Source organism: Panicum virgatum, chromosome 1K (genome assembly GCF_016808335.1).
Source record: "Panicum virgatum strain AP13 chromosome 1K, P.virgatum_v5, whole genome shotgun sequence".
Classification (NCBI taxonomy): Eukaryota; Viridiplantae; Streptophyta; class Magnoliopsida; order Poales; family Poaceae; genus Panicum; species Panicum virgatum.
Window position 1 is genome coordinate 30044101 of NC_053136.1, and position 70570 is coordinate 30114670.

Below are 70570 nucleotides of genomic sequence, written 5' to 3' on the forward strand. Positions count from 1 at the left end.
CACTTCACAAAATTCAGATCGACGTCGCGTGATCCCCGGCTTGCACCCCCTGCTCGCTCGCCCGCATGCGCCGCCGCCCCCGTCCCTGGCCGTGCGTGGATCCCCGGCCGTCCCTCGCCCGCGTGCGCCGCCGCGCGTCGTCGTTGACCTCCCCGGCCCGGCACGCCGTGCCGGCCGCGCAGCCCTCGCGTCCCCCGCCGCGCCAGCGCGAGCTAGTCCCCGGCGCCGCCCTACCCCGGCCCCGCGCTGCCCCGACCTCGTCGTCCTCGGCCGCACCACCGCGTGCCTCGTCATCGTCGCCGCCCGGTCTGCGCAGCCCTCGCGTCCCCCTCCGCGCCGGCGCGAGCTCGTCCCCCGGCGCCGCCCTGCCCCGGCCCCGCACGCTGCCCCAACCTCGTCGTCCTCGGCCGCGCCACTGCGCGCCTCGTCGTCGTCGCCGCCTGGTCTGCGCAGCCCTCGCGTCCCCCGCCGCGTCGGCGCAACCTCGTCTTGGGGCCGCCCCGACGCCGCCCCAACGCCCTGCGCACCACCGGAAACGGCTCTGGCCTACCTCCTGCCGGACTTGAGCCCTCCGTGAGGTCGGCTCGTCTGCTGCCATCCAGATTGCGCCCACCGCCACGCCGGCTCCATCTCCTGCCATTGGGATTCTGCCCCTACGACACAATCCACTTCGCCCAATCCCAGGTAAAGCTCTTCTTGTCTCATCTCCAAATCAATTAACCATAGATATATTAGAGGAAAACTTTGGAACCCAAAATTTGTGCAATGATCTCGTTAAACTTAGTACCAAAATTAACCAGATTAGTATGCTGGAGCTTGGCTATATGAGCTGTACTTCATTTTTAAACTGTGTGAAACCTTGGCACAAGCATAAACAAATGAGCACAAACAAAATATATATAAGTTAAGCAGCTGTACAGAGCTTACATAAGAATAGATAATATTTTTCCAAGATTTAGTAGAGATGAGAACAATAACAAAAATAGTTGAGATGGAATACCAAAGAAGCAGACTGGAATTGTTTCATCATCAATAGTACTTCTATGATCAACTGAGGGTGTTCATGCAGAGAAGAGCAACGCTGTTGCGATGGCAATGGCAATAAGGAAAGAACACGAAGACCTAATGCCCATGAATTAAGCCGTGCAATCTCAGCATCTGACAGACTCCCAACTGTACGCTTGAGGAAAAAATGTACCTGAAACATGATTAATCAGTATCTTTTTCGCTGTGATTCCACCCTCCCCATACATGTAGAGGATTTATTTTTCCCTGTGATTCCACCCTCCCCATACATGCATGATTCTTTGTGAGAAATGCAAATCATGTTTCCCAGTCAGTCAGCAATGCACGTACTTTAGAAATTCATAAGATGTGAGATATACTACAGATCGGTTTCAGCGTCGAGACCAATTTTGGTATTCCTTTTTTATTTGTTAGATGTCTCCAGTCAATAGATTCATCATAGACTGTCAGGTAGTCTTTACTAATGACTATTACAGAACTCATACCTCCTGGGTAGTTGAATGCTCAAGTATGCTCAAATGTTTGATCTTTGTGTGTAGTATCATATACAATAGCTATATCTTTTTTTTGTTTCAATCCATTTATTTTACCTGCATCTCACTGCACTGCATAGATTTAAGATCATCGTTCAGGTTCATGGACTTCGAAAGATTTGATGTTTTAGACGGTCGAAGCTTATCTGAAACATTTCCTCTCTCAGGTTTATGCTAGTGAAATTAGCAGAGATACGGAAGGAGGTCCAGTGCCCTATATATTTAGGTGAGAATATCTTTATGAATTTTCTCAGAGTTTTTTATATCACATGGTATGATGCATCCCTTATGCTTGTATACATATCTGAAGTTTTTTTTATATCACTTTATTATTTAACCTTGCATATTACCAAGTCTGATTGTTTCATTAATACAATTATGTATATTTTTTGTCACTAGTAAATGGTTATCTGCGCACTATTGTTGATAAGACTGCTCTTTATTGGCGTCAACTAGTTCCATCTATTTTTAGTCAACTGGATGCATCTCGATAAATAAATAAAGTCAGCGAATGACTGTCATTTGAGATCACCTGATGGTCTCTCATTCTCAATAACCTTCCTATCAGCAACTTGCAGCACTTTAAATTAGTACGCCTGCCAGCCTCGACATCCCCCGCCGACGCCGCGCGCCTTGCCCCCGCCGTCCCGGCCGCCCCGGCTGCCCTTGACGCGCGCCCCGACCTCGTCGTCTCCTCGCTCAGGTATATGTTATATATGGCTTTGTGAGTTCACTCAAGCATAATTTTTGTGTAACTACAGATTCACTTGAATTATGAGTAGATTCCAAATAAGTTCTAACTACATATTTGTCGATTCCAAATACAAAACCTGAAAACTTATGCTTGGTCAGGAGAAGATAAAATCTGCCACTCCATCCACCATTGCAAATTCCAATAAAAATATTTGCATCCTTTAGATTACTTTTTTCTTTGTTTTAGTACATTGGTATTTGCTTCTGAATTCGCACCAATGAGATATACATATGAGATATACATTTTGAGATGGAGGTAGTATTGGTTTATATTAATTAGCTAACTAATGGGACAGTGGAAATGGATCCTACGGACATCCAATACGACTTAATGCACGAGCTCATTCGTGGTGATACCGAGTTTTATGAGGCTGAGAATGATGGCACCCAATTTTTAAACTTGCATTATCATGGCGATGAGGATGAAGATACTAATGGGGAGGAAAAAGAAAATCTCGACGAAGCCGAGGTATAAAAGATTTGTCAATATATATGTGATTAGAATTTATATATATAAGCGTGGACAACTTGTATTAATTTTTAGATATTCTTTCAAGCATCAGGATCGACGAAGCCTAAACGGAAACGTGGCTCCAAGAGAAAGATGGTAGGATGTACGACCATCACGGAGATCGACGAAGCAACCGGCGAGCCACTAACCCCTGGTCAAATTAAGACCACATTTGTAAATCAATTGGGATATCTTGTTAGGGACAGCGTCCCCATAAAGTACAAGCTTTGGAAGAGAAATAAAGTCTCTGATCGACCTAAAGATATCGTGCCAGATTCAGAGAAAGATTTGTTATGGAAAGAGGTGTCGTTGCACTTCAACTTTCCCATAGGCAAAGCTGACAAAGTAAAGGGATGAGCATTTAAGAAGATGGCAATTCAGTTTGGTTTGTTCAAGAAAAAATTAGTGGCAAACTTTGTCAACAAGGGCCTCACACCAGATTTTGATAAAGTCTGGAAGAAGCAACGAGAGTGGTGGAATGAATTCGTGAACTACAAGCACAGTGCTGACAGCATGGCAGCCTCGATTCTAGGCAAAATTAATGCTAGCAAAAAGACAAACTTCCATAAACTTGGGCCTGGAGGTTATAAGGTTGCTATTCTGAAATGGGAAAAGATGGAAAATGATTTAATTGCAAAAGGAATTGTACCGCAGACCTTGAGTTGGCCCAAACGAGCAAGGTATTACTTCTGTGCTCATGGAGGCACACTAGACCCCGACATTGGAATGTTTGTGACTAGCGACGTACTAAGAGAGGCTACCCAAAGACTCGATGATGCAATGAGGTGTACGGAAGAAGGAACCTTCCAGCCCAACAGAGAGAATGATGAGCTAACTTACACTCTTGGGAATGCAGAACACACTGGACGGACCCAAGGCGTGGGCGTAGTTCCATGGAAATATGGCTTTTCCGGAGATCTCGAAACCTACCGAAGCCGATGCAGAAGCAAGGCAGTAGTGGCAGAGAAGATCCGTAGCCTAGAAAACCAAATAATGTCATTTGAGGCAACAGTTGGGCAATGCTCGGACCAACCAGCTGCCAATGTGGAGATCAGCACCCCCTCTCAGCGTCGTAGCAGTGTTGCTTCCACGGAGCACCCTAATTTGGGTGCTGACAGTCCGAGGGACCCCATTGACGACATCACCGTTAGGACCCAATGTGAGCTTTTGGTTCTTTATGGGAAAAAGCTCAAAGTTTGTACTGAGGGTTATGCGGAAGTCCAAGAAAAAGGCGGGACAATACATTGCCAGCCGATTCCTGAAGGATTCGCCAGAGTCTTTGTTGACTAAATTACTGAAGAACGCTGGGAAGACATGGATCTCCCGATCCCTATAGGTCCTGAAGAAACAGAACTACAACATGCCGTACACACATGGATCGCGTGGCCAAAGTGCGACATAAGATTGGTGCAAGCAGCCACAGATTCCGCTCGGTGCTCAAGGCGAAGATCACCAATGCCAGCTGACAGGAATCCTAGTGTTGGCCCACCTTCTCCACCGCCTGCACGGGACCCCAGCATGGATCCGCCATCACCAGCCGCACAAAGCGAGCCAATTCCGGCATCACCAGCCGCACAACAGAATCAGAGTCAGCGACAGAAGGCATACACGGTACCTTCGGTCCAGCCATCTCATAAGCAGCAAAGAAAGAAGAAAGCGAAGGCTCCAGAAGAGGAAGAGGCAGAAGAATCATTTCAAACCTTCTTGCTGAAGCGCAAGCTACTGAGAGAGGCTGCAAACAAGAAGCCAAACATAGATCTGGTTGTAAAGGCACACTTCATTAAACACTTCATTAAAGATCCCACCAATGAGAAAGAAAGGGAGTCGGATTATGATTGGCAGATCAGAAAGTGCTACAGTAACCCCAAGAATCGGCGGATTAATGCAAAGACCGTTCAGCTCGGATAGCAGTCCAAACAATCGATCCCTCCGTTGATAGTGCCGCGTGAAGAATGTCCCGATAAATCAAGAGATCCGTTGACCATGGCTGGGATGATATTGCAAACTGATCTAACAAGGGCTCAATTGCTTGGGGAGGCCCTACAGAATGCCCGCGGCAAGGAAAAGTTTGTACTTGGTGAACCTTTGATATGGCCAGAGTTGCTACCATTCCTACCAACGAGAATGGCCGAGTTACACAAATGGTATGCCGTGCAATCTAAAGCTAATGAATTAGAGATGTTCCCAGCTCAGATTAAAGATGAGCATTTCTGGCGGGGGCAGATGATGTATATATCAAGTTTGCAGCACTTTACGATTTATACCATCAAGGTGCCCTTCATAAGTCCCTCATCAGTGTATGGTGCATGTAAGTATTGTCTCTCGTTTCATTATTTTAGCCTTGTGTGGTGACTGATCCCCACTTTTCTTGTGTCCCGTAGGTCAAAAATTCAAATTTGCCGAAAGAAGAACTTCCATAACGTCGGGTTCTTCGACCCCGATGTTATACACGAGCAATCAGTAGCGCAAAAGCCTGAAGACATAGTCAATGTTATATACAGGGGGTTGCATAAAAATAGCATGTGTCCCTTCATTCTCTTGCCATACAACCATCAGTGAGTCGTTCTTCGTTAGCCTCTCTTTTTCAATCCCTTCATATTAATAATACTATTTAATAACTATTATAATCAACATTAATTGGTTGTGCGTATGTATATGCACAGCTTTCATTGGATATTGCTTTGTATTCGAATTGAGGAGCACAAGGTCTTGGTGTACGACTCGTTAAGTCAAGATAAATCAAAGTACCAAGATCTCATCGAGGTGGTAAATATTGCATGGAGTCGCTACCTCCGCAAACACATAGGCTTGCCCATAGGGGAAATCGAGCCTCTTCGTTGGTTCACTGATTTTCCAGTATGAATATACTCTCGCTACTAATGTCATTCGCAATAAACATCAGAAAAATTATATATCGTAACCCACATTTGCCCATAGTGTTGGAGACAGGACCAAGGAAACAACTTATGTGGATACTACGTATGCGAGTGGATCAACTCTTTTGTAAGTGAAAAAGGGCAAATGACAGTGGAGGCATTCAATGTACGTGAGCACAATCACATCTGCTCATTATTTTAATTCATTATTTTTTATTCTCATGACTTCATCGAAAAATGTGACAGCGTTGGTGGATGAAAGAAGAACTCATTGAAATGGCTCGGGTCAGGGCAATTCAAAAAGCTATATGCGGATTCCTGCTCGATGAAGTCATAAATCCTAAGGGCGAATTTCATGGCGATCTCCGTACAAGCGTCGCCAAAGAAAATCCTAAGGGCGAATTTCATGCTCGATGAAAGAGGACTAGGAGCGCTCGAGAGGATCGATTGTTTTGGTGCCCATGGGCAGGCTGTGCTCTCCTCCCGGCCGATTGGAATTCGATTTGGGAGAGCGAGGCCGAGGCGCCACTCCCGTTTCAGGTTGCCAGAACGCCACAGGTTTTCCGGCATCACAATCCCAGACCCTGTTACGGTTGAAGAATGTCGCCTGGGCAACAAAAGCTCGATCTATCGCCTGAAGATCGTCAGGTGGAGCAGCAAGATAATTTCGGCCCAGATAGCAAAAAGATATTAGCCCACGAGGAGTAGACCGATTGGCTGTTGTGCCTGTGTGGTGTTGCTGCAACATGCAGCTGTCAGATCACGAAGAGCAGACTACTAATTGGTTGAAGAATGTCGTGATGTGCGTGCTCCTTCCGCGGTTGCATGCATGCATACATGCTAAAGAAGCATGCGCGCTCTTTTTTTTCTTTTCTCATTTCTGTTTCTTCTCTTTATTTTATTTTTCTTTTTCTTCTTATTCATTTTCTTTCTCGATTCATGTGTTTGTTCTTCACATTCCCGTCTTCTATTTATTTATGCATGTTTGAAGTTTTTTTTCTATATACGTGCATGCTTCGTACTATTTTAACTATATATGTATGCTTACTAGGTGCAGTGCACCTTTATTTCTTTTTCTTCCGATCTTTTCTCTCCCTACTTTCTTTTTCTTTCTTGATTTCAATTCTTTAAAGATAATAAGGTAGAAGGAAAAGTATATATATTTCATCAAAAAATAAATAAGGATTTGGCGGAGAAAATGAATTGGTAGAAGGAAAAGTATATATATTTCATCTTACCTTCAGTAACATTTGAGTAGCTCCTTGCAGGTAACAGGCTTTTGCCCAACCAGGGCGCTTCATCCTGCAAAGCTGAGCGTCCATCAAAGCCCTGTCTCCTTCACCCAACTTAAGCCAGCAAAGGCTCCTATTTGAGAGCAGGGTTGCATCATCTGGGAAGTGCCTTGCAGCCTACATAAAAATAACGAGAATTACTTGCCACCACCAACATATAACACTGCACTTTTTTTTTTCTCAAACCTGCATGACATTTCATTAAAGTAGAAAGAGTATAGTTAACCACCCTAACACTGCACTTCTCTCGGGTAAAGTACACAATAAACAGGTAGGGCAGCTCATTTACTAGAGTGGTAAGCTAGAACTTAATTAGCCAAGCCAAATTAGGATACATGTCCATGCTACTCCATTCTCATATGATGGGTACATTTTCTCTTCTTTTTTGAAAGCTAAGTTACATTTTCTCTTGGTTCAGTGACCAAGGCAAACAAGTCCTAACAGATGACCACGCGTGGAAACAGGAGAGCTGAGAAGAAAGATGGTCTAGCAGTGAAGGTCGATGGGCTAACAGATACAAACGAGTCCATGAAGCTAATGATTGAGTTCCCACGTGTGGTATGGAGTAAATGCTAGACAGCGCTGCTTATCAAGGCTGCATCTCCCACAAGGTGTTGTTCAGTATATATGCCGATCATATGTGAAAACTTTTTCTTTCTGAAATGTGCCCATCATGTGAGAATGGAGGGAGTATATCATAACAGCCTTTTACAGATACTCCATCCAATCACAAACAAATGATGTTTTTGTGTTGTGTGAAGTATATCGTTTCAAACTTCAATCACAAATTATTTTTTATGTGCTGAGTTTTGATATTTGAAAATGACACAGGTAGTATTTTTTAATAAGAAAATAATATTATACTTTTTATGTATGTTACAAACATATTATAGCAAAAAATACTGGTCAACGTTGTGTCCTGGAGACCATGTCAATGCTCAAAATTTCATTTATTTATGACTTGAGGGAGTATACTTTAAGATGCTTTAGTTATAATTGAAATTGTGTAGTAAATCTGTTGTGCGATATTCTAGAAAAGTTTTCTAACAATGATGAGATTGTCAAAAGTATTCCACAATGAAATCATGTTACTAATGTAGAAAACTTAGTAGCATTGGCACTTAGTCACAACAGTGACCGCCTTCAATAGCAGCCCATGCCAGAATAGCATTATTAATTTCCCTACATAAAAATGTTAACTACCCAGAAACAAATTAAACAGAATGGAACTAACATAAAGGAGAGCACATACATTGTAATATTACTAAACCTTACTCGACATAGAAATTAATATAAACCATGTATAGATGCTTTAGTCTGGCCATCATATGCAAGCAATGGACCCAGTAATAATATGCAGTAGTTAATTTTCGAGATGTTAAGCTCCTGTTTATATCACTACTATTTGGAAAATTAAGTGCATGTCTTTATGACTAGTATCTCACAATAACAATGACTGGATAATTTGAAGAAAAGAGAAGTAGAGAAATCCTCACATTGCTAAGAGTATGAATGTGCTGGCCATCTTTGGTACGAGTTTGCTAGAGCTCTGTGGGAGTATGCTTCTGAATTTGTAGGATATGAGGTTGGAACAAAAAATATAAGGAAGTTGCTGGTAGATGGTTGAGTCACAAAAAGTTTGCAATAATGCATATGCCATTTCGGCCCTGTCTATATGGTGGCTTTGGCTAACTAGGAATGAATTTACATTTCGGAAACTGAGTTGGCAGGATAGGGTTAACAGAAATGGAGTTATTGTGTTGCTTACTGGGAACAAATTCAAGATACTCCTCACGATTAAGTGCATATGAAAATTCTGAAGGCACTCCAGATGTGAGTCAAGTAACAGCTGGAGTCGAGTTCAAAAAGGATCGGAGTTCTTGGCCATGTGCCGGTAAGCTAGCCAAGAACCCAGAAGAGGCTACGACTTAATTAAATTAGAGATTGAGTATGTTAGCTCCTCCCTCCTACCAAGCGCAAAACAGAAGGTACTTGATTACTTGATCCCTTCGCTCTGTTGTCTCCTGGTCATACATATGGCATATATATAGGAAGTAATATAGGGCCGTACAATATTGTAGGCCTGTATTGCTCACCATCACAATGCGCTCTCGGTGGCTAGCCAAACCGTTTGTCGACTGTTGAAATCTCTATGCTGCAAACTACTAGTCTTGTTCGAACAAAATGGGGGCAGTGTTGTGGCTTGTCTTTCTTAAACTTAATACAAATCATACAACTGTAGATGATGCTACAGCAGATTAAGTGTAGGCTGAGAGAGATGATGCAATAATACCATAAAGAAGAGTTTTGCTGCAGTAACATAATCCTTTCTCTTGTATGCCTTGCTGCCTTCTAACTTCATATCAGCTGGTTCCATTCCGTACACGGGGTCATCCTGAAACAGCAAAATAAATCATTTGCCACAGAGGAATTGTGAGAAGATAAATAGTTACATTAATTAATTGATGACAGCAAGATTCTAGGGAAAGAAAATAAATATTTCTTATCCAACCATTGTATAGGTTCACTTCAACCATTTTTATGATTGCATAATCAATTACTTATTTTACACACAACACTAAATAGTTAAGGACATGCATTGAAGAAGTAATAATAGGAGGTGCTCTACTGCCATTGTTATCCAATGGTAACATAAACCAACAAAACGGAACTAAATTGACAATGATGTGTTGGGCTGTACCTCCAAAGATGGCATTGATTTCACGTGACTTATTATCCCATCAATGCTCCAATCATGTACATATGGAACACGTGAAGTTACTGGAAATAGAATTGCGACGTCTTTCCTTCTGTCCTTATTTGCAGCAATTTCAATTGGAAGGTTACCAAACTGTTAAGGGGAAACTAATATAAATTTTACAGTAGCATTTGCAGAAAGATAACAAAAATAACAGAAGTGCAACCTCTGTAAGCATGAACACAAGGTCTGTGATAATACATATAGAAGTGTAGTACCGCAGTTCATAATTCATATAGGGGAGAAAGGGGAAAAAAAGAACACCTTCAATCAATACAGCTGAACTTTACAGTAATACAAATTACATAGGATAGTTGTTCGAAAAAAATACATAGGATTCTGACCTGAATTTCACAAGTAGTGCCTTGAGCTCAAAGAACTAGAAAAGAACTCGCTAGTCATTGTACTAAAATCACCATCACAGTTACTCAAAACCAAACAAACTGAATATCTGGAGCTGAAGAGATCAGATTCAATCATCTAACTTTTTAAACATTTACTCTACCTTTCAGTATTCCTCCACATTATAGTTACTAATGGCTTGTTGCTTCATCAGTCCAGCCAAGGAGCAAGAGACTATGATAGGAAGCAAAACTAAGCCCATCATGACACTTAAAACACAACTTTTCTCTGACAATGAGTAACTCTACAAAAATTCAGACCATATGAGTGATATAAAAAAAATGATTACCTAGAATAATGTTAATTGTCTAATGTTCACAACTATATGTGGATAAAAATGGTAACATTATTTTGGGGAAAAACAATTATCATAACAAAAACTTGATCGTCGATGTCTATTGTAGTATTGCGATATATTTGCATAACACAATAAAAGAAAAATTCATATAATTTCCATATCACAGATACGAATAGCAGTGATGATATTCTTAGTCAACTGCAAGCAATTTAGAACACTTTACAGGAATGACCCTTTTTCGCCTTGTGTTAGAAGTTTACTCAAGATAACAGAATAAAATTTGGTAAGATGGCACAAAACTTAGGCATAAGCTATCAAGCTATTAAATATAAAACCGAAAATTCAATCTCTCAACAAACTCACATTTATAGACATACCAAGAAATATTGCCTTTACAAAATCACAGCTCACATTAATTATAACCAATCTAAGATTTTACTACGTGGATAATCTGTTTAGTTATGATGGAAAGATCTAAACACAAGAGCAAAAATCTTAATCTAAGCCAAAAATAGGGTGTCAGCATGACATTGATATCATCTCACACGGATCCATATGATAAGTAGATGAATAAAGAGAACTGCACGCATGCATGCACTTTGTTCAAACAACAGGCCAATGTCCACAAGGTATTTGCACTTATAATTATTTGTGCATTTAGGAAGAAAAAAAAGTCATGGTCACTAAGGACAATTTGGAACCATTCATGGCATTCCCAGATTGACTTTGAGAAGGAAACAAAAACCTAGATCACTAAGTTCTGCTTATTAGCCTTTGCAAAAATTCACAGTTTTGCAAAGGTTATTTAATATTTTCTTGTGTCTGAAAAGTCTCTCCATGTTTGGTGAAAAAAAAAGCATGTGGCAGCGAAGCGAAAAGTAAGAACTCACATCATCACGAAAATTAGGATCTGCACCAGCCTCCAGTAAGCACTTGTAGAAGTCAGTCAAGCCTTTTTTGACAGCAAATAATAAGGGGGTTATAGTCCCAACACCCTTCACATCAGCTCCAGCCTAACACAAATAATGTTGTGTTAACCATTGTTCCGCTAGGCGCTAGGCGCAATCTAGGCGATGACCCTCAGCCTAGAGACTAGTCGGGAGTAATCGCGCCTAGGCGCTGCTAGGCGTTTTGGCGTTTTGCCATACAACTTGTAATATATATGGCAATCTAGGTTATATATATATATATATATATATATATATATATATATATATATATATATATATATATATATATATATATATATATATAATATTATGTATATATAGCAAAAAATGCTGAATATATATGGGCTATAGTAAATAAAAGATAGGGTCAGTAGACATACCTGATACTTTGGTGGCTTAATCTTGCATGTTCCTTCCTCCTGCATCACATTTTGACATCTTGTAAATACTAAATAGTCAATAGACAGCGGTTCATGAGAAAAAAATAGGAAACAACAAGTTGTCACTTATCTCAATCATTTCAGCCACCTCCAATCCATGAGCATACTATATCAGCAGCTAATAATTAGAAATTTTAAAGCATAAATACAAGCACATAGCAGCAGCCAGCAGTACAAGTGCACAACACAATTTATAAATAAAGGACGTCACAGCACTACAGCAGCAGTTCATACAACACAAACACAAGCACAAGCAAATAGTTCATACCCCTCAAGGGTTCACACAGTCACATAGCACACAACATAGCACACAACATAGCACACAACAACAGTTCATAAGAGCTCCCTTGCCTCACTCACTCATCCTCATCCTCATCAGACTCATACTCTTCTTCTTCGGACGAAAACTCTTCTCCTTCATAGAGCTCCCTTGCCTCCCTCACACTACCACTTCTACGCCGCTCAAGCTGCTCTTCTGCTCCCACTGCCTCTCCAATAACAGCCCAAGGTATCCCTGTACCTTCCATCTCATCCTCATCTTCCTCATCTCTAAAGACAACTAATGCGCAATCATCTCCACCCTCTTGGAGAAAACCTTGAACTTCAGTTGTATCACTAGACAATAGAACATCAGTGATCTTCTTTGTCTTGATCTTTTCTCTCTTACTAAGCAGCCTGTTGTTGAATTGAATATAGACCAACTTTTCGAGGCGGGCTGTAGTTAGTCTATTCCTCTTCTTAGTGTGTATCTATAAATTAAAAATAAGAGCATTTTCAGTTGTGCAATTTAATTATAATGCTGCTGAAATGTTCATAATAGATAGGTATTAACCCCTTCAAACCCACTCCAATTTCTTTCACAACCAGAAGCACTTGATGTCAAAGATAAGATCCTTGTAGCCATCTTCTATAAAGCTGGTGTGTGGCTTCCATACAACCTCCACCATGAGGCTGAAATAAAAGAAAAATACCCCTATTAGTTAGAAAACAGCAAACATCCATGTTAGAAAATAGCAAACAGCAATGTATTTGTTACTTAACACCTCTACCTGGATTGTAATCAAAGTTTTCAAAAGTCCTTGCTAGCTTCTTGCTAAATGCTCCTTCTCTATTTTGAAACTTTTTCAATTCAATGTTGGCAGCTTGATCTTGCTTGTCCTCGTCATGATAATAAAATTGCTCAACACAAGCTATAAATGCTTCATTCATTTTGGGCTCATCAAAGATTGATGGGTTAGTAAAGCTATAGTGTGGATTGAGCAAATTAGCTGTCAAATGCAATAGAGAATCAAGTCTTCCCTTCATCTTCTTCTCAATAACAGCTAGTACATCCTTGAATCGAGTCTCATTATTGCCAAAGACCTCTTTGATCTCTCTCTCTTTGCCTTTAGTAGTTCTCCATAAATGAAACCCATGGATGCCTTCACATCCCCATCAGCCAAACGGAGGACTTTGAACAATGGCTCAAAAACAGCCAATATTAGCTTCACTTCCTTCCAAAAGGTTGGACTCAATATAGTTGCTGTGGCATCTTTTCCTTTCTTTGATTTCACATCCTTCAATGAGTCCCACCTAGTATGAACCACCATTTTTCTTAGCTGGTCCTTCTTCTCTAGCATGCTGTTCAAAGTGAGAAAGTTTGAAGCAAACCTAGTCACTCCTGCCCTCACTACCTCTTTCCCCTCCGTGAAGTATCTCAAGCAGTCCAATGTTCTTGTGTGGCCATAGACAAATATGGTAAATGCCTTTGCTTGGTCAATCACTTTCTTGAACCTAGGCATGTTGCCAATTCCTTGGAGCATCAAGTTGATTGTGTGAGCTGCACAAGATGTCCAAAATATCTGTGGTCTCTTCTCAAGCAATAGCTTCTTTGCTCCCATGTTGTTAGAGGCATTGTCGGTCACTACTTGCACTACATTTTCGGGACCCAAGTCTTCAATTGCTTTGTCCACTAGTTCAAAGATGACTTCACTTGTGTGTGACACATCTGACATCTCTTTTGAGCTGATGAATTCAGTTCCTTCAGCACAATTAATGCACAGATTCATTATGCTTCTCCTCTTCCTATCTGACCAAGCATCGGTCATAACAGAGCACCCATTTTTCAACTTCTCAGCTTGACATTCCTGCATCAAACTCTTGGTTCTTGCATATTCTTGTTCCAGCAATTTCTCTCGCAGTAAATCATCACTTGGAGGCTGAAATCCAGGTCCAAACTGTCCAATTGCTTCACACATTTGCTTGAAGTCATCATTGTCACATGCATTGAAAGGTATTGCTGCAAATGTATAAAAAAAGAAGCCAAATTTGTGTTCAGTACAGGAATAACAACAGCTAATGAATTTTAAAATGCAAATACAGATTAGTATAGTAGTAATTTACCATGATTATAGACCCATCTTGCAATATACTTGTACACCTCATTTGATCTTTCTTTCCAAAGTTCTTTGTTCAGCTGCTGTTGCTTTAAAGACTCAGTCTTGGTAGCTGTAGGATCAATAGCACGTGTCCATTTGTCAATAGGTCCTAATTTGTGAGGCTGTGAACTACCAACACAAGTGACTTCCTCTGACTCTCCAACCCTAGACACATCCACTTCCGCTCTAAGTTCTAGCTCACGGACAGTCTTCTCCTCCCTCTTCCTTTTTGCATCTTCTAATGCTTTCTTGCACTTTGCTTTAGCCTCCGAAGCCTGCTGTGTTCTAGCTGGACATTTAGTCACATTCTTTCCTTCATGAGCCAAATGCTGCTTCAGCCTATAAATCCCCTCCCCTCATCTCCTTATTACAAAGGTTGCACCTAACCTTGTCCTTGTTGTTAGCATCAACAAGAACACCATACTCCCATCCAACATCATCTGAGTTCCTTTTCAGCAGATTCACTGCCTCAGTGCTGGCTCCATCAACTTGTACATTCTCTGATGTCGGCATCCTACAGTTAGGCAATGGGCACGCATTGAAATAACTCAAATAAGTCCATGCCTGCTAATATGCTTATTCATCCTAGTACTAGAAAATAAAGACTAACAAGCCAATCTCTCCTAGAACATTTAGTCCATGCCTGCTCACTGCTCATTCAGTTCTACTCTAAAAAAGCATATTAGCAGTCTAATTTCAAGTGCAAGCCAAACATACCTTGGTGGCTTCCTTGAGCAGGAGGGTCGTCTGTTATTCCTATTCGGCCTGACTTAGCTTGCTGAATAAGTGTGTAGTGTACTCACATGGATGGATTGGATGGAGACAGACTGCTAACTATCAGACTCTGCTAACTGAAACAAAAAGACTGGCATTGAGTACTAAACACAGGGACTACATCCAACAGATACGAATTGTGAACCATCAAAAGCTAAATCAAGCTTTCAGTACCCAAAGCTACTCAATGCATTCTGAACAGTAGTACACAATACATGAGAATTCAATTACTGCAACATAAAAGTTATTAGTACTACTTGCGTAGTATTTCCCCTGGTCACCGAACATGTGCTTTACTATTTGTAAGCTTTTCTTTTTCGCAAAAGCCAATCAAATTCTGCAACAATTGAATGATGGTAACCGAATGAACTAGTATTGGAACCAGCACTCAACCTACTGGTTTCACAAAAAAAAATCAGAGACGACTGGCAGCAATGATAGCCTACCGCTGCGGGCAACCACACATCTTGGAGCAGGGGAGGGGACTGACCTTGGAGTAGGGGAGGGGACTGACCTTGGAGCAGGATGAGGCCGTCGGCGGTGAGGACCTTGCAGACTTGGAGGCTGGAGCAGTGCAGCGGGGAGGAGGTTCGAGGAGCAGTGCGGCCGGCGGAGCTTCCCAGGCTTGGAGGAGCAGTGCCAGCGGGTGGAACTTCCCAGGCGAGGAGAAGCAGTGCCGGCGGGTGGACCTTCAGGCGGGGAGGAGCAGAGCCGGCTGGTGGACCTTCAGGCGGGGAGGAGGTGAGGAGCAGAGCCAGCGGGTGGACCTTCAGGCAGGAGCGGCGTCTGGGAGCGGGAAACGTCTGGGCGGCTCTTATCCTTCCCGCGCGCGACGCCATGCGCGCGCGCGCTTCCGCAGCTGGGCCGCCCGCCTACGCGCCGCCTACAGCGTCTGCGCCCGCCGAATCGGCGCCGAGTCGCCGCCAAGCGCCGCCTAGGCGCTGCGCCCGCCTAGGACCCCGACTAGCCCCCTAGGCCAGGTGACGGGCGTCGACTACCGACTAGTCGCGCAGAATCGCGCCTAGGAGAGCGCCTAGCGGAACAGGGGTGTTAACCCTCTATGTAAGTATATAAGAATTTGTATTCCTTTCCCTCTTATGTGCTATTTAAGAAATGAAAAGTTCTTTTTATTATTTGAGATTACAGGTTCAGAAGAGAAATCACTTACTTATCCAAAGGAAGATAACTCTCTTTTTTTTCCTCAAACACACAGGAGAGCTGAGCATCTTTGTATTAAGAGAGGAAAAAAAGTCCAAATACAACCCCATCACCTTACCTTGGACTAGAGTAAGGGATGTGACTGAAACAATACCGGACTATTACAAACAAATGATAAAAAGGGACCTGACCAACACTAGACCTCTACTAATTAGCAACTATAGCACTCCCTTGGCTCGGCAGTAAGCCCTTTGGCGCCAGAGATTTGCCATAGGTGAAAATGGATAGCTTTGCAGACATGCCACTCCTTTGTGGATTACTCTTTTAGCACTATGTGTAGTTTTCAAGTTTGCTTTGTTATACCACTTCAAAAACTCGACACATGTCAAGTTGGCAGCAAGTGTGTTGGCCAGATCTGGTGCGCACACTACCAAAAGGGCCTAAAGCATAATGGTAGACGAAACAAAACATTAATCCATGGGGGGTGGGGAGAATATTGGATATGTGCCCCAAAGGCGAATTATCTTGACTCTCTGGTCACCAATATTGAAAATCAATGGTTGAGGAGACAACTGAGTCCACTAAGGTAGGAAGATGCACAAGTTTAACAAGGGTATGTGGTTAGTTTGTATTTTTAATTCATTCATGTGCAAAGAGCTCAAATCTCAAATAAAAAAATGAGGGGATAGTTACTGATCTTATCAAGAGTTCAAAGAAAAACAATGTCTGTCAGATGAATACCTTAACCAGAAGCTTCACACATTCCAGTGAGCCAGCAGTGAGAGCGGCCATAAGAGGTGTGTACACACTGTTTGTAACTGTTGGTCCAGTGATAAAGCCCCCCCTCTCCCCCACTCTAACACCTGGGTTTTAGGGTCGGAGTGGCTAGAGGGATGGGAGGGAAAGGGAAAGGGCGCGGCTGTGGCGTGTGCAGCGCCGGCGGCGGGCATAGCCCATGCGCCAGTGGGCGCGGCAGCAGCGGAGGCGGCGGCGGCGGCAGCGGCCAGGGTCCGCGCGCGCATAACAGTAGAAACAGAGGAGGCGGCAGCAGAAACAGAAGGAAGAGCAGCGCCAGAGGAAGGAAGGGGAAGGAAGGAGGAGAGGGGTGGAGGTGGCGGCGGCCGGCCGTCCATGGCCGCAAGGACGGCGCCGGCGGCGCCGGCGGTGCCTACAGGAGCAGGAGGCGGCGCCTGCGCGGCGTCCGCTACTCCGGTGTGACAGCACGGGGCCCCTTTACACCCTTCGCCTTCCTTCTTCCGATGCACCACTCTCGCCTTCTTCTTCGCCCTGGCCGTCTTGGTCTGCCGCTTTTGCCACGACGCCGTCTTCCACCACCTGGCACCGCCGTCTTGCTCACCCTGGCCGCGATGTTCTGGCTCAGCTCAGTCGTAGTACCAATGTTCCTGGTACTAGGGCTCCTGCTGAGCCCCTCTGCCATGCGTGCCAGCTCGGTCGTCATGTTCGGCTCCCTTTTTCTTCTTCTTCGCATGCGACGCATGCATTTGACCTTGTTCACTGTGACCTGTGGACCTCTCCTGTACTTAGCCTTTCTGGTTATAAGTACTATCTGGTGGTGGTCAACGACTTCTCGCACTACTCTTGGACATTTCCTTTGCGCGCCAAGTCTGAAACCTTCCCCACCCTCCTCCACTTCTTTGCCTGGGTGTCCACTCAGTTCGGCCTCACCGTTAAGGCCGTCTAGTGTGACAACGGGCGGGAGTTCGACAACTCCACCTCCCGTTCTTTCTACCTCTCTCGGGGTGTTCAGCTGCGTATGTCTTGTCCATATACCTCTCCTCAGAACGGCAAGGCTGAGCGGATGATTCGCACGACGAACGACGTCGTGCACACCCTTCTGATCTAGGCTTCTCTGCCCCCGTGCTTCTGGGCTGAGAGCCTCCACACCGCCACCTACTTGCTCAACCGTCTTCCGTCCACTGCTTCTCCAGCTCCCACTCCACACCACACTCTTTTCGGTACCACTCCTCGCTACAACCACCTTCGGATTTTCGGGTGTGCGTGTTACCCTAACACCTCCGCCACTGCTCCTCACAAGCTGGCGCCCCTCTCGACTCATTGTGTGTTCCTTGGTTACTCCCCTGACCACAAGGGGTACCGATGCTTTGACCTCACCTCTCACCGCGTCCTGATCTCCCGACACGTCATCTTTGACGAGTCGGATTTCCCCTACTCTACCTCCTCTACACCTTCTCCTGACCCCGAGTTGGCGTCTCGGTTTTCGACTAACCCGGTGGTTCAGCCACCATTACCTGTCTGTCCTTTTCCTGCAGGCTTTCCCGGCACGCCGGCACCATTTCCGGTGATCCCTGCTGCGCCGAGCGCGGCCCCGGTGCCCGCGGTCGCGCCACACGCGCTCCCCGGACCTCCGGTCGTGCCGCGCGCGGACCCGGTATCACCCGCTGCGCCACGCGTGGCCCCGGTGCCTTCACCTGCACCTGCATGGTATGCTCAGCCGGTGCAGGTGTACCGGCGTCGCTCGGCACCGACCACGACACCGCAGCGGTATTCTGAGCCGGTGCAGGTGTACCAGCATCGTTCGGCGCCGACACTAGCGCCGCCTCCTGCGACGCCGACGCCGGAGCCGTCGCCACCGCCGCCTCCTCCGGCTCCCTCTCGAGCCGAGCCGGAGGTATACCACCCGCCAGTCATCCATCGGGATCCTCGGCATATCCATCACATGGTGACTCGGCGGATGGCGTCTCCGGCCGCGACTCTCTCCACCACCGAGGGAGAGCCGTGGGTCTCTCCGGTACCCTCCTCTATCCGCGACGCCTTGGCGGATCCTCACTGGCGTCGCGCGATGAAAGAGAAATACGCGGCTCTTCTTGCCAACCAGACGTGGGACCTCGTGCCGCGTCCGTCTGGTTGCAATGTGGTGACTGGCAAGTGGATCTGGACGCATAAGCGTCGGGCTGATGACACACTGGAGCGCTACAAGGCTCGCTGGGTTCTCCGTGGGTTCACACAGCGGCCTGGTGTGGACTATGATGAGACCTTCAGCCCAGTCGTGAAGCCCGCTACGGTGCGCACGGTCCTCTCGCTTGCACTCTCGCGTACTTGTCCTGTGCACCAGCTGGACGTGAAGAATGCATTTCTTCACGGCACCTTGTCAGAGACTGTTTACTGCTCTCAGCCTGCGGGATTTGTGGACTCGAGTTGTCCGGATATGATCTGCCGGCTCAACAAGTCTCTCTATGGACTGAAGCAGGCTCCACGGGCTTGGTACTCTCGGTTCGCCACGTTCTTGCTGACACTGGGGTTCACCGAGGCCAAGTCTGACACGTCTCTCTTCATCTACCGCCGTGGGGATGAGACGGCATATCTGCTGCTATATGTCGATGACATTATGCTCACAGCTTCCAGTCAGCAGTTGCTTCAGAGTGTTATCTCCTCTCTGCAGCAGGAGTTCGCTATGAAGGATCTTGGTCAGCTCCACCACTTCTTGGGCATCACTGTTGAGCCTCGCCCGTCTGGTCTTCTCCTTCACCAGCGGCAGTACGCCCTCGGTATTCTGGAGCGGGCTGGGATGACTGATTGCAAGCCCAGCTCCACTCCAATCGACACTCAGGTGAAGCTGTCTGCTCATCTGGGTGATCCGGTGGCTGATCCTACTGCCTACCGGAGTCTGGCCGGTGCTTTACAGTACCTCACCTTCACCAGGCCGGACCTCACCTACGCTGTTCCGCAGGTTTGTCTCCACATGCATGATCCCCGGGAGTCACAACTTGCTGCGCTGAAGCGTCTCCTCCGGTACGTCCGTGGCACTGTGGACCTCGGCCTGGTACTTCACCGCTCGTCCTCTACTGAGCTGGTGGTCTACACCGACGCTAACTGGGCTGGCTGTCCGGACACTTGTCGCTCCACCTCCGGCTACGCCGTCTTCCTGGGCAGCAACCTGGTCTCCAGGTCGTCCAAGCGGTAGCCTTTTGTCTCCCGCTCCAGTGCCGAGGCGGTGTACCGGGCTGTCGCTAACGGCGTGGCGGAGGCGTCCTGGCTACGACAGCTCTTGGCGGAGCTCTACAGCCCGCTTGCCAAGAGTACGCTCGTCTACTGCGACAACGTCAGCGCCGTGTATCTCACCACCAACCTCGTCCAGCATCAGCGGACGAAGCACGTGGAGATCGACCTACACTTTGTGCGCGATAGAGTCGCCATCGGCGATGTTCGGGTACTCCATGTCCCGACTACCTCCCAGTTTGCTGACGTCTTCACCAAGGGCCTGCCCTCCTCGACCTTCTCGGAGTTTCGAACCAGCCTCAACGTAGCCGGTGGCTAGTTGTGGCTACGGGGGGGGGGGGGGGGGTATTTGCCCTTTGTACTCTCATCTTGTCCAGTCTTGAATACCGCTGCGTCGGTTGTTCAGACTGCGGGGGGGTGTTAGTTTTCTTGTTGTCCAGTCTTGAACACCGCTGCGCCGGTAGTTCAGACTGCGGGGGGTGTTGGAGTATATTGAGCCCATGTGTATAGTGGCCCATGTATAGGTTCTATATATACCCACCCATCTATGGTTGGAGGAATACAAGCAAGCATTATTCTCTCATACTCTCTCTCTTTCATGGTATCAGAGCCAGGTCCCGGGTTCGAAACCCACCAGCCACGTATTTCTTCCGCTGCGCGATTTCCCCTGCGGGGTTCGCTGAGGCCAGCAGCCACAGGCGCGGCGCGGCGCGGCGCGGCTCGCTCGCCGTAGGGGGAATGTTGGTCCAGTGATAAAGCCCCCCTCTCCCCCACTCTAACACCTAGGTTTTAGGGTCGGAGTGGCTAGAGGGGGTGGTCTAAGTGTAACCTTGTTACACTAACAAGAAAGACTGGAAAAATCAGTGCCATACATGATTAAAGATAGCAGAAATATTTGATCTTTGAAACAGGGTTTTTTTTTTATGTTTTTGCAATCAGATTTTGAAAGAGGAATACCGTGTTAACCAACCTTAATGAAAAAAGTGGACAAAAGAAAGTAGTCCGTTCCACCAGACAAAAAAAACTTGTAATCAATAATGTGGACCTTGTTATTATATGGGATAGACAAGCTAGTGACATACATCTGCATGGTTGTCCAACAAAACCTTCATAGCATTATACTGCTTACAGGCAGCAGCCATATGCATGGGTGTCGATCCAATACCAAAAAATGAATGAATATCAGCTCCTTTTGAGAGCAAGGCTTTTACTATTTCACAATTTCCTAAATCAGAAATATAGAATACAGCAGGTTATTAGTTAATAATTACACAAGTATAAAAATACAGAGCATTCCACAGGCTATCTGTAATACAGAATATCAATAAGTTATTTGCTGTTGTCTCTCTTTCCTATATCTAAACATTAAGATAATGCTCCCTCCATCCACCCAATGCAAGACATATATTCATTCATAAATGTAAACTTCATAATATTGACTAACAACAGTTAAAATTACGTGTTTGTTTAGTTTACAAAAGTTGCATGATAAATTCATACTCAATTTTTTAAAGATGATATTGATTTTATAGCAATAGATAATACATTAATTGTAAGGGAAGTTAATGGTCAAAAATGTACTTGTAAAGTGTTTCAAAAAATGTACTTGTGAAGACTTTATGCCTTACAATGATGGATAGACCTAGTGCGTAGTATACCTCCCAAGGTTAAGAGTTTCACCTTAATATGTTTTTCATGTTCAACATCAGATCTGAAGTTTATTCAGTTACTCTAGGAACTAACTTGTCAAATAATTATGCTTCAACATCTGGACAAGTAAATAGTTGGGTTTTGTACACACTTGACTGATGTAGGTACAGATCACATTTTGTTAGATGAAGGGTACAAATGCATAATGCACATATCTTGATCATGACAGTTTTTTTAGACTTAAAGGTAGCAATTAAATAGCTTCGCACAAACATAGCCAATAAAGATACAGCCCATTTCCCTTTTTATTACCTACAACCTACATGCCATAATCTGGTTCAAATTTCATTACATCACTTTAAACAAATAAATAAAGAGCTTTAAGACATAGTGTCAGGCACACGTAGGAAAGAGATAAGTATACATAGGGAGAGACCTCCTGCAGCTGCTAAATGGAGAGGGGTGGACCCATTTGCATCAGGCTTATCCGGATTAGCACCATGATCCAGAAGATATTGTACGGTGTCCACAGTGTCACCACGAATGGCATAGACCAGAGGTGTCTTTCCTACCAGGAAACATCAAGAGTAGAAGTATACTGCATAAGAAATTCATCATAAAAAAAACAATAGAAATTAGGAATATTCCAAAATGAAATTCATACCACAAACAAAAGCTATCTAAACATGCATCTGTGGCCAAAAATATACATAGAAAATTTTATATACAGTAGGATATATTAAAGTTCAGAAAGGATGTGACTTTTATGTGGCAGGTACCATACATGAACATATCTTGGCACATGGCACTGACACTTCACATAGAAAACAGACAGGTAGCACCCAAAGGCCATGACAAAACATTAACAAGAACTGGGAAAACTAGTCTAACAGTAGTACAGTACCAATGTGCACCTAATCAAATAAATGTCATATTGTTCAACTTCAGTATGTGCATGTCAGTGTGAATTGCCAAAAAGTTAGATGCTTTAATAAGATTAAAGACAATCAGATATTAGTATACAATTAAAATGTCTGATGCAATGAAATCCAGAAGTTTCTGCAGAAACTAAGGCCAGGTACTTGTACGGTACAGGTGCACGTATAAGGAGAAAACGTTAAAGTCATTCTTTGTAGAAATCAAATTGATGCATGGAAAGAAAAACAAGCTGGCAGAATTTTCGGGGGTAAAAGTGTACTGAAGCTAGCATATAAATAAACTTTCTACTTATGCAACTGTTCCAACAGTATATGCTGCCTGCCTCTGGAACAAATGGACTTCTAAAATTAACCCAAACAAGGTAATTGATATATATCCGGGTCCATTGCCAAGTTTAAGCCTTGGATTTCTCAAAACAAGTTATATCCAGAGGGTAAACATATGTGTCGTTTTGGCATGAATAATTAGCTCAAGTTCCCTTCCCAATAGTAAACTTAGAAACTAGAAGAGTTACACGATCTTAGTTCACACCTAAAGTTCTTAACATCCTTAAAGGTTAATCTACAAAACATTTTACTGCGTAGTTGTAGAGCGTGCCAAACCAGAACATGGAATAGGGAAACCACATTGATAGAAGCAATCTTTCACATTATCATGCATCCGCATCATGTAAACCAGGTGAAACTCAACCCAATCAGATATCCAGCTTCAAGCTCATGGATTGAAATAAAGTAGATGAACAGATCCACTTCATGCTCCAAACAAGCAGCCGACGAATCCATCACATCACATATTCACAATAGACACATGCGGATGAATGAAACCAACTACCACTGAAAGTGCACCAATCGCAAGCCAAAAAAAAAAAAACTCTGGTCTAGAGAGGTGACCATATGTATCTACAACGATTAGGTGCAGGGGAAAGGAAAACCACCTGACTCATCAGCGGCGTTGACGTCTTGATGGAGCTCCTCGACCAGGTACGCGCACAGCGCCGTCCTCCCGGGGAAGGCAGCGATGTGCAGCGCCCCGGCACCACGGTCTTTCACGGCGGCCACCGTCTGCCCGAGGCGGCCCTTCCCAGCGTCCAGCACGCTAGCTATCCCTGCCGATGGGCGATACGGATCAACAAAATTGGGAACCCCCAATTCCCAAAATTACAAAAATCAGCGCGTGATCGAGCACCAGCGAACGGCGCGCGCACGTACTCTTGAAGCGCTGGAGGTCGCCGTCGGCCGCCGCCTGGAGGAGCCTCCGCTTCGGCGCGCCGGGACCTGAGGCAGGCGGAGGGCAGTGGCGAAGCCAGCCAAAGAAATGACCTAGTGCGGAGTTCTACGTTAAAATTTTTACACAGACAAAGCGAGGCGCCGAGGCTTGCTGCCCCGTTGCAGGTGCATGCGGCAGCGTTGCACGGAATCCGCTGACGCGGCTGGCAGGTGTCGAGATGGGGTTGCAGGACGGATGGACGCGGAGCGCCATCGCGCAACGATAGCAACGCGTCGGCGTGAGTGCCTGAGCGGGACTGCAGGCGGGGGTGGGTGGGGGTTGGATGGTGAACTGCCAAAGTCGCCAACGATGTCTGGTGCCAAAAAGACACAGCGTTGGGCTAGGCTGAACTCCTCGCCCGGATGGCCCACGAGATCACGAAGTCCTCTCGCAAAGTGCTCCAATGGCCCAATCTAAGTCTCGCGACTCTTGGTGGTAGAGGACCGTCGTCCTCGCGTTCGGGGGAGGGGACGCCATCGCACTGTCATGAGCCCCTGCCGGAGTTGAGAACGGGGGGATATTGTCAGTACCCACGAACCGGAGGAATCATCTACTACTATGGGTCGCCACATCATGAAGCCTAGTGTTAGTTTTGGCGGCAGCGAATGTGTTCGCTAGATGTGTCTACGCGCACGTATCAAGCCCAGCCCATATAAATGCAAGAGAGTCGCTGGTTAAAATACTGAGTGCATACGAGGAGGAAGGGTATCGAACAATTTGTATGAACTCTTATTCCTAACTTAAGTAATCTGTCATCTAAAAGCTAATGTCTGATTCTCCTCTGTTCTTCCTATGTTTCTCAGATCCATCCTACTTTTTGTTCCCCGTTACCTCTGCTGTTAATAATATATGCTTTGGACCTCGTCTAGAAGGACCTAGGGCGGCCGCCCGGGCTCGCCCTAGTGGTGGCTCCGCCACTGGTGGAGGGGGAGAGGGGTCGGGGTTACGGCTAGGGTTAGCCCACGTGAACGTAGCTAGCTAGGATTTGAGGGTCGCTTACCGCAGGTGAGAGGCGGCGCCATGGCTGGTGGCCGTGGCGGTGGCGATTGGTAGGGTTTTGGAGTGGGAGAGAGGGAATAGGGGAGGAGGGACGTGCAGGTGCGAGGCAGGAGGAAGAAACGGGTTGCGACTCGCGACGGCTGGACGGCGGGTCAATCGGGGGGTGGGGGGAAAATGCTAAGCACACAAGGCACGATCACACGAAGCGAGGCACATGGATTATAATTAATCCTATTAAATAAAACAGGTTAATTCCGTGATTTACTCATGTGTTGTTGAAGTGTGAGAACAGAATGAAAAACATTTAATGGAACGCTGCAAATGGATACGGTAGAATCCAAGTGCAAAACAGAGCGGAGAAAAATTATAAGAACGGTTCTCATCATCGAGTAGACAAAAAATTACAGTATGGTCATGGGTCCATACCATTACAGTTTTGTACTATATACAGTGCAAAAAAATAAAATAATTTTTGCGCCACTGAAAAACTTAAATTTTCACCAAAAATAAGTTAGATGTGATCCCTATGATCACTAGTGGAAAATGATGCATCGGTGACAAACGATATTCGTCACTGTATGGCCAAAATCTGTCATAAAGAAAATTTGGTGACGAATTAATGACGAAATTTGATATAACATGAAAGCCACGTCAAGTTTGTTCCACAACGACGGAATGCGAAAAACGTCACGAAACTGGTTTTTCTGGTGACAAAGGAACTTACGTCACCTAACTGTTTTTGCTTTGGCGACGCACCGCAAGAACGTCAACGGACATCCGGATCCACGTGTCCCCGTCAACGTCGTCAGCGTCGTTAGGTGCCGTCCCGGCAGCCCGTTTCGGCAACGGACAGACACGAGGCGGGCTAGCAGAACGACACGTGTCCAGCTGTTAGGAGCCTCCTGGTTCGGCCACGTGTCGCTTTCTTGCTTGTACACTTTTCACTTGAGGGTTTGGCCACCTGTCCCCTCTAGATTTGTGACACCTGTCCCGTGTGACGAACTTGTCTCTTTTTATCATAGATGTGGTCTGTTCAATGACAAAGCTAAAAACGTCAAGCGGAATAACGTCATGGATGCTACTATTTCTACTAGTAGATATAACAACTAAAAGTAATATAGTCGCACAGATAATCTTTTCTTTTTAAACAACCGGCATATATAAGCTCTTCCGCGCATATGATTACAGAGAATACAACAAGAAATAAATAAAGGATCCGGCTAACGTATGGCCGGCCGTAAGTTAGGCCGGCCGTACGTCCGCCCTTAATTTGGAAAGTAATCAATACTAGTGGCGCACTTTTCTATTCTAGCATATTTGCTTTTTTACATTTTTTTGCCCTGCGGCGGTTGCATCGTTTCTCTGACGCCATCAACAGCCCAGACATAATACATCATGCAATTCACTAGCATTTCAGCACATCATCAGATATGTGGTTTAGGAAAATAATAAGCATCATAGAACAAAAAAAATACTAGGCAACATACAAATTGTCAAGCATTCGATATGGCTCACCATCAGCTTCTCATGGAAATAAAAAGAACTATAAATGTCAAGCAACATCATGCATCTTACAACACAATTTTCAGACCTACAAACCCTATTGATTTGCCTACAGTTTTCACTGCTAGAAAGCATGACTATCAAGAAACCAGAAAAACAGTATGGGCAAAATTTGTTCAGAAATTGCTTAGGATTCATCATACAATACATGACCCAGAACTGCAAGATCAGGGACCTATGAGTTTAGTTTCCTAGTTTCAGCATAAGGACTGCATGATCGGAGGCTAGCAATTTTTCAGTTGTCTCCTGCCCTAACTATTTGGACTGTATAATCTCAAGATGACAACATGTTGAAAGGATTCTATGATAAAGATCCTATCAATGACTTCCTCAAACATGCAACCCTACTTATTTACAACATTTCATCCCATGCATCTTAGAAAACTGCACATGTGAAACAAAATAGTCCGAAAGATGAATGAACACATCATATTTCTTCCAATCACATAGTGTAGTATTTCTATTCATGGCCTGCAAAAATACAACAGGGGGAAAGAATAATCAGAGAGCTTGTCGAGCATAATTGGAGGAAAGAAGTTGTATCAGGCTAGAGAACAGCTCAAGTGGTGTATGTATAGAAAACTGAAAAGCAACCCCACAATGAATGAACAACATTTTGCTGAATCTTATATTTTGGTGGTACTTCGCTTGTACAATACATTAAGCATTTTTGCTAGAAGTTGTAGGCATATCGTAATGAACTCAGAAGCAATTTAAAATATATGAGCAGGCAAGAATAATCAAAACCCACCCAACCTAATTCCTAGACTTTCATATGCTAGTAATCTAAACCAACAAGATACAATAGGCAATTTTTTAGAACCTCTTAAGCAAAGTTCTAAATAATTATGAGCAAATTAGAACATAGATGAAAGCATATTCAAAAGACCAGAAGGCATGAATTATCTGCATCATCGATTTGTGTGAGCCTAGTCTAAGACCAAGAACAAAATAAGTAGTAAATCAGTAGAAGAAGAGATGGTAGATCATTAGAATAAAAATTGATAACTCAGAACATAAAAGGCATAATTTGATAATCTTAAAAATGCTTGTAATTCCTATTTTGTGTACCTAATTTATGATTCATTTTCAGTGTTGTAGTCCTTACATTTTACTAAAAACGAGATCCATTTGTCTATAGTTTGAAGTCATATTTCCATGCAGATATAAACTGCCTATATTAGACTGAGAAAAATACACAACCAACATAAAATGTGTATTAGTTTTGCCAAATCTGAGTACCTCTCTGACACAAAAAAAAAATCATGTATTCAAACTCAAAAGAGCATAGATTACTTGGTTGCATCATTGGTTTGTGTGAGCGTGCTCCAAAACCAAGCGCTAAGCATGAACTAAATCAGTAGGAAGAAATGCCAGATTATAAGACCACAAAAATTGCAACCTAAGAACACGAAGTGTATAATTTGGCAATCTTGACACTACAAAAAATCTGTTGATCTATGACGTTTGCATTTCGTCACAAATCATTGAAAAACCGTCATAAAACAGTATCTATGACGATCTCAAATAACGTCATGTATTGAGCATCACAGATCACACCTCGTGACGTTCCTTAAATTTTCGTCATAGATTGCTCGATCCATGATGTTTTGAAATCGTCATGGTATGTCTCCGGGCCCCCGGAAACCCAGCCCAAGCCCGTTTTCTATGACGAAAATTAACGTCACGAACAGTATAATTTTCATCACAGATTCAATTGCCATGTCACACATTGATGACATGGAGGATGACGTGGCTGTTGACATGGTGATGACATGGATGGCAGTGATAACATGTAAATTGACGTGGACGGTGACATGGCTGCTGACATGGAAAGTTAGGCTAACGTGGCAATCGACGTGGCAGATGACGTGGCTGCTGACATCAGCTACACAGCCCATGAGTTGATGGGCTGAATTCAAAGTGGGCCACCAAGTTGGGCCTGATTTCAGGCCTAAATCAATTATCAGCTCACAAAATTTCAGCCCAATATTAATAATCAACTAATAAGATTTCAGCCCAAAATTATTAATCAAAACAAGATTAATCCAAAATTCACATCACAGCCATAATAACAAGATTTATCCAGAATTCACATGACAACTCAGCAAAACAATAACATTCCAAAATCCACATGCTCAACAAAAGATAGTTCCATTTGTCCAGAATCTAGAGTTCAAGCCATACAGTTTTCCAAGGCGTTTCAGCCTATTCGGCTGCACTTAATACCAGCCGCGCCTGGCTGATTGGCCCAAGCAGCACACCACGCAAGCAGGAGCAAGCCCAGCAGCACGCCTACGCAAGCAGAACTAGCCAGACAGCGCTGGCTTTTTAGCCAACCGAATGGGGCCAAAAATAACCAGCAACAACAAAATATAGTATTCATCAAGATAACTCCACAAAATATGAAGGCCACCCAAAAGCTACCAGATCAGACCACCATATGCTCAGCTTTGTCCATTTTGGCTTAGCAGCAGCTCAATTTTCTTCTCCAACTCAGCTTGCTTCTTCCGGTTCTCCTCTTGGTATTTGATCCTTGCTTGTTCTGTTCCCTGGACTTGATTTTTCAAACCATCCATTTCTTCACGCTGGTTCTTGACGATCGACTGAAGCTCAGAATTGGTTATTTTCTCCACCTCCAATTCTGCTTGAACATTTTGTAGTGTAGTCCTTCGCTTTGCAACCTGGTTGCCCACATTCCGAAGGAAGTGATTGGTTTTTGTGTTTTGATGAAGCACAGCACTGACAACTTGGGTTGCAGACTTGGGTTGTCCATCTTCTGTTGGTGCAGCCAACTGATTTTCCATTTGAGTCTAGCAAAGATGAAAGCAGCAAACAATAGAAAACTGGTTTATGATCACAAGATATTAGAAAATAAGCATATCTGAAAAGCACAATTAGATGTTGTCTTACAATAGCAGATTGTACAGTGGGCGTGTATCCTTTCTTTTTGTTGCTGTAGTGGCACATCTTAAACAAATCAACAGCATCAAGTTCTTTATCCTTGTACTCATCTTCTCTCTGCAAATAACATTTACATGGTGGTATACTTGGTCACACCTAGAACATTATTTTGAAGCAATATAGCAACAAATTGAAGAACAACAAGTAGACATTTATATTGGTGCAGCAAGAACTAATGGTCCTAGCATCTTATGGAACTAGAAATTTGTAAGCTTAGACATGACTAACTTTTTATATGAGATAGCAGCATAATAAATAAAGTGCATATTAAACTGACTTGGTACAGCAGCTATAAGTAGACATGACTTGGTACAGCAACTACAAGTAGACTTGGTACAGCAGCTATAAGTACACATGACTTGGTACAGCAGCTATATATGAGACAGCAGCATAATAAATAAAGTGCATATTAACATAGCTAACTTACCAATTTTTTTTCTACATAAACTGGGTAGCTACAGGAGCCAGTTGTTTGGTGGAATTTTACATCATCTCGATTCTCTTTGTTCTTTCGACTTGCCTCCTACATCAAAAGACAATACATGTAAGAAACGTGAAAGATTAGCATGTACAAGCATAGAGTCCTATTTTCTGGAAAATACCATTTTTTGGGGGGTCATCCATGAGTCCACAAGGTCAATCCACTGTTCATTACTCATCACTTTTGCAGGAGAAGTTTTCCTAACCAGATGTAGAGGAACAGAATCAAAGAAATCTTTTTTCAGCTTGTATCGCTGTTGGCGAACTGCAGATTGCATCATCTCCAAGCAACCCTTTCTGACTACTTCATTACTTGTGTCGATGTCAAACTTTGCCTATCCATATGTTCAAACATGTATAAGAAATTTTGCAACTAACACAAGGAATGAACAGCTTGCAATAAGAAATTACAGTAACTAAAATTCATTTCTAAAATCCAGCAGCTAAAAATGTACAGTCACATTTACATTTCCAGATTCTAGTGAAAAATAATTGTATAAGGTGCAATTACCATTTGCCCACATCTAGGAGTATAATGCCAATATAATTGTAGTCCAGAAAGGCAATTGCAATTAATTTAGGGCAAGGTACTTACACGTAGTCTTCCCAAAAACAGCTCAAACAGCGCAGGGTGCTTCTTGTATTCCTTCCAGTGCTTGAACACAGGAATATGATTCCTGACTGCAATGTTGCATTCAGTGGCATACATTGCAGCAATCTTAGGTTCCACGGGCCTTATATTCCCTTCAGTTATGACAACTGGCAGTTTGGCACCATGAGCTCGGGTCAACCTCTGGAGACCATGTCCCATATTTACTCCTCGGTCCCATGGCTCTTCTCCGTAATGTAAATGCACATAGAAGTTGCAATTAGTGAGATGGTCATTCATCAAACAAACCATTTGCAATCAGCAACCAAAGTAACAAGGAAATATGCTATATGGCAAATAAATGAACAAACGCTCACCTTCGGTGGTCATCTGGTCGTGTCCATCTGGATGGGTAATGCAATCAACTCCATCACCGGCAATGGTGTTGTCATCATGCTGGGTAGATCCATCTAAAAATTGCAGGCAGTAAGAATGCAATCAATTTGTGGATCAAATCTAATAGAATGATAGTAAAAAAAACAGCACCTTCATTCTCCCGGTTGGGGCTTCCATTATGACGTGGAATCGCATCGCCTCCATTGGTGATGTTGGTGCTGTCAGCTTGCTGACTAGGCCCGTCATCTTAAAAATATTGACAAGTCAGATTGCATTCATGTAATTCAAGCAAGAACAGTAATAAGAAACATGGTAACAGAAATTGCCTTCCAAAGCAGCACGGGTGCCATCATTAGGCTCGGATGGAGGTGGCACATGGATATTACTTGGTGTCAGATTTGTATCAGGTTGGGTGATGCTTGACTTTGACCTTGTAACTCTAGTAGGTGCTTGATCTGCAAAAACCCTCTTACGAGACCGAAACCTCACTCCAGGAAATACATTTGATCTTTCTTTGGAAGTTTGCTTGGGAGCCTTCTCCTTAGTTCCCTAGTACAATGTAATCATTGATTAGTGAACAGACTGGGGAGACTGATATATTGCATTAGGAAGAAAACAAGTTAAGGCTTAACAAGGTGGAGGAATGAGCACCTTAGCATTGTCATCACCAATCAAATCTCCTTGATTAGTATCATCCTGTGAAGGATCATACTCAGATCTAGAGTCTTCATTATCTCTATGCTTTGCATTTTTCTTGTTTACAGCAATGCCACTATTGTTTGGAAATATGCTGGAAAAACCAGAAACTCCAAGTTCCCGAAGCCTAGCACTGTTGGCCATACATTGTCGGAGGCGCTCTTGTTCATATGGATGTAGTGCATGTCCTTGGATAAAAGAAAACATGGACAACAGATTATTATTTTTGTAGCAGCAATACATGTGGAGACAAGAATTCAATTGGAATTCAAAAGTAAACAAGGACATGGTTGTTATCTGACCTCCATGTGGTCTCCTCTGTCCCTCCGTCGTCATCGGGCTAGGGTCCTTGGACATTTAATCCTTGCTGACATGATAAGAACATTTATAAACAAAGTATCAATGCACCAGTAAATTTAATTCAAAATTGAAATGCTTAGAAGTCATAAATAAATATTTATGTAAAACAGCAATATGAATCTAATTGAAATTAGCCATGTGTAAACCTTCTGAACATGTGTGCCTAAAGTTTTGTTCACAAATTTCTGTGCAGATTCCCCACAAATTCAAAATACACATATGCGAAAGACGAAACTAGCCATGAACTGGTTTATACTAGGAAATAGGAACAACCAAATTAGCATACGGAACTGCACGAACTGAACATGGGCTCAGATTAACAAGTATCAGTAAAGCAAACCCTACAATAATCAAGAACATATTCATCTAATCTTTTTGTACTGCACGAACACATGCATCTGATTGAGAAAATACCATAAGGCAAGAACATATGCATCTAATCTTTTTGTACTGCACGAACTGAATAATCAAACCCTAGAATAATCAAGACCACAAATGGAAGAATTTATTCATTAAGCCAAATAAATGTATTTGAATGTGGGAGAGACGTAATGTGCAAAAACAAAAAAAAATGTGCAAGGGAAAGAATCGAACCGGCACCAACTGTCCTCGAGCTTAAGAAGCTAAACTACTGGGCTACACAAGACATTTTGTAAGCTAGCCATCTGTAATTGTACTTCACCTAAAGCACCCAAATCCTTTCTCAGCCACCGAAAATAAGACGCAGGCGGACACGAATCCTTTCTCACCCAAATCCTTTCGCGCAGCCTCATCTTCTCCGCCAGTCGCCGCCTTATCCTCTCTCTCTCTCTGCGCCCCCCTCGTCGGCCCTCTCCGCTGCCGGATCGATGGAGCACCACTCGATTCGGCAGCTCCGCGACAAGTTTGGTCGGTTCTGCGCAGGCCCGGTTCTCCTCACCGAAGGCGGAGACGACCCCCTCGCCGCAGCTGGAGAACCCATCGCCGCAGGCGGAGAAGACCCCCTGGCCACAGGCGGAGACCCCCTCGCCACAGGAGGAGATGATCCCCTCACCGCAGGAGGAGATCCCCTCGCCGCAGGAGATGATCCCCTCGCCGCAGGAGGAGATGATCCCCTCGCCGCAGGAGGAGCCCCCCTCGCCGCAGGAGGAGACGATCCCCTCGCCGCAGGAGGAGATGATCCCCTCGCCGCAGGAGGAGCCCCCCTCGCCACAGGAGGAGACGATCCCATCGCCGCAGGAGGAGACGACCCCCTGGCCGCAGGCAGAGACGACCTGGAAGTTAGGTCCTCTTCTGCTATATCACTCAATTATGTCACTGAAATCTTGTGCCAATTTACGATGGGTACTTGCTGCAGGCCATTTGCATCTAGTGATGGGTACTTGTGTATTGTTTTCTCATTGGTGTTCCAATTCTCGTGTACCTGCAGACTAGGATTTAATCCTGAATGTATTAACTGAATCTGTTGCTTGTCATGTGATGCAGATCGTCCCGCTCTCCGGCGACAAGCCCTTCTTCACCATTGTCTTGTCTAAGGGCCATGTAGAGAAGCCTGCCTAGCTGATTTGTATAGAGGTAATTTTATTGTTCATTCATGCAGTTCACTCAACTGAATGCTGTTGCTTATTCTTGTGCTCAGGAGATCCCGAGACATCTCCACTCCCACCTGCCGGGCTCGCGCGTCCCAGCAGTGCTCCTGTTCGGCAACCAGTCATGGGCGGTGACCTACTGTGGTGAACTCAAGTGCAAGAAGCTCGGTCCGGGGTGGAGGGACTTTGTCGTCACCAACCGTCTGCGCATCGGGGACGCCTGCGTCTTCGAGCTCATCACGCCAGCTGCTGGAGGAACTGGGAGTGAGGGTGATGGGAAGGTGGTGTTCCGGGTGCAGGTGCTGCGCGGGGACTTGCCGGATGAGATCACCTCCAGGGGCGCCACCTCTGGATCCCATTGTCATCGTGGACAACTATGAACCGCACTCTGTTTAGCAGTAGCTAGTAGCTAGTAGGAGATGACAAATGGCTACAAGCTAGTAGCTAGTAGGAGATGAAAAATGGTTGCATGTTTGTTGTTTCGGACTCTGTGACTTGAAGGTTAATTTCATGAAATATATATTTGTGTATTATGCTGTCTGTCTGTCAAATTGTTCAAGCAGTAGAGATGCTGCCAAAAATTTGAGCAAACCAGCAATGCTGCTCAAATGGTATATGTTCCGAAATCTGATGAGATTAGACTGAAATCTGAAATACTGAAATTTGAAATATGTTCATTGAACTGAGCTGAAAAGGTTTATTGCCTCACTTGTGAATCTAGAGCTGAGCTGAAAAGGTTCATTGAACTGATAAATGATGCACATTTTTCTCCAAAGAGTTTTTTGAGATCTTCTTGTATATTAGACTTGAAAAGAAGAGTAAAGCCATTTCTCATTTGCCACCATTTAGCAGAACATCAAGATGGTACTGCCATTCTTGTGCATACAGAGAACATGATCACACTGAACTTGTCACTGTAACATTCAGCAGAACAGAAATAACATCTCTGCATTAATTCATCAAGTACATATATATTGTTCAGAGAACTGTTACAGAGCATTCAAATTAAGCCTGTGATATTTTAGAGAACTGGTACATGATCTCCAGATGCTGAAACATGATCCGAAAAAAAACTGGGAAAATCTGCAAGCTGAACGTGATGGAGTTTCAAATAAAAAAAGGTGTCACTAGGCAGCAATTTCAAAATGGGACCATTTCACCATCTCAAAACAGAACAAGCTGGTCACATTAATTAAAATAATCTTGTGCATACACAGAACATGATCTCAAATAGTCTTGTGCATAGAAATACGTGGTCATATTATTTAAAATTGTTCATACACTAGATAATTGCAAACTGAACAAGTAGCTATTCATCATCACTGTCAACCTCCAGTGCAGCACCTCCTTCATCATCGTCTTCGTCTTCGCCATCTATCTCATGCACTTCTCGGTTTCTTTCCATCACCAACCTAGAAATTTCAGCAGCTTCAAACCTAGCTCCTTGTTCATCATCTCTATTTAGAGGTGTATCACAAGTTTTGTCTGAAATTGGATGTCGTGTACCATCCTCTTCAAAGCACTCATTCTCTTGATATGCAGGAGAACTAAAGCTGCCGCCCTCAGTTTCTTTTACATTATAAAGATGCCTATGGTCAAATGTCTGGACAACGTGCCAATTCGCCCCCTCCTTAGTATCTGGCAAATAGAAAACCTTTTTAGCCTGAGTTGCCAAGATTAAAGAATCATCCTTGTACCATAGGTTTCCAATATTGATGCTTTTAAAAAAGCCATCATATTTAAGCCCAGTCCTCTTTCCATCCAATTTAAACCAATCACATTTAAACAGAACTACTGACCTCTCATCGCCAATATAGAGTAACTGAATTATCTCTTTCAAGATTCCAAAGAAATCAATGACCTGACCATTATGTTCACCTTGTACCATAACTCCACTATTCTGTGTTTTCTTGTTCTTGTCACGATCAACAGTGTTAAACCGCACACCATTCACAACGCATGAAGAGTATTTCTTGACTATAAAATCAGGACCACAAGCCAAGGAAAAGAGATCTTCATCTATCTCTTGATCAGTATTCCGCAACCTAAAGATCTGTCAAATGCATGAAACAAACATAGATCAAAATGTATACTACAAATTTGGCATTGAAATAAAAATAAACAATTTGAATGTAAATCAAACTAACATGGTTCCTGAACCAATTCTGAAATCCTTGTCCAATAATTCTTTCAATGTTAGGCACTCCTTCTCTATTTAGTTCATCTCTGAACATTCTGAAAAAATATAGCGTATGTTAAATATACATGAGTGTCAAACAAAAGTATATAGAATACAACAGTTAGAAGTTTAGAACTTACTCCACATATTGCTCAACTTGACTACAGTTTTGAAGCACATACCACACCATTCGATCAAAGCCATTCTCATCGTATACAAGTTCAGGTGCAGAAGTAAAATGAACTCCATGGCCAAAAACATCCACACCATAGTTCTCCTCATTACAAAAACCTATATTTCTTGGTTCCCGATTAAATCTTGTTTCAACACCTTCCATGTATTTAGAGCAAAATGTCAGGCATTCATCAGCAATATATGCCTCGGCAATTGAACTTTCTGGTCGTGCCCTATTCCTCACATAGCGCTTCAAAGTAAACAACCGTCTCTCAATTGGGTACATCCACCCATATTGCATAGGACCTCGGAGCAATGCCTCATCAGGTAAATGAACAGCTAGGTGCATCATCACATCAAAGAAAGCCAGGGGAAAAATTTTCTCAAGCTTCACCAAAATCATTGGGATCTCTTCCTTCATTTTAGCCAACACATCCTTGTTCAGGGTTTTGCTGCACAACTCTCTGAAAAACTTTCCTAACTCTGCTATTGCTTCAAAGATATCATTGTCCAAAAACCCTCTCATGGCAGCTGGTAAGATTCTTTGCAACAGAATATGACAGTCATGTGTTTTTAACCCTTGAACCTTGGTCCCATCAGCACTAACACATCTTGAAATGTTGGAAGCGAAACCATCTGGAAACTTTACCTCCCTTAAAAAATCACAAAATGCCTTCTTTTTTTCTTTGGACAAGGTATATCGAGCATTAGGCATCTCACATGAATCTCCATCCTCTTTAATTGCAGCTCCTCTTTAATTCCCAAATCTTTTAGATCGAGCCTAGCTTTAACAGTGTCCTTTGTCTTCCCTATTATGTTCAGAATTGTCCCAATCAAATTCTCACATATGTTTTTCTCAATATGCATGACATCAAGATTATGTCTCAGCTTCAATTTTTTCCAATATGGTAACTTCCATAAACTAACCATCCGCTGCCAAATGTTTGGCCCACGTACCCTGTCCAAGCCTGAACGCTTCCTTTTCCCACATTCCTGTTGCTGCCCAGGCCTAATATCTTTAACTTTCTCCAATTCAGCAAGCAACTCATCTATAGAGAATTTACCTGGTGCCTCACTGCTTTCATGAAGTCCAGCATACTCATTGTTTCTCCGCAAATGATGTCCCTTTGGAAGGAAACGAAAGTGCCCAACATACCCAATTTTGCTCCTAAGGCCATATGACAGAGGGTGCTTGTCACAATGAATACATGCAAAATATCCTTTTGTGGTACGGCCAGAAAGAGTGCTCAAAGCTGGATAATCATGGATGCACCACAAAACTGCAGCACGAAGTTTAAATGTTTTCCGAGTAATAGCATCATATGTACGGACTCCATTCCAAAGCTCAAGTAAATCATCTATAAGAGGCTCAAGAAATAAATCAAAATCCTTCCCGGGGCATGTAGGACCTGGAATAAGCAGAGTCATCATGAAATTTGACTCCTGCATGCATGCCCAAGGAGGAAGGTTATATGGCACAACAAATACAGGCCACATGCTGTATTTTGTGTTCTTCTCTGAAAAGGGATTGAAACCATCAGTAGCAAGTCCAAGTCTAAGGTTTCTTGCATCATCTGCAAAATCTGGATATTCTCGGTCAAAATCCTGCCATGCCTCACCATCAGCTGGGTGGCTCATTTCCTTCTCACTGGGTTGCCGCTTCAACTTGTGCCATTGAGCTTGTTCTGATGCTTCTTTGGTTGCAAACATCCTTTTCAGCCTCGGTACCAATGGAAAATGACGCAACACTTTCACTGGAATCTTCTTCCTTTCTGGGTCTTTCCACCTAGAGAGACTACAAACGGGGCAATTGTCAAACTTGGCAAATTCTTTCCTGAACAGCACACAATTGTTCTGGCACACATGTATGGATTCATACCCAAGACCTAATTCCTTTAAAATGCTCTTTGCTTCATTATATGATTTTGGAAGGGTATTGTATTCTGGGAATGCTTCAGCCAATAGCTTCAATATTGCAGTAAAAGCAGAATTGCTTATCCTGTATAGTGACTTCATATGAAGCAGCTTTACCACAAACGAGAACCTCGAAAATTTGGTACAACCGGGATAGAGCATACACTTTGCCTCTTTCATGGCAATTCTAAAAAATGTGTCTTGCTCACAAGATTCTGTATCACCGTCCTCATTTTCTCCAACCTCTCTATCTTCCTGTGCTGCAGCAGTATGTAGGTCTCCTAAAAATGCTTCCAAAGGATCAATATCATTGCTGTCCTCCTCTGTCACACCTATTCCATCTGTGGACCAATTATGACTACAATGCACAATACCAGTAGGAACATGCTCAATAACTTCCACATTTAAATACTCTCCGTGATGAATCCATCGAGTATAGCTATTGTCCATGCCATTCATTAGTATGTGTTTCTTCACAAGAGCCTGAGCTAGGTACTTCTGATTAAGACATCTACTGCAGGGGCATAGAATTTCAACATTGTCACTGAATTTCCCTTTAACAAAGCTCATAAATTGTTTGACACCATCCATGTATTCTGGAGAAAATAATTTACCACGCACCCAACTTTGATCCATCTAGACAAGCATTACATAAAAAAAATCCCAATTAACAAATCTGCTTGAATCCATAAGCTACTATCAACACAGCCAAGAAAAAAAATTGATATACCTTTGGATGCCGGCTGGTGCTCACGCGAGGAAGAAGGGAAAAGACGAGACGGGTGCCCACCAATCGATGATTCCAGCGTGTCCAAGCTATTGAGCGCCGCCGTGCCGGAGGGGACGAGCCATGGCGGCGAGCTGCGCCGAAGGGGAGGAGACGCAGCGGAGGGCCTCCCCGGAGGGGAGGAGCCACGGAGGGGAGGGCGCGCCGGAGGGGAAGAGCCGCGGAGAGGAGGCCGCGGAGAGGAGGCCACGCCGGAGGGGAGGAGCCTTGGCGGCGGCGCCGGTCTCGCGCAGTATGCAGCGGCGGCGCAGGTGCCGCGGGATGCAGCGGCCGGACTCGCGGGATGACTCACGGGATGTCACTTTTTCATTTGCCTGTTATGCAACAACACTACAAAGAAAATATTGTTCTAAACACAACCACATGCAATCAAGTGGCGTGGTGGTAAGCACCTTCCCTGCCTGGCCGCAGGTCGCGGGATCGACTCCCAGGCCTTGCACGCAAGGCGGATTTTTTTTATTTTACTAGCGCTGCGCAACTTGTGCAGCTGCTGACCTAGCTCGCAAGTGGGCCCCACTCAGCAGACCACGTGTGCGCTGACTAGGCTGCCACGTAAGCATCAAATAAGAGAAGAAAAAACTTGAATTAAAAATGAAAATGTCAAAACATATAGTTAAAATAGCTATGACGATTTTTATGACATAATGTTAAAACGTCATGCTTTGTGGGATAAATTATGACGAATTCAAAAAAACGTCATATTTTGTGGGCTCAATTATGACGAATTCAATAAAACGTCATAAATTTCTGGGCCTAGGGTCCATACCTTCAAATTCATCATAGATTGTGTGCAATTGTGACGCTCCATTAAAATGTCATAAAATTTTCGTCATAGATCACCACATTTCTTGTAGTGTGAAACGCTTACATTTCCTAAATGGTGTATCCCGTTTTAATACATACAAACAAAGTAAGATCTATTTATCTATATGTTGAAGTCATATTTCAGTGCAGATATAAATTATCTATATCATATTGAAAAAACAGACATAAACAAACTCAACTAAAATGCTTATGAGTTCTACTAAAACTGCATTCCACTTTGACAAAAAAAAATAGTCACATGTTATTGCCTTATTCCTGTCCATATTATTATTGCAGATCAGTAGTTAGATGATACAGTAGAAAAGTGAAAGAAGACACATTAATAGAATGAACGCGAAACGAAAATGAAGAAAAAAATACAGAACAAGTGAAATTTAATACCTATCCAATATACAACTAAGTACTGCTAGCACATGTCACACTCTACAAATGAACTATGCAAAGTTTAACAGAAAAACCACAATGACAGATTAAGGAAGCATAGATACAGGGTCTCAAAAATCACCACTGTTTAGCAAAAATTAGAACACACATAAAGGCAAACTACAGCATAACAAAGGCAAATTAGAAAACATATACGAGAGTGGAAACAAGATCCATGCACTAACCGAGGTTTGTACACACAAAAATCCACTGTATTTTCCCATGGTTGGACGACGTGGGCAGAAACTCAATACATGATCCACACAGCTTTAATCCCCCTCTCCTCCTCCTCTCCTGCTGGATAGCTGCAATATAGTTAGAATAAAAATGATTTGATTACTTGTAGTTCAGCCGAAAAAAACAGTGATGTATAAAGAGATAATTGCCTAAGGACTTGCATTATTCTACCTTGTTACGAACACATTATTGCTTGGATGAAATCAGAAGAATTGCCTAGATAAATCAGAACATTTTGTTCCGCATCAATTACTCGCATTCACATAGCAATCCAACGAGCATCATGGTCCTTTCGTGAAAAAAATCGATCGAATGATTGGGGACCTAGATCCCATCGAACACCGTGGTGGACGGTTCGCGGCCATGGCCTCCCTGGTGCCATCCCCGAGCGCGGGGTCCTCAGGAGGGAGCATGGCCGTGAGAGTGCCGAGCGCGAGCGCCACTTGCTCCGTCGGGATCTGCAGCGCCCACGCCCCGGCACCATCCCCAAGTGCGGGGGTCCTTGGGAGGGAGCATGGCCGCGAGGGTGCCGAGCACGAGCGCCACCTGCTCCACCAGGATCCGCAGTGCCCACGCCGTGGTGCCATCCCTGAGCGCGGGATCCTCGGGATGGAGTATGCCCGCAAGCGTGCCGAGTGCGAGCTCCACCTGCTCCGCCGGGATTTGCAGCGCGCCCGCGCTCGCCGGGGCCTGTGACGGCGAGCTTCTCCATGAGCAGGGTGAGGGTCTACACCAACATGCCCTCAGGGAAGATGAGCTTAGAGATCGGCATGAGGTTGTGCTCGAACACCTCCCGCCATGGGCGGAGCAGCACCGCGGGGGCGCTGACGGGATGCGGCGGCGGCGTCGCTGGGGCAGGGGACGGGGACGGAAGCGCGTCCGTCGGCAAGATCAGGGAGGAGTCTCTCACGAGAGGGGGATGGTGAGGCGTGGGTGGGTTGGGGTTGGGCGGAGGTCAACGGACGCCAGGATTCAACCCAATTAAAAATGATGCTAGGCGGACCGTAGATGTAACCGGTCGTTCCGATCAACAAAAATACGGCAAGTTGTAAGAAAGTCATTACCATAAAAAATTCTCCTAGACAAAATTGTCCTGTTTTCCAAGAAAAAATTGGTTATCCATACAATCGGTGGGACGGCGGGTCAATCGGGGGTGGGGGATATAAATGCAAAGCGCACAACACACGACACAAGGATTATAATTAAGCCTAGTATTAAATAATAAAGCTGATTAATTCTGTGATTTTATGTTAAAAGTAGAATTGAGAGAGCAAGAGAACCGAGGGAATGAACAAGGAGCAGGTTAACGCGCGACTGGTCGCGCTAAACAACTGGTCGCACGACTGCTATAATTAGTCTTGCACTGCCAGTTGCTAGTCTGGACGCATGCAATGATCATGAGAGGATGTCGCTTTCACAAGTGACATGAGTACTAGAAAGAATATATTTCTTTAAATCACCATTACTCTCCCATGTCTGTTTTAAAATCTGTTTGCACTATTGCATTTTTTTAGAATTAAATCTATGAAGCAAGATTCATATTTGATATGTTTTGAAGTTGTTTTACGAGCCAGTCAAATTATATTGATCGCAAGTAGTAACTTATATGCAACTATGCAACAACTTATCTATAAAACTCGTGTACAAATTGATAGATGATTTTTATTGATCCAACTTAACAACATACATAGATGCAATGTTTCAAACTTATACTATATAGCAACTTATGTTGTATCTCTATTTTTTATAGTGACAACTTTATTTAGACAAATGTATCAACTTGTAAAGATTGGGTAATAAATTATCTATAGACAATATCTTATAGTATATCTATTAACAACTTATATAGAGATAATATGGTAACTTATATAGATACTTCATAGAGCTAAACATGGATGATAAAATTAATTTTTATAGCAATTTATCTATATAATTTTTTGTCTGGTACACATATAAGTTGCTACACACTTAACACATAAGTAACTACTACACATTCAATATAAGTTGCCACTTTGTAAAAAATATTTCAAAACATATGCATCATGGATCTATTTTTGTGGATCTTATTGAGAAGAATACAATGGTGCAAGCGGATTTGAAATCGGACTAACCTAACGAAAGTTATCACATTTTTTTTAGCTCAAACAATACATAAATAGGTAGGCTGCGACAGCCAGCTTCTCTTTGGCAGGCCGCGTGGGGTCGCGCGCTCCACGCCAGAATGACAGGTCGTCCGATAGATTTTTCCAATGAACAATTCTCATTGATGTGATTGATTATATATAGATTTTTCCAATGAACAATTCTTATTGATAGATTTTTCCAATAAACCTGTGTTCTGGGCGGCCACCTGCGGCGCGTAGCAGCACGGTGGCGCATGTGCTGGTGCTGAAGAACGCCATGGTGGCCGCCCTTGGCGCCGCGTTCTTGGCCGCCGCGGAGGCCCTCAAGCTCGGCGACAAGGTCGGCACCATAAACGACCACTCAACGTTGCTGCCGAGGAGGTAGTTCCTGGTGCTCCCTCGAGCACGCACGGGCACACGGCGACTTCCTGATCACGGCCCGGCCCACTGCCAGCTCCTCCGATTCTTGTTCTCCCTCATCGGACTTTGCTCTAGCTCTTGTTCTTGCCTTCTATTTCTGGTTCTGTTCTTCATGGAGGGAAGCCTAGTCTCTGATCTCTCTCATGGATGAAATGATTGGTCAGTTGCATCTCTGCTTTGAGGTATGCGGGTGAAAAAATTTGCATGGATTAGTGATTGCTATAGATTCATGAATTCACTTGCTACTGATTCATGTTTATTTCAGTTGAACAACTGGAACATGAAAATTTTATTTTTATTTCACTGGATATTGCTTTTCTTGAACAAAATGTGTATTCATAGGTTCTTCAATTTGTACATGAAAAATTAGAACACATCAATATTTACTTTTGATTTCGTTGGTACCATGGTGTATATTACTAAAAGAATTTATTAATTTATATCATGAGCAAGACCTATGTTTATGTGTTCTTCATATGGTGTACCACGGTGTACAAGAGAGTACTACACTGTGCTACATGGGATCAAGTATATATTTAGACTATGTTTGGTACGTCACTAAAGAACAGTGGTACAGTTGCGTAACCCCGTGGTACTTCAATTTGATGAATATTATTAGCGTGCTCCTGATTCAATTTTAGATTTGATATTGCTTTTTAAAAGTAAGATATGTGTTCATGGATTCTTCATGCGCTATACCATGGTGTATATCAAAAAATGGTATCTTGATGTACATTCAAATAAATGTGTTATCAGTCAAATTAAAAAATTAGAAGATGGTGGTGTGCAACGGTAGCTTTTTAAAATTTGAAATGAGTGGCTCACGGGTTGAAAATGGACTAGCATGGTGATTCAGCTTTATGTTACATGGGTGGGTGAAATTTTATGTCACCTCGGGTTGGTGAAAAAGCAACTTTATGTCATCATCAGTCTGAACCTTACCATGCAGGCAGGTGGTATATGGTAAAAAAAATATTCAAATACATCTCTTATACATTCACATGGGATATGTGATCGCACCGTTGGTCACAAGATGGAGGGCCATGATAAGTTCCATCACAGCTGCAGGGTGTACAGATCATATTTCGTTCTTTGTTTTCTCCCTTTCTGCTCCTCGAGTAAAAAAAAATGAATGAACAAAAAAATAAAAGAAAAAACACCAATAATATTGCATCCTTCATGGGCCATGAGCTGTGCGATTTGGACCGGTTGGGTGCTGATTTGGGTTGACCAGGGCTTGAGCAACACGCGTGATCCCACCCACGCACGACCCCTATTATTAGAGGCTAGGATTAGCCTTATTGATGCTCTACGAAAAAGATATCAGAGGCACATGACACAGATCTATGGACTTAGGGTGGCAGTATCATCAAGAGCAAAAGAGCTTGAAAAAGATAATAACATTATAAACGCATAACCACTCACCACAAACATAGCATCATAACGAAGCCACTACCAACTCTTAAGTTGCAAGAAGGCCAGATCATACCAACAAACAAGCATATAACAATTCAGATCATACCAACACCGGAAAATCCAGAAGACCTGGGACAACATAATCCTACTGCTATCTGTTTCACCAACGCTCGAATTCTGAATCACCAAAAAGAACTTCCCAGACTCGAAACTTCTTTTCAGCACAGAACTCACAGCTCTCTCTCGCCTGGGTACTCCAGTCAGTGGTTCAATGCCCCACGTTGATGCAGGCAACACTCCTGAGCTTGGTCATGTAAGCGTCAATCCAAGCCTCAAAAACTTCGGCATCTTCTTCTGTGGTGCTCCAAAAAGAATCAATTATTTGGTTAGGTCTTTGCTCCCTGCACTGCCCCTTCCGTCAGCACAGCATTCTCACATCCGGCTAAACCAGCCCCTGAAAAATGCATAGCATTTCTTAGTCACCATAAGCTCAAATAAAAATGTTGTACTACTCCACTACGGGTACACAAAAAAAGAACAGTGGCCGAAGCTCTGACAGACCATACTTGGGTTTCTGACATAAGGGCTTCTTTAAGTTGGCATGGCCTCATGGAATACCTCGCGCTTTGGGACACGCTTTCAGAGTTTCATCTCATCAAAGTTTGAAAGCTCAGGTATTTTTTCTTCAAGATCAGCCTACAGAGCCTTCTGCTTTGTCGGAGCCGTGCAGTTTGATCCTTGGAAAAGATTATGAAAGGCTTGTGCTCCTAACAAATGCAAGACCTTGGTATCCGCAATCGCTGTTGAATAGCTGATCAATTACAAAAAAGGGGACTTCCGCACCCTAATCACTGTCCGCCCAACATCTGCTCACCTCTTGTGTCTTTGCCCGGCAACTATGCTTCCACAACTTACAACCTTTGAACCTAGCTAGTTTGGTGCCTACTCGTCGAACTTTATCCTTTGCAGATTGGTGAAAGAAATCAGCAAGGAAAGTACAGAAGGAACACAGAAAGGGCTTCAAATCTTTTGTCATTCTTGGTGCATGGAACCTCTGGAAACACAGGAATGCCTGTGTGTTTGATGGATCTCCTCTGAGCATCCCGACCGCTCTACAGGCCTTCAAAGATGAATCTCATTTATGGGTAGTAGGGGGAGCTGAAGGGCTTCTTGGTCTGCGGCTGGGAAGTCCTACCTAGGTGTGATTTAGTGCGATCCTTTGATCCCTGGTCAGGTTCTTCCTTTTGTTTCTGTGTAATAGTCCTCTCTAGGAAAAAAAAATTTCTCCTCTCATCACTCTGATCCAAGGTAGTGAGCTGGTACTACTACAAAAACGATTTGTAGCAACGCCCCAAATTTTTTTAGAGGCGGACCAAAATGTTATACGTTCCTACAAATGGAGCGCGAGTACTGTAGCAACCGACCCGCCTCTAAAAATGCATTTGTAGGGGCAGGTCACCCCTCAGTCCCTCACCCATCCCTAAAAATGGTATCAAAGGGCAATCATGATTGAAGGCATATGTTTAAGGTATCAATGCCAGCAAAAAAGGTAAACTTACTTAGCTAATCAGTATGAACTAGTAATACACAAGACAAACAGTAAATCTCAACCCCCCCCACCCCACCAAACCGCCCCCCTACCCCACCCACACCACACCACTACCATAGCACACACAAACTAACCCAAACCTCACACCATGCGTGCATGCCATGCAAGTTCAAAATAAATAAACATGCTTGCTTCAATTATCTACATGTAAGAACAGCATATTGGAATTCATGGAAAAGAAAGAGTTTCCCCAGTTACCTGATGAATCTGAATTCAGGTAATTGGACAAGTCACAGGGTAGTTGGTTTTGAAAAGAGAGTTCTTTGAGAGAGAACTGGTGAAACATTTCAATTGTCCTACTCTGATGTCAAACATCATAACACAAAAATCTTGGTCCATTTGTTTGACCTTGGAAGTCATGTAAAATGAATTGCTACCATCGGTACTGAGGGTCAGGACAGATGTGTACAATGTCTTCAATCACTACTACAGAACACGTATTTTGTCCCGGTTGGGAACTGGCTTTAGTCCCGTTTCTCAACCGGGACCGCCTGGCCAGGACAAAAGAGGAGTACTTTAGTCCCTGGTCTGGCAACCGGGACCAATAATAATTTTTGATCCCGGTTGAACTTACAAACCGGGACCAAACATGGCTGAAAATTAATAAAAAACTATGCCCCAAGAATCCACGATGGCTGTGCTTGCATCCACCATGCTTGCTGCCGCCAGGAGCTGCTCTCCGGCCATCATGACACCACCGCACAAAACTTAGCCAAAAAAAGAAGAAATCATACAAGTATTGCCATTTCATCACCAAGAGAATACAAGTGCTTCTCTATTTCCACGCAAAACTCAAACGGTCTAGCTATAGCATTACAACAATACCACAAACACCAAATATCCCAATCTCGACCGCTACTCCTCCCACGACTTGAAAAATGAATAAGAAAACCAGATCGTTTTTTATGAAAAAAAACAAACAATATCACATACGGGACTCGAAATTGCCCACAGTTGAGTGGCCGCCGCTGTCCTGAGCAGTCGCCGCCGTAGCTCGCCGCAAGCACTGTTTGATGCCCGAGCCCCCGCTGCTCCCCAGGCCCACTCCACCCGGCCGCGCCGCTCCGGCCGGCTGCACGGCCCTCGTGCTCGGCAGCTCCGGCCTGCCACGCCGCCCCTGTGCCGAGCTGCTCCGTCACGGCGCGTAGCCTCTGGCCACGCAGCTTCGTCAGGGCGTGCGGCCCCTGGCCCCGCAGCATCAGCCGGCCGCGCCTCCCCTAGCTCGCCGCGTCGTGTGTCCTGCGCCCCGTTCGGTTTGCTGGCTGGTTCGGCTGGGGCTGGTGAATGTTATGACACATAAGTACTGTAGCTATAGTGCATAACAGTTCCCCAGCCAGCGCTGGTTGCCCAGTCGAACAGGAGGCTGGCCGGCCGAGCCCCTCCCTCCGGCTCATGGCGGGCACCATACTTCAATCTCATCCTCATGCTAGACAGCTAGAGAAAGAAAAAGAGAGGGAGAGGGAAGACCGAATAGGATAAGGAGAGAAGATGGTCTCGAGAAGAAAGATATAAGAAGTTGAGAGGAAGAGAGGCGGGGAGAAAAAATATCTCACTCCAGTTCTATCCCGGTCCTCAACTTCAACCGGGACCAATACATTACTTTTGGTCCCGGTTGAAGCCACCCACCGGGACTATGAGAGGTTCCAACCGGGATTAAATGTCTCCCCGTCTCCAACTAGCTGAGTTGCTATTGGACTCGGGACTAAAGACTTATTAGTCCCGGGTCCAACAGCAGCCGGGACAAATGTGAAAGACCAAAAGCATGTTCTGTAGTAGTGAATGTAGTATCGCTGCACCCAAACTCATGCAAAAAAGCAATATGAACTGGGTTGTTCACAATGATATCCTTGACATCAACCAAACAATCTTTGTGCCAAGCAGTTGATGACAGGGTCCTGCTCCATATGATAAATCTCCAACCCATGTACTTGTAGATCACCTCTTCCATGTCCTCCTCTGAGTCTTGCAGCAAATCATTGGATGATACATCCTCCGGTAATATGTCATGAATTGACTTTCTTTCCTTGATCACAAGCATCCATTGGGCTTCCAGCTCTGCGCACTTGAAACCATCTCCACAGAAAGCAACATCACACGGTACAACCTTAGAGAGCAGAGCTGGTTATCGGACTGGTTGTTCAGTAGCAACTTGGGCAATGAGATCAACCGGTACGTGGGCTTGTCCATAAGCACGTCACAGACTAGAATACCATTCAAGAGATCAACAAATGAAAGCTTTCTTCCTCCATCAGACGTCACCTTTTCTACATTTGATATACGGCGATTTCCAAGAGCCAGCATGTTCTTGGCCCATGTGCCCCGCTCGGATTGGAACAAATGGAGCTCGTGCGCGAGCTGTCCTTCGACCAACCTGAAACCATGCGCGGCCAAGACGAAGCCATCGCCATTACTGTTGCTGCCACCACGGAGGAAGCCGACGGATGCTATGATCCGAACTCCGTTGAGGTAATTGCTGATGTCTCAGATGTTCCAACGAGGGCCGGCGCCCGTGCCCTGCTTGTAGAAGAAGTACTCGGTCTTGGAGCCGCAGGCAAAGCCGACGCTGATTAGGGCGAGGTCATCCACCGAGTGGAGGATGCGCGGCTTCCCGAGGAAGTAAAATTTCTCTGTCAGACCGGGGCAGTGGACGCAGAAGTGCGAAAGGCCTGGCGGATCGGCGGTGAAGAAGGAGACCTTCACGAGTTGCCCTGAGCTCGTCCGGGCCTTAGCTGTGGTCGTCGGGTTCCCGTGACTCTCGTCGTCGATATCCACCTCCTCGTCAAGCAAGACCCAAATGGGGAAGCTGGATGTCTGCCTCCTCGCCATGGATTGCTCGATCGATCTCTCAATGGCGACGCAGGGGGATGAGGGGAATCGAGATTTGCAGATTAGAGTTATTTTGGTGGTTCTGAACTAGAATCATCTTTTATATGGTGCATGATGAACTCGCGCTCCATATGGAGTAGGCCTCGAGCTTTAGATTGAATCGAAGAATCAAGCTGAGGGTCAAATCAGTCATATTTTGTTGATAAATTATACTTACAGTTACGACTTTCCATAAATCAGTACAATTTTCTTGACACTTCTTTAACAAAAATATTCATGAACTTCAAATAAAATGATTTATTTTGGCCTATTATAGGTCTAAGAACGAAAATTTATTGCAACACAACAATAATACACAAGAGCATACAAAACTCTCTTCTTTAGTGGCTAGCCTATCACTCGCCCTTTTCTCTTAGTCTCTCCTATATCTAGCACTACACATCTCTTCTTTCATGCTCATCGATGGATACCATAGCAAGGGATGAGTTCTCTATTTACAGGTCAAGGGAGATCATGGTATTAAGACAAGTGTCCTCTTTCTGTAGAATTCTTAATATTCTAATATTTTCTAATTTTACTCATTACTAATTCTGGAATGCTCCATGGAAAATATCTCCTTGCATAGTGAAGAATAGTCTGGAAGATTGCCTTAATTCTGGAATGCTCCATGGAAAATATCTCCTTGCATAGTGAAGAATAGTCTGGAAGATTGCCTTGATCTTTTCAACACATTGTTTCGAAGCGTTGATTCCTGATACAATTGCTCGTTTTGGGATTATGGAATGCTTTGGACGCAGATGCAGTGAACTGCGAGCATTGCTAGCTAACAATTGTGCAATGCCACCTTCGCTGGTGAACCATTTTTTTAAGCTTTTGACAGCCAACTTAAACCTATCTGTATCATTCAATTTTGAAAATTCAGTTATCAATTAAAAAGTCAATTTGGGAATTGATTAATCAACCATGGTTTCTTTTACTTGGGAGCCGAAATTTCGAATGCAAAAAGTCAAAGTTGAATTACACATTTTTGGGACGCTATCACCTGCTGGGTGCAAATCTGTTAGGTACATTAAGGGCGTGATTGGTTCTCATGCGAGCCAAAGGAGAGCCTGGCTCGCAGGTGGGAACCAGGCAGCCACTGGCCAAGCCCCAACGCACGCAGGATGAAGATGATTGGTTGCCTCCATCTATCTAGCCTGGCTGCTGCAAGACGCTGATTTTTTAGATTAAGGGAAATCCCGGTCTTGAACATTGGGAAATCCCGGTCTTAACATTCACAGGTGAATGTCTAAGACCACAAAGAAACACATCTGACCACATAGCCAGAAGCTTACATGAGTGCTTAGACTCTAACCTCCAATCCAAGGAATACAAAAGATAGGAAAGGAAGAAATAAGAAACAAAACAAAAGACTAAGCTTCGAACGTCTTCTACATTCTACCTTCAACCTTGCTTTGGTCCTCACTTTGTAATAAAATTCTCGCATCAATTGTCTTCTTAGAAACTCTTGATGTAAGAATCATCAATGGTTCTATGCCTTCCGGTCACCCATGGTGTCGCCCACAAGGACTCCAAGATGACACCTCAACAGGAAAGTAACATTAAAATGTTACCGCCATCCGAACCAGTGATCGGTTCTTTGGTTTTCACCAAGATCAGTCCTGTAGATTGAGGTCCTCGATCATGGTAATGCCTTCAACAAGGAAAATGATGCCCACAACGACACCATCATCACTAGCATAAGCTAGGCTTTCGCCCGAGAACCTGCACACCAAGAAACCAAGAAGCAATTCATGGTAACCCACCAGCAGCACCACCAAAGGTCATATGGCGCCCAGCAGGACTCCGAGGGGATGACAATGGGAGGCAAACACCACAGCAACGTGCACCGCAGCGAAGAAGTTTGTCCTCCACCTTGAACTCAGCCAGGGAGAGGACGCTCAACGCAGATGGAGCCACAGGCCGCCGCCGATGCAGCCATGGTTCCCTATTTTGCATAGGTGCGTGCCTTTTTCACATCACGCAGAGCGGACGTCTTGCATCTCTCGATCCTTGGTTCGGAAGAAACACTCGAGGTCTGATTGGTTCACATCTGTACCGAGCCAGGCTCGCACGACGCAGCCAGGCTGCGGTTGGCCATGCCTAATGCGTGCACAGCTAGCATGTTTGGTTGACGGGGCCAGCGCAACTTGGTTGGAGGAGACGGCGATTGGTTCCACGGAAGGGTGCGTGTGGATGCAACTTTTGTATGTGCATGTTCCCTCGATGTGCCCGCGTGATCCAGGCCCCGTGAAAACGGCCGATTTCCACGTTTCCCTATAGCCTGACTGCGGTGCCACTTTTGCACGTGATGGGCCTCGCCCAGGCGATTTTTTCTTTTTTATATTTAAAAAAAATCAAAATTTTAAAAAATATATGTCCGTTTCGAAAAATTTCAAAAATATACCCCGGTCGCCCTATGGGGGGCGACAGGCCCTAAATGTAATTTTTTTCTTCAAATTTGCACGACGTCCCTGGCCGGGGGCGTGCGGGTGCAAGGGGGGCCTGTCGCCCCCCCCCCCCCCCTCGGGCGACCGGCCCTTGCCATCCTATATAAGCATTATACCCTCATTCCCTCCTCATTTGAGCCCAAAAATTCCACCAAAAATCCAGAAAAAAGAGAGGGATGAGGAGAAGGGAAGCGGCGAAGCCCTGCCGGATTGCGCACTTGTGATCTGCAGGTTAGTACATTTAGCTTATGTATTTTTCCATTGGTATTGTAGAGTAATTTAATTTAATTAGTGCTATAGTAGAACCATTTAAGTAGGAGTTTAATGATACTTTAGTTACGTAGTAGTAAATTAGTTTAGAAAATTAGTACTACGCGTTTATTATTACAATTGCAGTACTATTAGAGACGTGTTTATAAATTAATTACGATTTAGAATAGAATTTCGCATATGTAGTATAGAATTTGAGTGTCATCACGTAGTTATGAATAGTTATATGTTGTAGTTGAAATCCAAACTTATTTTTTACGGATTATTGAATAAGGTAGTGAAGTAAAGAGTATAACTCGATAAGTATTCTGTGATATACAGATATGTCGAGCAAGATGCAGTTTCAAGTATTTTTTGGTGACTACAATGTTTTGTATGGGCCAAATGGAGTAGACCTTTCTGCCTTTAAGTGCACATCTAGTGTCATAGATAAACCTCTGGAGAGGAGTTTTGGTTCCATATGTAAGTGGCTGCAGCGTGGGTTCTGTGTTGATCCGGAGACACATGTGATGACCGTCCAGTATCTTGTTAATTGGGAGGTAAAAAGTGATTTATGGGAATTGATGATGATACACAGCACTGATGACTGGCAGAAGTACATGCAAGCAGCTCTAGAGCGTGAGTGGCATCTGTCCATTCTTGTTCAAATCCGGGAGAAGACACAAAATGAAATCCAACATGGTGCAGATCAAGCAACTCCGAGTATTCGAAGAGAGACCAACTATGTTGAGCAAGATGAGTCAGAAGAGATAAAGAACTAAAACATCGGACCATAGGGCCTTGCTGATGAGGGAGAGAGGATACATAGCATTGTGGACGAGATGGAGGCAGAAGACCAAACCGCATTAGAGATGGAAGAATATGAGGGCTCATCTGATGACGGGCAGTACTCATTGCCAAAAGAGTGGAAGGAGCATAGTTTTGGCAATCATGTCGCAGAAGACGTACGAAATCAGGAGTGGAAGTACAGAGGGAATGAGGTAGTGCAAGGTGCAACATATCCAAATATTGAAGCTGTAAAAGATGCTGTGAGATTATGGGCAATATCATTGAAATGAGAATTTCGAGTCGTAAAGTCTGGCAGTAAAGAATATGAGGTGAAGTGTGTGAATGATGGATGTCCATGGCGAGTACATGCATTCAAGGGAAAATGGAAGTCGAACTGGAAATGTTCCATTGTTTGCTGTCAGAAGTTCTTCCCTCACATCGCAATATATCATGCGACTTTGTTGCAAAGCAAATATATGGGTTGATTATGGACAACCTAAATTATGAGCCAAAAATGATTGTTCGACATATTGAGCAGACTTACCAGTACACCATTAGTTATTTGAAGGCATGGCGGGCTAAACAAAGGGTGTTCGAGATGCGGTTCGGCACATACGAGGCATCATATGATAACATACCTCGTATGTTATCCCAGGTTGCTGCTAGAAATCCTGGAAGCTTTTATGACACATACCTCGTACCAGTCGTGACTAGGGGGCAAAGCATTCTGCAACGAGCCTTCTTTTGCCTAGGTGCCTGTGTTAGAGCATTTCAGTGTTGTCTTCTGGTGATCTGCATTGATGGCACATTTCTAACTGGAAGGTATAAAGGTCAGATACTCACCGCAATCGGGGTAGATTGCAACAACCAAATAGTTCCGCTCGCATTTGCATTTGTTGAGAATGAGAACTTAGAGAGTTGGTATTGGTTCCTTGAATGAGTGAAGGTTCATGCTGTTGCTGCACGTCCAGATGTGTGCCTTATTAGTGATAGGCATGCAGGTCTGCTGCAATCAATACTGAAATTGCAACGTGGAACTGCGACAACGCCTCCATTGTGGCCCGATGTCCAAAACAGGTGGTGCATTAGGCATATGGGTGCAAACTTCTAGGACCACTTCAAGAACAAGGATCTTAAGAACATGTTTAAGAGGTTGTGCACCCAAAATCAGCAGAGAAAATTCAATGCATTATGGCAGATGCTTGATCAGTTGACTGCAGAGCTAGTGAAGGTAAGGGCATCAGGAACAAGCACGAGTCAGGTTGCAGAGGCTAGGGATTCAATTGAGAAGCCATTTTCACACTGGATTCGAGGTGCACCTAAGGCGAAATGGTCATTCCTTTATGATACCAACGGAATACGGTATGGTATTCATACAACGAACCATGCAGAGTGTTTCAATATGGTTATGCGTTCTTGTCGTGCCTTTCCTCTTGTGGGAATTGTTGAGTTCATCATGTATGGGTGCATGAAGTATTTCAGAGAGTGTTACACGGCTGCAAGCATAAACATCAGCAACCCCCAAATTCAGTTTTGCACAAGAGTGACACAATATATGCAACAGAAGATTGAAAAGGCCAAACTGCACCGCGTCATATCGACAGGTACAATGGAGCATAGATTTGAGGTTCTATGCAAGGATAGAACTGGTCGTGGTATCCGTAGAGATAGGGTGGTACAAGAGAGTTTGATTACAGTAGATGGCAAAGCCTTCTGCTCCTGCATGAAGCCTAAGTTATTGCATTTGCCATGCTCGCATCTCATTGCGGCATGTGCAGAGTCTGGGTTGCAGCCAGGAGTATTTGTTTCACCATACTTCAGCAAGGAAGTAGTTGTATCCACCTGGGGACATGAGGTATACGGGATTGGAATAGTGGGACCTTTCATTCACGATAATGAGAATAAGATGTTCATTCCTGATTCAGCCACTAAGAAAGGCAAAGGCCGCCGTCAGACACGTCGTATTCGGAATGGTATGGACGAGTCCGAAGCAAGCAAGGCACAAAAGCGTTGCAGCCAATGTGGAGCATTGGGTCAAAACTACAAGAAGTGTCCTCAGAATGCACTTCACGATGCTGCTGACGTCGGTCCTTCCGAAAATCCCAGAGATGGAGCACCGCCTACGTTCAGACGACCATCGGTGAGAATTGCTCGTGGAAGGCACTCGGTGTCATGATCCACCAGTGTGCAGTTTGTACCTATATACTAATCGTGCGTGGAGTTTGTATCGAACATATCTGTAATATGTAGTAATCGTGCATCCAGTTTGTATGGAACATATCTGTAATGTATAAATATCATGCGTGGAGTTTGTATCGAACCTATCTGTAATATGTAGTAATCGTGCGTGGAGTTTGTATCGAACCTATCTGTAATGTATAAATATCGTGCGTCCAGTTTGTATGGAACATATATGTACCTATGTGTTCTCATATATTTTTGAATGCAGGTATGGAGATGGACTCCTTGCTAGACCCAGTTATCGACTCGAGCCACAGGTCTTTCTTTGCAACAGTTGAGTACCGAGCCCTAGAGGTGCTACGTCCTCGTCCACCTGGGGAGGCGATCTCTATACACCACGATTGGGTTGACAGATATGTAATGAAATATTAATGTTTATCACTTATGTATTCGCCGGTATTCCTTTGTTTCGACAATTTTGTTTATTGCAGGTTACGTGAGTCCGGTCTACTGACTCTGGGCCGTCTTGTCGAGGGTGGGCCTATTCAGCTCGACCGATCCCTCCTGACGGCGCTCGTTGACAGATGGAGGCCGGAGACACACACGTTCCACCTCCCGTATGGGGAGATGACTCCTACGCTGCAGGACGTGGCCTAACTCCTCGGCCTCCCTATCATCGGGGAGGCCATAGGTCCGCGTGTGGTGGCAGCCTCGTGGAAGGATAATCTGGAGGCCCGTTTTGCCCTAGTTGACCGCGTGGAAGAAGCAGGTCCGATCAACCCGCACCCGCGAGTAGCAGGTCCTTCGAAGACCTGGTTCCTACAGTTTATAGTACGTATTCATTACATATTTAAGTTTAATTGTTACAATTCACATGTTGCATTGTCAGTTGAAACCATTAATCTTAATTGTTTATGCAGCCTGCCCTGTTGGCTGCGGATGCCGACGAGTACAGTGTGACCAGATCGCTGGAGGCGTACCTACTTTGGTTGTTTGGTTACATCATGTTCAACAACACTCATGGCAACTCGGTCGATAGGATTCTCCTTCCGTATGCACGGGAGATTGCGGATGGGGACAAGGACGTACCGGCCTACAGCTGGGGTGAGGCGGAACTTGTAGCCACTTACCGTGGACTCTGCGACAGCTGCATGAAGACACATGGGAATGCTATCCTGGCGGGGTGCCCACTACTGCTACAACTTTGGTCGTACAAGAGGCTAGCCGTTGGTCGGCTCCTCGTCAGCCACGAGCCTTACCACGAGGCCATGTACGGCGACGAGGAGGACGACAGGCCCACTATGGGAACTCTCTGGATCTGGCGTCAGGTACGTTCGAAACAAATCTAATTTTGTTATTCATTGTTATATCATGCATTAGCGCACTTTTAATTTTACTTATTCGGACTGCAGAGGTCCTAGGCGCATGCGCAGGTTAGACGCGCATATCCTGAGTTTGTTTCGGAGCTCGACATGCTGACGCCCGAGGACGTTGTTTGGGAGCCTTACAGCCCAGAGGCTGTGGCTACCTGTGCACCAGCAGGCCTATCTTCGCACTGCTCCGCGAATGCGAGCCTGTGGCTTACTACAGCCGTCCTGGTTTACGACATCGCGGTTGAGGCATATTGCCCCTGGAGAGTCAGGAGACAGTTTGGGGAGCGCCAGGAGTTTTCGGTGCCCACCGCGTTGGAGCGTGTCAGTCATCAGGACCACAGGTAATTATGAATGAATTTGGCTCATACATTCGTGTCGAATCTAACGATTCTTCGTGGTCCACTTTTGTAGGTTGTCAAGGAGTGGCTTGCCGTGCTCTGATGATTGGCTCACCAAGATGCAGCCGTGGGTGGACCAATGGGAACATGCAGACGAGCACTTGGTCCATCCAACAGGACCACACACAGACAGCTCCTTTAGGGCTTACCTCACCTGGTCTTACCCCGGACTCGGGCTCGTCTGGTTTATGTTGACACTCACCCGCAGCCACACCAGGCGAGGTCTCAGGATGGCTATGCCCGGCACCACGTGGAGGCACTAGCTGGCGCGGTGAGTCTCTTGATCATATTTGCATGTATATATTAATATTCATAAGATAATTCATGTGTTTCTAACTGTTCTTTTACTGAATGGATGCAGTTTCGCCTTTGCAATATGATGGAGACGGACTGCTCGACTTACCTGACGAGGGAACGTGCCGGATCCCCAATGACCCAGTTTGAGCAGACAGAGGCATGGTCGAGGCAGCGTGACCAGTTGCGTCAGGTAGTGCACAACTTGGGAAGTCGTGTGCAGTACGAAGACAGCCACGGGTCGTCCCAGGCCTCGTCGTCGTTCCCGTGTCCGGCGACCGTGCACGGGCCGACGTCGCAGTACTACACAACTGCAGGTAACGTAGATATCTCTTTAAAATTAGATCAAGTGTTGCTACATATTTACTAATATCACAAAAAGGATACGATCCAGCTACTGTATTCGGCCTTACTGGAATGTTTAGAGGGACACCACCAGTTGGCGGACCATATCCAGGGATGGTACCGGGGCCACAGATACCGACCTACACAGGTTAGTTTATGTTTCGTATTTCGGTTTCTACATGTCATGACGAAAGACACGAGCGTACGCTAACATCCGCATTAGCGTGTTCCTACATCGGATTCTACATTGGATTCTACCCCGATGCGGGCGCCGGACCTTCGTCTTCCTCCTTTCGACCTGGTACAAAACACTCTCTCAATACACTCACTAATTTAGCACGCAATATATGTTGGTTTACGTTTATATGTTACGCAGGGTTTGTTTCGAGTACGTTCGTTCCAGATAACGAGGGCTTCACCTTAGACGAATTCGACAGCTTGACACCAGACTCACCTGGCGTGCACGGTAACCCCGATGTCTTGGGGTATTCACAGCTAGGAGGAGCACCACTTGGGATCTCTCAGCAGCAAACACCACAGCCCATTTTGCGTCCTGAGCGACAGGTGAGGTCTCCGAATCGTCACACCTACTCCGAGGGCCATGTCCGTGCCCAGCAGAGGGCTAAGAGGGTCCGACGCCCTAGGGGTGGTTAGATATATCCAATGTTTGTATCTCTGATGTTTATTTGTAATGAGATAGCTGTGGACCGCTTATTTGTATCCGATGTTTATGATTGTGGTAGTTTACTTGTAATTTGTTTCTATAGATACTATTGATGTGAACTTGTTATGTTTATGGGTTTCATAATGCTCGTGAAATAAGGGAAGTTCTTGCGAATTTTTTCCGTGATTTAATGAAGGACAAGTTAGGTGCGGTAGGAGTTAGCGGTCGAGATCCCGCCAACGATAATGACGACTACCGCATACAGTGTAAACTTTGTGACACGCTCGTATAGCTCAAAATAGGGACCATAGTGTATCTAGCTGCGAGTACGAGATCATAGGTTGCCACTGCTCAGCACGACGATCATGGATTTCCCACATATCGCATTGTTTGCCCAGACATACGTGAGAAAAGACGACAACCCAATATCAGTGCCCTTTCACCATTTCAAAAAGATGTGACAACACGGCAACCACACCAGCTCACCTTCAAGGCAGTCTCTCTGGCGAGGACGACGGACTTGTCATTCTACAGCGAAGGTCTGTGGCGTGTAGTGGGAAAGACGGTATTTAGGCGCGATCGACCGAGCGGCAACAATGCAGTGTTGTGAGACTGCATGCACTTAGATGCTCTACATGCACAGCTCACCATTGACTTATACTGCAATATCAATAAGGTACTGTCATAATTCTATTCTAATTCATAATTAATTTAAAAACAAATCTGTAATAGTACTGAAATTGTAATACTAAACGAGTGTTCTAAAGCATCAAATCTAATTCAGCTAATCCGCTAATTAAATTAAATTGTTATACAATATCAACGGATTCATACGGAAGTTACAGGTAGATCACAAGTGCGGAATTCGGCAGAGCTTCGCCGCTTTTCTTCTCCTCACCCCTATCTTTTTTTCTGAATTTTTGGGCTCAAATGAGAAGGGAATGGAGGCCAAAGCTTATATAGGGTGGGAGACACCCCTGTCGCCCGTGGGGGGGCGACATGCCCCTGTCGCCCGTTGGGGGGGGCGACAGGCCCCCTCCCCCGGCCAGGGACCTCTTTGCAAATTCAAAAAAAATTATATTAAGGTCATGTCGCCCGTTGCTTGGGCGACAGGACCTCTGTCGCCCCTGGGCAAGGCGACCGGGGGTATTTTCGAAAATTTTCAAAACGGACATATAATTTTAAAAAATTTATTTTTTTAATATAAAAAAGAAAAAGACGCCTCGCCCAGTGTCTAGTGGACCTAACCAAACTAGTGCTCCGTGCATGCGGCGAGCCTGGTTCCGCTCAGCCCAAGCAACCAATCACCTCCTCGATTTCTCCGCACCACCTGGGCCAAGCTGAGCGGTCGGTTCTGCACCCAGCCAGCCAAGCCCAACACATGGTGTAGGCAACCAAACTAGGCGAACTTGCATTCGACGGGCCTCGTCAGACCAAATCTGGGCAACCAATGTGGCCCTAACAAACTCTCCAATCCAATTCGAGCACCTAGGTGGCTAGGCACCTTCCTTCCTGTCTTCTCGATTCTCGTGTTCGCAGCTCTGTTCCAGTGGTCAAGTTGCCGTTGGGTACTCAATACCCTTATACAAATCCATACCTATTGTATTTGGGTATAGGGTATGAATTACCCATTTCAACTTGAACATGGGTAGGATATATATGGATAATACATGTTTTACTCACGCACCCATTAGATAGTTCTTTTATATTCTTCTATATTCCGTAGATCCGCTCTTGATGTGGGGCCCACGTATATCGCTTTGCACATAGTAGCTGCCGGTTATATAGACTCATCTCCAACAAATTTCAGTCAAATTTGATAAAATTTTATAGTGTGAACGCGAGATTTTATTTCTAGAGTCCGACTCTTGACGTAGGGCTCACGTGTAGATCTAGCCACACTGCTTTGCACAGAGTAGCCGCCGGTCATACCAAGTCATCTCTTACAAATTTCAGTCAATTTCGATAAAAAAAATTATAGTGTGAATGCGATGTGTTATTTCCAGGATCCAGCTCTTTATGTGGGGCCCACGTATAGGTCTAGCCATACTGCTTTGCACAGAGTAGCTGTCTGTAATACTGAGTCATCTCCAACAAAATTCAATTAATTTCTTTAAAATTTTATAGTGTGAACGCGAGGTTTTATTTCTAAGGTTCGGCTCCTGACGTGGGATCCATTTCAACCCACCTCACTTGCAAGTCTATTGCCTACTCATTAGATTATCCATACGTGTTGGAAAATTATCCACTCATTTGGATATGAATTAATTGGAGATGGATAACTTATGCGTATGGATGTGGATAACCACTCCCTCCCCAATGGCAACGTTATCCAGTGGTGCTCCCCTTTCCCCAACCACTCTACCTCGGTGCCTCCATTTCGAGCGATCATAGAACTTAGAAGCTTCGAGAAGGTAGGTCCCCACACCCCCAGTTCCATGGCCACCGTAGCCAACTAGAAATGCTCGCGGCATTGCCGCGTATGGCCATGTTGCTTAGAACCTTGGTGTTGCAGAAACTAATTTAGTACTCCGTATTGCTTAACTGAGGCTGTGAATTCATCACTTGTGCAGAACAATATATTTGAACAAGCAGGAGATACATTTGGTAATATGCATCTGAGATGTTGTTCCTTGGACTACTCAGATTAATTAACGAAACATGAGTATTGGGCTAAGATATAGGCACTACTAGAAAACAAGCCAAATGTCCTGGCCAAAGGTACCAGCTGCTATTGCAACCGGTATGAACAACCAATGAACATAGAGTACCGTAGAGCTTGAGTGCGTTTAGCAATTATAAAAGAATAAACAGTAATAAATATAACAAACAAAACTGGATTTGGGAAAAAAGGGAAAAGGTCATTGGTACTGGTTGGAAATACCAACCGGTACCAAAGGGGCTGCCACCTTACGTCATCGTGGAAGCCTCTTTGGTACCGGCTGGTATTTCCAACCGGTACCAATGGAAGCCTAAGGCACCGGTTGAAAAACCTGGTGTCTTAAGTAGAGGCCAATGGTCGCGGTTGCGGGGCATCGGTTGGGAAACCGGTGCCTTTGGCCTTTCTCAGCCGGTGCCCAAGGCCCGTTTTCTAGTAGTGAGGTGTCTGAATTTAAATTCAGAACTGAAATAATACCCTCTTTGAGATGTCCTCGTTGCTGGAATATCATTTTCATTTATATACCACCGACATGCAAAAGTTCCACTGAGGAACTTGTAATCTTCTCGATATATTTTCATGAGTGTGCCCACAAATATTGCTATAACATGATGATTCTGGCCAATATCAAAGACTGCCTCAACATCGAATAGAAGAGCTTGTCCTGAAAGTGATAAATCAATTGTGTTTCCCCTGCAAGTAATTAAAAAAAATAAGCATGGAAGCTGTATTATCTTTATATACTATATTGGTAGGATAAGTTAGTAATTCATGATAAAACAGGGAAAATTACACTTTGTAGCTTAAACAATGATGATGCAATATATATTGTACCTTTTTTTTCACTCCTGGTCTTTGCTTGGGATCAGTTCTTGTTGCTAGTTCCTGAAAATACATGGCAAGTTTTTGTCACAATAAGTAGTACTCAAATTGAAACAATGAAAATCAACATAGCATCTCATATAGTAATCTGACTGGGGTCACCCATCGATAAGCATATTTGTGGGATCGAGTTCTTGAACCCCTGTTTTTGTATCGTTTGATAGCAAGCTAGTTCATACATTAAATTGAAGGATTGTGAATTAAAGTGATATGGTGAAGGAGGAAGCAAGGTCTGAACGCATTAGAAAAAAGGATATGCCATGCCTCCGTCTGGCGATCAACATTAAGAACTACTGCATACGCTGGTGTACTTTCTTAAAAATTTCTTAAGAGGGAAAGGCAAAGAATTTTGTGCATGGTGTTCCCTAAATGCAGTAATATCTAGAAATCAGGCGTTGCACAAAAATTGGCTCATTAATCTAAATCATGACCCATATCATAAATAAGGCCTCCATCTTGGAAGAGTTTGTTAGTACTGGTGGCATCACCAGTTCAGTTATCTGAAATTTTTTAGCATGCACCAGTTCAGTTATCTGAAATTTTTAGCATGCATGACCCTGTTTAGATGTTCTGCATGTAAAAGATTTCATAGGTATGTTTGATGCCTAGCCTAAGAAATCTAGATGAACAATGTCTCAAGCCATATGTAACTGATGAGTATAACATTTTGTCCTCTTTTGTTATCCAGGTCACTACAGGTACTCATGAAATCATCGGCTCTTTACATGAGCAATTGCTGCAAGCTCTAATGACAGGTTAAGATGGGCATGAATCGATCCATCTGATCAGTTCTTCCTACGCAGATCCATGGAGTACCATCTAAAAGGCTGGGACCTCAAGGCTTCTACTTCAGCTTTCAAGCTAGATGCATACGGTTGCACATCGACATGGCAGCTTGTAAGATGCATACAGAGCAAGCAGAAAGAATGAACTGTAGACCTCTTCTCTCTTTTAGTTAGCCTTACTTATTTCTTCCAATTCCTCAGCTGGAAACAGAACTACCAAAGGGAAGAAGACAGAAGGCAACAATGGCGCATACAGAGTAACAGAGGTATGCTGCTTTATTTTCTTCCTTCCTAGCTAGCTGATCCATGGGCATGTTGCCGAACCCCGACAGCCCCTCGTTGGAGTGGGCAACGGCGGCATCGGGGCCGCAGTCGTTGAGCCGGTACGGGGCGCAAAAACGGCGCGACTGGAACACGTTCGGGCAGTACTTGCGGAAGCACCGGCCGCCGCTGAGCCTGGCGCAGTGAAGCGGCGCCCACGTCCTCAAGTTCTTCCTCTACCTGGACCAGTTCGGCGAGACCAAGCTGCACGCCGCGGCGTGCCCCTTCTTCGGCCACCCGAACCCGCGGGTGTTGTGCCTCTTTCCGCCGCGCCTCCGCTTGGGCAAGCGCGTATCTGCCGCTGGACCACCGCGCCTCGCCGGGCTCCTCCTTGGCGAGAGCAGCTCGAGTTGGGGTCGCCGGGGTCGCTAGGGATGTCATCCCCATCGGACTTGTAGAGGTGGAAGTGGGCTCTAGCGCGGCCAGGTGAGGCGTCGTGAGGTTCAGGCAGAGGCGAATATAGGGAGGGTCGCGTATGTGAATGTGGGTTGTGGGGAGGCCGGCCTCGAGCCGTCGGGCCATAGGAAGGAGATCGACACTGTAGGAATTGCATAGAGAAGAAGATCACTCACCTTTAGTTTGACGAAAGATTTCTTTTGCGTTTGGATTGCGACGGCAGCACGGATGGGGATGGGAACAAACAGGTGCAGGTAAGGGAAGGGACGAAGGAAGAGGGGTAAAACGCTTTCTCTTCTGCCTGGGATTTCCCAAGGGTTCCGGAAGGCATTAGAACTGCACACATATACAAGCCACGTTGAAGGTTCCGGTGACGTCCGATTTTCATCCAACGCTTGAGGGAAAGTAGGTGACGTGGCTCAATAGAATGCCCTGGTTTGGTGCAGGAATCGTAGTTAGAGATGGGATGGTGCCCTCGTTGCCGCCGAATCCAACACCGCCGATAGCATTGGGGGGCATCGCGGCGTCCCTAGCGCACTCGCGCCAGCACTTGCTTTGGCCGCCAATGACGTCATCGTGCGTCTACTCCTCGTGGCAGCTGTCGGTGATGCCTTCCTGTTCCTTGGCCTCGCAAGCGGTTGGCTCCTCACTGCGGGTGTCGCCGCCATGCACATCGGGCACGTGGCCTGCTATAGTATAAACAAATATTTCTCGAGTAGGAGAACCTAACTAGAAACCGACTCCTATCATCGGAATGGTTAAAATCCAGCCCTCTGCGCTGTTCCCACCGCGTTTCACGCGAAAAAGAGACGCGTGTCGCGTCCCTGCAAGTTCTGTTCTTTTTGCAAAAAATCCCTCATGTTTTCTGTAAATTTCAACTAAATCCAGCTCGTCCGATCCCTACAGTTACCACGTTCATATATTTTCCATACATGCCCTCAAGTTGATGTTTATTTCAACACAAAGAAGAAAAAATTCGATGAGCTCACAAACACACCCCTCTAGGCAATTTTATAGAAAGCCCCTCCCGCAGCCCCCGAACCCTAACCCCATCTCCCTCCTCCCCATCTCCCCGCGCCGCCCTCTCCCTCCCTCTCCTGCTCCCCGACGCCGCCCTCTCCCTCTCTGCTCTCTTCCTCCCCACTGCCGCCTCCCCTCCTCTTCTCCCTCTCTGTCTGCCTTCGCCGGTGCTCCTGCTAGCCACCGCAGCCGTCCGCGCGCTCCCGCGGGATCTGGATCAGATCTGGATCCAGTGCGGTGCAGGGCTTGGAGGGAGGAGGGCGGCGCGCACTGAGGCATGCTGCGGCGTAGGCGGACGCGGACTGGAGGTGGCCAGCTAGCCGGCGCGGAGGTTGCTGGGAGCACCCATGGGCATGGATGCAGGCGGAGGGGGCTGTCCCGGAGGCAGCAGGCGTGGAGGTGGCCGGGAGCCTGTGACACCCGCGGAGGCGGGCAGGAAGTAGCGGCGGACTTCGAGCTCATTGCGGTCGGACTCTCCCTCTCTTCCGCGCCTCCTCGATCCCCATCACCATCCCCGCTGTTGCAGAGCCCCGCACCGAGGTCAAAGATCTTGGCAATATCCGCGACGTCCTGCGGTCCGCGAGCTGCGTGGCCCTTCGCTGCAGTCACCGCCGCGCTCTGTGTCCGCCTCTGCAGCCCCGACGACGAGCCCCTCCACGCGGTGCTCGCGCTCAAGCGCCGCCTGTGCATCGAAGCTGGCGTCAGCTGCTTCGAGGAGCCGCTCAACCCCTACGTCGCCCTCGCCTGCGCTGACGACCCCGCATGACTCGGTGGGGTCAACTCAACTCCACTGTGAGCTTCAACTAGGTCAGTCCGCTCAGGTGACTCCCCAGCTTTGACCTTCTAAGATTCGAGCTCTCCCTGTCAACTCTCTTACAATCTATGTTGATTTCAATTGGTTTAGATTGGATATTCCCTGCTCCATTCTTCACAAAGCCAATGATTATTGCGGACGGATCTCATTAATTGGTAACCGGGAGCATATATACTATATATACTATACACCCTAGAGAGGGAGGGCTGAGAGTGCTCGGTGTGTCTCCACGCGACGCGTGTCCTCAAAGAAAAAGGTAGCCCAACGCCGGCCCTCCAATTGGCCCCATGTGAGCTGCACACGTTGCCGCACGAGCTGTCCTCGCCGGAGGATGGAGCAGGGGAAAAGACGTGTGGCCTCGCCGGCCCGCAACTGCTCCCCGCCGCTGCTCAGCCACCACGCATGGATGCCATCTCCGCCACGCAGGACCTCCGCTTCTCGACGGACCCGCCGATGCTAACAAGGCGTGGCGAGGAGGTGGCGGCAGCGGACCGGTGAGCGCGGTGGAGGGGAACTCGAAGAGGAGGAGGCGGCGGCGGCCGGCGAGCTTGGAGTGCCACAACGGGCCCGATACGGCCGCCGCTGCTAGAGCTTGTGCCATAGCTCGTGCGCGCCGCTCCGCTGCCAGATCCACGCCGGAGAGGGAGGGAGTGGGGGCGAGCGCCTCCATTCGCGCCAGATCTGCGCCGGGGAGGGCCGAGCTCGAGGCCGCTGGAGGGGGGAGGCCGGAGCTCGTGCGCGCCGCTCTGCCGCCAGATCCATGCCAGAGAGGGAGGGAGTGGGGGCGAGTGCCGCCGTTCGCGCCAAATCCACGTCGGGGAGGGCCGAGCTCGAGGCCGCCAGAGGGAGGGAGGAGAGGCGCGCCGGGACAGAGGAAGGAGGCGAGAGGAGGATGGCCGCGCGCACCCGTCGGGGCCGCTGCCCGGCCGTGCCGCGGCGGCTCGGCCACGAGGAGAAGGCGCGGTGAGGTGGCGACGGCCGCAAGGAGGAGGCACGGCGAGCGAGCGGCAACGGCGGTGGAGGGGCGGAGGAGGGAGGGCGAGGGGCGGTGGAGGTGCACAGGAAGGCACCGCGGTGAGTGAGCAGCGGCGGCGAAGGGAGAGAGGAGGGAGGGAGGGAGAGAGAGAGGGGGGAGGGGCTGGGGAGGTTAAAAAAAGAAAATATGTGGCCCTTGGAACTGGGCGCGGCGCAGCGCGCTCTTTGCCTAGTATATATATAGGCAGGCAGATGTTGGGAAATCCTGGTCTGTTTTAGTTATTTGTTGTGGAATCCTTTCTCTTTTCTTTATCACTCACATGGTTGCTTACGATTCCTATCTCATTGCTGTCATGACATGGATAAATGTAGTCCTCTTCAATGCCCTTGTTATATATGTAGCAATATTTTACATTGAAGGTATGATTCACCGTTGCAGGTATACCTATATATGAACAAAGAAAACAAATATTGGACACCAGGCCTCAAGTGGAAGATTGAAGGATGACGAAGCACGCAGATACTTTCAGCAGCTGATACATGCAATAAATTATTGTCACAGCAGCTGATAAATGTAGTAGATTATTATCATAGTAGATGGTTCACAAGCAATGTCTCAGTGGCATAAATATGCGAAGGAACCGTTCTACAAGATGTGGCTTTCCGCACATGGATAGTTTAATGGGAATAGCTTGGAAACCATTTTTTATGTAAACACATTTATGATATTTTAACTTAAGAGGTATATTGCACTGACCGGCTTTTTTCATGCTCCATATTGTTTGCATTTGCATCTGGTTAAATATATTAATGCAATTTTGATTAAAACAGAATGAGTTGTGATGTTTTCTGCTCAAGTAATTGTTCATATATATGTTTGGTCTGATTACGTAGAACAGAAGGCATACAATTAGGTAGCCATTGATTGTCCTAACTAGCACATACATGCATTATATCTTGCAAAATATATTTGAGATGCTTGCCTGACTTTTAATTTGTTCATTGTTGCCTCATCTGTTCATGTGTTCTGGTATCTATTTTGTCATTTAACCTAGGACAGTCTCCATTTGGAATGTAACTTCATATTTTCCTTTTGTTGCAGTGCAGACTTGTAGAAAGCTATTGAGGTGAAAACTATGCTTTGGCAGCAGGTCAGCGTGATGAAATCGCTAAACTTGAGGTGCATTAGTTCTGTCATTATTATATTTTCAGACCAAAATGATTATAATGTTCAATACCTTAACCTGAATTTAAATGTCATAATAAGAAATAATATTACCATCTCCTTGTTCATTAAATTCTGTTGAGCTGCGGTTTTGGTGATCTCTTTCATATTTAGTTCCTTGTCATCATTGCAGGGATGGATCATCAAGGAAGCTTTTGGGAAGCTGAAACTAGAGCACGTTGTGATTGGGAACGGACAGTAGTTTGAACAAGAAAGAGTAAAAGCTTAATGTTCTAGAGGTAATACTGCTGGCGTTTTTAGTTTTTTTCAGATTCGCGGCACCAAACGCAGGAAGGGGAGTTGCTAGCGCTGCTTTGGGATGAGCAGGCTGAGAAAGACAGGATGTTCCTGACCAACATCAATGGCAGTCTGTTGAAGCTGATGGATCTACTAGAAGATCCTCTTGTAAATATGCAGGGCATATCTTCTCAATTACCCTGCTAGGATGAGAAAAATCTTATTATCAGCATCAATAGTTTGAGCAAGGTAATCAACCCACTAAGTTTCCTGCGTTTCTCATGTCTGCAACCAGTTTAAAGGTGCACTACGAGCCTCAATTCGGTATCTGCATATTCATGAATAGAACTAGGAGTCAAGAAGTATTTAGCTGCATGTGTACAGCTCATTGTCTTACGGTGACCCGTGTTATGAGTTGGGTGAGGCGTACAACTACCTTATCTTTCCCATATCGCATATTGCTAATCTTTGTATTTGCAGCTTGTGAATCGATTGTCACAGGAAACCCTCATATGGGAAATGAGTCAACATTTCTTCCTGCACTTCTGGATGCTTTTAAAAACCAGAGCTCGTATGCTCGCAAGGTTGTTAATCCACTCCCACTTTGTTCTACAGATTTTTTTTTTGTTCTACAGATGTCGTCTTTGATAAGGCACTATCTTTTTGAGCATGTGTTCTTATTGTACTCCATTTCCTCAAATTTACCTGTAGCAAAAGGTGTAGCAAAAGGTCGTAGAAACAATTAAGAGGTCAATTATTTATAGACCATAAAGGAGCATAATATATAGAAGTTGGGCTTAGCTTGAGCTTATAAATTTGTCAGCTGGAGTTTGTTCGTTCATTGAAAGTCCATGGTAAGAAAGACCCTAATTGAACTATGCTGATGAAATATCTGTCTTATGTTGAATCGGTCTGCAATTAACATGGGAAAAGCCAATGAGCATGGTGCACGCCTCGAGTTTCAATGCCACTGCAGCGTGGTCCGGCCAATGCTGGAGCTTGGGCAGGCACAACAGCCCAGCTCGGACGCAGCATGGACCGCTGCGGCCTGCAGCAGTGGGCAGGCAAGGCAACGGGGGCACATCGCGGTGGGTCCCGGCTGGTGGCAAGAGGGCGGCGCGGCAACATGTTTGTGTTTTTAGTGGTAAGCGACGTTTCCGTCGACAGCGGAGCGCCTGTGGGGACTTTGTCAATCTTAAGGATAATTTGCCGGCTCAGTCTCTCGGAGGTGCTCATAAGGGTAAGGTTGCGTGCATGTATTCATAGGAATGAGTGTGCGTGCGTGTTTGTGAGCGTCTGCATCTGTACTGTGTTTCTCAAAAAAAAAGTTCGAGCTGCAGCCAACACGTTGGATATGGAACATCTATGATGGAAATGGGACTGTACCCACATTGTTCAAATGTTAGCATACTAATGATGTATTTATAACCATATGCTGTGATTTTGTGTTGAATTTATTATATATCATGCACACCATTTGTCATATTTCATTACCGTTTATTTATGTTTAATTTCACATTTTATTACCTTTGATTTACTTACATTTGATTGTTTGCGCGCTTAATGTTCTAGTGTTGATTAAAATCCACTGCATTCTGCTCTTCAACCCGCATCCCACGCGTCTCCTTGGTCACCCAGCTATTGGATCGATGTGTCCTGCTGCCCGGTGGTGGGGTCACGTCTATCATAGGCCCACTGTTAGCGCCGTGGCTCAACCAGAATCTAGGGGTAGCGTTGGCGCGCGGCTTAGGGTGGTGGAAGGGCCGGGTGGGATGGGCGATGGCTGTTGACTTGCCATGCGGGACCCTGTGCCAATGAACGGTGGGGTCGTATCCTGCGGTTGGCTCACTTGTCAGTAGGACGCTCAGGATGCAAATGGTGCCAGAAGCAGGGGGTGGGTTGGTCGGTTAGTTGAGTGCTAGGCCAGATAGGCCACTCCGACCCTTCCATGGGTTATGGCAACGGCCGCACCGGAACAGCGCGCAGGATGAGGCGGTCGGCGGCAGCCCGTGCTGCTAGGCCATGGGCTGGACAAGCACAGCGAGCTACCCTCCACGCACTGTTGGGAATTTTAGCGTTACGAAAGAATCCGCAAGTGCACAAATACGATTGTAGCTTTTATCTCAGAATATTTTAAGGGTTATCGAATCCACAGAGAATATGTGTGTTGTAACTTCTATTCTAGTCGGTTCAACACGCCAAAATAGAGGACAAGGGTAGAGAGGATTCCTAAGATAACACTATATATGGGTTAAAGTCTCGGGCAAAATACTCGCTTCGGGCACCGGCTTACACCTTGTCTACTAAGCGACTCCGGCCAATAGCTCTACGCTATATCCGAGCGTGGAGGATTACATATGACCAATAGGTCTGTCACCACCTACGGTCTATCTCTAACAAACTATGGAATATAAAGCAAACAAAGGATAACCCTTAGCCTAGACACCACATCTATACTACTAATTACTACTGCAGTCTAACTACGTATGACATCTCGTAGCAAACTAAAGCACTCTGTATAAATACGGAGTGACGAACCCGCGAGTAAGAGAACTGATCTCACTCAACTACAAGCACTATTAGCATATACTTTATCAAATAAAATACTAGAGGTAGGAACTATGAATGCTTACTTAATCCTGAAGAATGTAGCAGTATCCGTAGAGGTATAAGCTGGAAGAAGAGTGCCGACACCCCGGCACTTCTCCCGAACTACTCCGTCACTTTCGTAGAGGTACAATTTGGAGAAGAGCGCCAACAACCGGCGCTCTCCTAAGTACCTCTACCCTCTCCCTATTCTAAAGACAAGTTAGGGAAGGCTTTGCCTTTAGAATGAAGGTCAAAGCTCTCTTGAATGGTGTGTTTCCATTTGGAGCACCCCCGCTACTATTTATAAAAGGGGTCCATGGGCTGCTCTGCCGAGAATTGGAGGCTCTTGCACCTGGAACTGCCTTTGCCATCAAATGACGAGACGACACATGCAAGATGGAGCTCGAGGGCGCCGACCAAAAATGGCGGCCACCGACCTCCCCTTTGGTTCAGCATGCTGTCTAGTGGGCCCCAAGGCTAGTGCATACGTGCATGCCAAGTTTCTTTGCGTTTTAAGCTGTCATGTGGACCCATAAATCCTCGTAATCGCGCCTGATTGGTCGAGAGGATGTTGCTTTGGATTGAGCATTGTGTTTCCTTACTCTTGAGGTGTGTTTTCTCTCTTAATTGACCTGCATACAAATATTTACCAACACTTATAGAAATAGTTGGTAATAAACCCCTACCACTAGATTGATGTATACATTTTATGCATTTATGCAGGCGGCCTAAAATTGGTATTTAGGAGCCTATGGCATAGTCACTAGCATCACACAGGATCTCAAACGGACATGTCCAATCTGGGGGGTTGGATGATTGGCGCTGAGATGAGTACCTTTTTGAGGGTGTGAAAGCCAGCGAGGCACTCATTGATGAAGTCAAAGGGTGCATCTTTAGCTAAGAGGCTCGTGAGGGGTCTAGCGATCTGAGAAAAATCTTTGATGAAATGGTGATAAAACCCAACATGGCCTAGGAAGTTGCGGATTTCCTTGACAATGGTCGGAGGTGGAAGCTTTTCTATTATTTCAATCTTGGCTCTATTCACCTCTATCCCTCGTTCTGACACTAGGTGCCCAAAGACGATGCCTTTGCGAACCATGAAGTGACACTTTTCCCAATTAAGCAACAAGTCTTTTTCATGACATCATTGCAAGACCTTATCTAGATTCTCAAGACAATGATCGAAGGTGTTCCCATAGACGGAGAAGTCGCCATGAAAACTTCCATGATCTCCTAAATCATGTATGAGAAAATAGACTTCATGCACCTTTGAAATGAAGCGAGTGCATTACACAACCCGAACGACATCCATCAAG

The 70570-nt window shown here is 45.1% G+C and overlaps 6 protein-coding genes across 10 annotated transcripts; all 6 read right to left on the bottom strand.

Annotated features, from left to right (window-relative positions):
• Positions 1-6928: 6928 nt before the first annotated feature.
• LOC120654410 (ankyrin-1-like) lies at positions 6929-25131 on the bottom strand. Its single transcript, XM_039931938.1, has 11 exons — positions 25022-25131; positions 23964-24029; positions 23690-23860; positions 22253-22384; positions 21249-21391; positions 20996-21004; positions 16930-17034; positions 11340-11462; positions 9693-9842; positions 9285-9386; positions 6929-7108 (listed from the first exon to the last, which is right to left on the bottom strand). The coding sequence occupies exons 1-11, from the start codon at positions 25041-25043 to the stop codon at positions 6929-6931; spliced, it is 1203 nt and encodes a 400-aa protein (XP_039787872.1). The 5' UTR covers positions 25044-25131.
• On the bottom strand, positions 12003-15747 carry LOC120702112. 3 transcript variants are annotated; one of them, XR_005686299.1, is made up of 5 exons: positions 15545-15747; positions 14644-14770; positions 12889-14117; positions 12672-12790; positions 12003-12588 (listed from the first exon to the last, which is right to left on the bottom strand). XR_005686299.1 is itself a non-coding variant. In XM_039985883.1 (3 exons), exons 2-3 carry the CDS (start codon positions 12741-12743, stop codon positions 12196-12198), a joined length of 465 nt encoding a protein of 154 aa, XP_039841817.1. In that variant the 5' UTR covers positions 12744-12790; positions 12889-13737; the 3' UTR covers positions 12003-12195. The 3 variants fall into 3 exon arrangements, 1 of the variants encoding a protein (XP_039841817.1); XR_005686298.1 differs by lacking the exon at positions 15545-15747 and having other exon boundaries at positions 14644-14967; XM_039985883.1 differs by lacking the exons at positions 14644-14770; positions 15545-15747 and having other exon boundaries at positions 12889-13737.
• Positions 25132-29000: 3869 nt separating the features above from the next.
• LOC120654420 lies at positions 29001-31258 on the bottom strand. The gene is made up of 7 exons (XM_039931948.1): positions 31163-31258; positions 30994-31072; positions 30623-30864; positions 30150-30362; positions 29975-30070; positions 29497-29586; positions 29001-29396 (listed from the first exon to the last, which is right to left on the bottom strand). Exons 1-7 carry the CDS (start codon positions 31256-31258, stop codon positions 29031-29033), a joined length of 1182 nt encoding a protein of 393 aa, XP_039787882.1. The 3' UTR covers positions 29001-29030.
• A 3858-nt stretch (positions 31259-35116) lies between these two features.
• On the bottom strand, positions 35117-36227 carry LOC120653751. The gene is made up of 4 exons (XM_039931430.1): positions 35956-36227; positions 35784-35871; positions 35436-35689; positions 35117-35274 (listed from the first exon to the last, which is right to left on the bottom strand). Exons 1-4 carry the CDS (start codon positions 36150-36152, stop codon positions 35268-35270), a joined length of 546 nt encoding a protein of 181 aa, XP_039787364.1. The 5' UTR covers positions 36153-36227; the 3' UTR covers positions 35117-35267.
• A 416-nt stretch (positions 36228-36643) lies between these two features.
• Positions 36644-38494, bottom strand: LOC120654427. Its single transcript, XM_039931961.1, has one exon. The coding sequence runs from the start codon at positions 38492-38494 to the stop codon at positions 36644-36646; it is 1851 nt and encodes a 616-aa protein (XP_039787895.1).
• A 21851-nt stretch (positions 38495-60345) lies between these two features.
• LOC120702129 lies at positions 60346-62850 on the bottom strand. Of its 3 annotated transcripts, none has more exons than XR_005686301.1 (3): positions 62571-62850; positions 60845-60895; positions 60346-60703 (listed from the first exon to the last, which is right to left on the bottom strand). XR_005686301.1 is itself a non-coding variant. In XM_039985891.1 (3 exons), exons 1-3 carry the CDS (start codon positions 62518-62520, stop codon positions 60689-60691), a joined length of 408 nt encoding a protein of 135 aa, XP_039841825.1. In that variant the 5' UTR covers positions 62521-62554; the 3' UTR covers positions 60352-60688. The 3 variants fall into 3 exon arrangements, 1 of the variants encoding a protein (XP_039841825.1); XR_005686300.1 differs by lacking the exon at positions 62571-62850 and adding an exon at positions 61932-62552 and having other exon boundaries at positions 60350-60703; XM_039985891.1 differs by lacking the exon at positions 62571-62850 and adding an exon at positions 62179-62554 and having other exon boundaries at positions 60352-60703.
• Between the last annotated feature and the right edge of the window lie 7720 nt (positions 62851-70570).

Coding starts and splice junctions, on each gene's coding strand:
- LOC120653751 (XM_039931430.1), bottom strand. CDS start 36,152: ATGGAAGGTGTTGAAACAAGATTTAATCGGGAACCAAGAAATATAGGT. Junction 35,872..35,955: donor CAAGTTGAGCAATATGTGGA/GTAAGTTCTAAA, acceptor ATATTTTTTCAG/AATGTTCAGAGATGAACTAA. Junction 35,690..35,783: donor AGAATTGGTTCAGGAACCAT/GTTAGTTTGATT, acceptor TGCATTTGACAG/ATCTTTAGGTTGCGGAATAC.
- LOC120654420 (XM_039931948.1), bottom strand. CDS start 31,258: ATGACGGGCCTAGTCAGCAAGCTGACAGCACCAACATCACCAATGGAG. Junction 30,071..30,149: donor GGATGACCCCCCAAAAAATG/GTATTTTCCAGA, acceptor CTTTTGATGTAG/GAGGCAAGTCGAAAGAACAA. Junction 29,397..29,496: donor CCACTGTACAATCTGCTATT/GTAAGACAACAT, acceptor CATCTTTGCTAG/ACTCAAATGGAAAATCAGTT.
- LOC120702129 (XM_039985891.1), bottom strand. CDS start 62,520: ATGGCCCGACGGCTCGAGGCCGGCCTCCCCACAACCCACATTCACATA. Junction 60,896..62,178: donor GTCTCGCCGAACTGGTCCAG/GTAGAGGAAGAA, acceptor ATGTATTTTCAG/GAACTAGCAACAAGAACTGA.
- LOC120654427 (XM_039931961.1), bottom strand. CDS start 38,494: ATGGATGGTGTCAAACAATTTATGAGCTTTGTTAAAGGGAAATTCAGT.
- LOC120702112 (XM_039985883.1), bottom strand. CDS start 12,743: ATGGCTACAAGGATCTTATCTTTGACATCAAGTGCTTCTGGTTGTGAA. Junction 12,589..12,671: donor ATTGGAGTGGGTTTGAAGGG/GTTAATACCTAT, acceptor TTTAATTTATAG/ATACACACTAAGAAGAGGAA.
- LOC120654410 (XM_039931938.1), bottom strand. CDS start 25,043: ATGGCGCCGCCTCTCACCTGCG. Junction 24,030..25,021: donor GGCGCCGCCTCTCACCTGCG/GTAAGCGACCCT, acceptor CGCCTGCCTCAG/GTCCCGGCGCGCCGAAGCGG. Junction 23,861..23,963: donor CGACCTCCAGCGCTTCAAGA/GTACGTGCGCGC, acceptor GCCCATCGGCAG/GGATAGCTAGCGTGCTGGAC.